General features: G+C 41.2%; 3 protein-coding genes, 1 long non-coding RNA gene and 1 pseudogene across 11 annotated transcripts; 2 read left to right on the forward strand and 3 right to left on the reverse strand.

The window, feature by feature from the left end:
* Positions 1-5809: 5809 nt before the first annotated feature.
* Positions 5810-18391, reverse strand: LOC120044991 (heparanase-like). 3 transcript variants are annotated; one of them, XM_038989790.1, is made up of 13 exons: positions 18295-18391; positions 17858-17900; positions 17207-17346; positions 16752-16880; positions 16424-16597; positions 14610-14781; positions 12175-12222; positions 8639-8732; positions 8368-8474; positions 7435-7549; positions 7141-7265; positions 6699-6851; positions 5810-6251 (listed from the first exon to the last, which is right to left on the reverse strand). In XM_038989790.1, the coding sequence occupies exons 2-13, from the start codon at positions 17869-17871 to the stop codon at positions 6092-6094; spliced, it is 1431 nt and encodes a 476-aa protein (XP_038845718.1). In that variant the 5' UTR covers positions 17872-17900; positions 18295-18391; the 3' UTR covers positions 5810-6091. The 3 variants fall into 3 exon arrangements, with proteins under 3 accessions (XP_038845718.1, XP_038845716.1, XP_038845717.1); XM_038989788.1 differs by lacking the exon at positions 18295-18391 and having other exon boundaries at positions 17858-18288; XM_038989789.1 differs by lacking the exons at positions 12175-12222; positions 18295-18391 and having other exon boundaries at positions 17858-18288.
* Positions 18392-20507: 2116 nt separating this feature from the next.
* LOC120045000 lies at positions 20508-34204 on the reverse strand (annotated as a pseudogene).
* On the forward strand, positions 33260-36380 carry LOC120045001. Of its 4 annotated transcripts, none has more exons than XR_005476606.1 (5): positions 33260-33484; positions 34870-34928; positions 35195-35277; positions 35530-35583; positions 35846-36380. It is a non-coding gene; the product is annotated as an uncharacterized LOC120045001 (long non-coding RNA). The 4 variants fall into 4 exon arrangements; XR_005476607.1 differs by having other exon boundaries at positions 33475-33564; XR_005476605.1 differs by lacking the exon at positions 34870-34928.
* On the reverse strand, positions 36056-39700 carry LOC120044994 (BRCA1-A complex subunit Abraxas 1). Its single transcript, XM_038989796.1, has 9 exons — positions 39307-39700; positions 39056-39146; positions 38939-38975; positions 38729-38795; positions 38349-38545; positions 37244-37363; positions 37052-37136; positions 36830-36938; positions 36056-36748 (listed from the first exon to the last, which is right to left on the reverse strand). The coding sequence occupies exons 1-9, from the start codon at positions 39391-39393 to the stop codon at positions 36327-36329; spliced, it is 1215 nt and encodes a 404-aa protein (XP_038845724.1). The 5' UTR covers positions 39394-39700; the 3' UTR covers positions 36056-36326.
* Positions 39701-40913: 1213 nt separating this feature from the next.
* On the forward strand, positions 40914-49628 carry LOC120044992 (glycerol-3-phosphate acyltransferase 3-like). 3 transcript variants are annotated; one of them, XM_038989792.1, is made up of 13 exons: positions 40914-41032; positions 41314-41512; positions 41894-41966; positions 43693-43987; positions 44179-44253; positions 44430-44519; positions 44626-44719; positions 44838-44953; positions 45190-45245; positions 45562-45647; positions 46033-46161; positions 46350-46429; positions 49140-49628. In XM_038989792.1, exons 2-13 carry the CDS (start codon positions 41345-41347, stop codon positions 49270-49272), a joined length of 1395 nt encoding a protein of 464 aa, XP_038845720.1. In that variant the 5' UTR covers positions 40914-41032; positions 41314-41344; the 3' UTR covers positions 49273-49628. The 3 variants fall into 3 exon arrangements, with proteins under 3 accessions (XP_038845720.1, XP_038845722.1, XP_038845721.1); XM_038989794.1 differs by having other exon boundaries at positions 41408-41512; XM_038989793.1 differs by having other exon boundaries at positions 40933-41024.
* The last annotated feature ends 22461 nt before the right edge of the window (positions 49629-72089 follow it).

Below are 72089 nucleotides of genomic sequence, written 5' to 3' on the forward strand. Positions count from 1 at the left end.
TAAACTAACAATCATTTCTAAAAACCTGTTTTTGCTTTGTCATTATGGGGTATTTTGTGTAGATTTATGAGGGACAAAAAACATTTAATCAAGTTCAGAATAAGTCTGTAAAATAACAAAATGTGGAAAAAGTCAAGGGGTCTGAATACTTTCCGAAGGCACTGTAGCTACTATAACTAACGCGTTAGTAAACCCGCTATAATCAGTGTACAGTCAGCAGCAAGCAGTTAGCAGTATTGCCCCAGTGGCAATAAATTAATAAAACCAAAAGCTTACCTTGACTTGGAAGAGTTCCAGTGTTGGACAGCCATAGCCAGCTAGGTAACATAGCATCCCTTTCTGTTTGACCTGGGTGTTTGAGTAGGCTAAACTAGCTAGCAGCATTCCCTTGTTAAGTATGTTTAAGTGAAAAACAATACAAAATCTCTGTCTCTTGATTCTCCTTCATTTTTGAATAAATTAATTTGTTAAACTATTGTCTTTTCTCTCTTCGAGACAACTATCCATCCTGCCATGCCTTTCTAAAATCTTCGAAAGCCAAGTTAATAAACAGATCACCAACCAGTTCGAATCCCACCGTACCTTCTCCACTATGCAATCTGGTTTCCGAGCTGGTCATGGGTGCACCTCAGCCACGCTCAAGGTCCTAAACGATATCATAACCGCCATCGATAAAAGACAGTACTGTGCAGCCGTCTTCATCGATCTGGCCAAGGCTTTCGACTCTGTCAATCACCGCATTCTTATCGGCAGACTCAATAGCCTTGGCTTCTCAAATGACTGCCTCGCCTGGTTCACCAACCTTTTTTCAGATAGAGTTCAGTGTGTCAAATCAGAGGGCCTGTTGTCCGGACCTCTGGTAGTCTCTATGGGGGTGCCACAGGGTTCAATTCTCGGACCGACTCTTTTCTCTGTATATATCAATGATGTCGCTCTTGCTGCTGGGAATTCTCTGATCCACCTCTACGCAGACGACACCATTCTGTATACTTCTGGCCCTTCTTTGGACACTGTGTTAACAGACCTCCAGATGAGCTTCAATGCCATACAACTCTCCTTCCATGGCCTCCAACTGCTCTTAAATGCAAGTAAAACTAAATGCATGCTCTTCAACCGATCACTGCCCGCACCTGCCCGCCCATCCAGCATCACTACTCTGGACGGCTCTGACTTAGAATATGTGGACAACTACAAAACATACCCTCGTAAAACTGACTATCCTACTGATCCATGACTTCGGCGATGTCATTTACAAAATAGCCTACAACACTCTACTCAGCAAATTGGATGCAGTCTATCACAATGTTATCACATCCGTTTTGTCACCAAAGCCCCATATACTACCCACCGCTGCGACCTGTATGCTCTCGTTGGCTGGCCCTCGCTTCATATTCGTCGCCAAACCCACTGGCTCCAGGTCATCTATAAGTCTTTGCTAGGTAATGCCCCGCCTTATCTCAGCTCACTGGTCACCATAGCAGCACCCACCCGTAGCATGCGCTCCAGCAGGTATATTTCATTGGTCACCCCCAAAGCCAATTCCTCCTATGGCCGCCTTTCCTTCCAGTTCTCTGCTGCCAATGACTAGAATGAATTGCAAAAATCAATGAAGCTGGAGACTCATATCTCCCTCACTAACTTTAAGCATCAGCTGTCAGAGTAGCTTACAGATCATTGCACCTGTACATAGCCCACCTGTAAATAGCTGTCAGGAGAATTTTCAATCCCAATGATAATAACAATCAATCAATAGCTTTGACGAATCCCCGAGATCTGTAAGACCATGGGTTTAATAATAATTAGTCAAAGACTCAGCTTATGCAAAAGGTTAGTACAGTTTATTCACGAGAACGTTCTGAAGTCCACAATACAAAGACATCCATTTTATAGCGGCGCACATACTTCCACACAACTAGTAGATATCATACGCACATACATACACACGAACAGTAGGTATCCTACACACATACTGTATCACTACCCAGCCGACAAAGATTAGGGAGACCGTGAGGAGCACTCCCTGTCCTCCCCCAAGATTAGGGAGACCGTGAGAAGTACTCCCTGCTCTCTCCCAAATCTCTCAGTGGCCCCTAGCCAAGGTCGGCAGCAAATTTTGCTCAGACAGTCTGTGTTTAAGATACTATAAAGATATATTGTACAGATATATTGTTTTACCCTAATTCTGACTAAAACTACACACATCATTAATTATACTTTTACTGACTAAAACTACACACATCATTAATAATAACTTTATGATTCTAATCAATTTCATACAATTATATGGTTTCAGGGTGGAATATTCTAATCATTAATTTAAACATATAAATTCCATTAACAATAGCCCATCCAACTAACTCATCCCCATATTGTTATTTATTTATTTTTTGCTCCTTTGCACCCGTGTCTCTACTTGCACATTCATCTTCTGCACATCTTTCACTCCAGTGTTTAATTGCTAAATTGTAATTACTTCGCCACTACGGCCTATTTATTGCCTTACCCCCCTAATCTTACCTCATTTGCACACACTGTATATATACTTTCTATTGTGTTATTGACTGTATGTTTGTTTATTCCATGTGTAACTCTGTGTTGTTGTTTGTGTCGCACTGCTTTGCTTTATCTTGGCCAGGTCGCAGTTGTAAATGAGAACTTGTTCTCAACTGGCCTACCGGGTTAAATAAAGGTGAAATAATAAAATTAAAATAAAACTACTCGCCACATTTTATGCACTACAGTGCTAGCTATCTGTAGATTCATTCTCTGATCCTTTGATTCGGTGGACATGTCAGTTCATGCTGCAAGTGCTCCGATAGGTTGGAGGACGTCCTCCGGAAGTTGTCATAATTACTGTGTAAGTCTATGGAAGGGAGTGAGAACCACACGCCTCCTAGGTTTTGTAATGAAGTCAATGTAACCAGAGGACGACAGAAACTAGCTGTCCTCTGTCTACACCATGGTGCTACCCTACAGAGTGCTGTTGAGGCTACTGTAGACCTTCATTGCAAAACGGTGTGTTTTAATCAATTAGTTGGTGATGTGAATATATTTTGTATAGTTTTATGTGAAAAGGTTAACTTTAATGCTTTACTATTTTTATGAAATTCACTGAGGATGGTCCTCCTCTTGCTTCTCCGAGGAACCTCCACTGCTACAAGCGCATACTGATGACACAAGCAGACAAGTTTACAGCCGAGGTGGTAAGAGGCAGATAACTTTTAATATTGTAAACCTTTTAAATGTACGATATAAAGATTACTTTTGTGGACAATTTGGAGCATCCGCAGGTCAGGTGTACAGCAGGCTAGATAAACCCAGTACCACACTTACAGGCTGTGTGCTAACCTCTGTTTATTGTTTGACAATAAGTAACATGAATACCCCTAATACCTCATGTGTGTGATTCATTTTAGGTGAAATAGATGTTCCAGTCATCTACCACGACCCAGCAGGAAACATGGACTATAAAATACCCGTTACATCATCAAACACACAAGGAGGAACAGGAGGAGTAAAGGATCTGTCAGCGTCAAATCAACGTCCATGTTAGTGTTGTCAGACAGGTGGTTCTACTGCCTGTTCTGTGTATTAAGTCTGCATTAATGACCCTCACTGATTCAAATTAAGTTAAATAATGGTATTAAGAGAATATTAAACAAAGAATATGAACTTTATAGCATGACACGCTTTGAATTCATTACTGCATTTATTTTCTCTCCAAAAATAATTTTGTACAAAGATATTAAAAGCTAAAAATGTTATAATAGTGTTGTATCCCAGTGTACCAAAATAGAAAATTGCACAATTCAACTATTAAGTGTAAACATAATGTAAACAAGTTGTGTTTAGTCTCAGGGTTTTGGCATCAAATATGAAACATAAATGTACATTAATTAAGTATTGCCTAAACAACATTGGAATATATGGAATATATATTATATATATACAGTTGAAGTCGGAAGTTTACATACATTTAAACTCAGTTTTTCACAATTCCTGACATTTAATCCTAGTAAAGATTCCCTGTCTTAGGTCAGTTAGGATCACCACTTTATTTTAAGAATGTGAAATGTCAGAATAATAGTAGAGAGACTGATTTATTTCAGATCTTATTTCTTTCATCACATTCCCAGTGGGTCAGAAGTTTACATACACTCAATCAGTACTTGGTTGAGTGTACATACACATACACTCAATCAGCATTGCCTTTAAATTGTTAACTTGGGTCAAACGTTTCGGGTAGTCTTCCACAAGCTTCCCACAATAAGTTGGGTGAATTTTGGCCCATTCCTCCTGACAGAGCTGGTGTAACTGAGTCAGGTTTCTAAGCCTCCTTGCTCGCACACGCTTTTTCAGTTCTGCCCACAATTTTTTCTATGGGATTGAGGTCAGGGCTTTGTGATGGCCACTCCAATACCTTGACTTTGTTGTCCTTAAGCCATTTTGCCACAACTTTGGAAGTATGCTTGAGGTCATTGTCCATTTGGAAGACCCATTTGCGACCAAACTTTAACTTCCTGACTGATGTCTTGAGATGTTGCTTCAATATATCCACATAATTTTCCTTCCTTCAATGCCATCTATTTTGTGAAGTGCACCAGTCCCTCCTGCAGCAAAGCACGCCCACAACATGATGCTGCCACTCCCGTGCTTCACGGTTGGGATAGTGTTCTTCGGCTTGCAAGCCTCCCCCTTTTTCCTCCAAACATAACGAAGGTCATTATGACCAAACAGTTCTATTTTTGTTTCATCAGACAAGAGGACATTTCTCCAAAAAGTACGATCTTTGTCCTCATGTGCAGTTGCAAACTGTAGTCTGGCTTTTTTATGGCGGTTTTGGAGCAGTGACTTCTTCCTTGCCGAGTGGCCTTTCAAGTTATGTCGATATAGGACTCGTTTTACTGTGGATAGAGATACTTTTGTACCCTTTTACTCCAGCATCTTCACAAGGTCCTTTGCTGTTGTTCTGGGATTGATTAGCACTTTTCGCACCAAAGTACGTTCATCTCTAGGAGACAGAACACGTCTCCTTCCTGAGCGGTATGACGGCTGCGTGGTCCCATGGTGTTTATACTTGCGTACTGTTGTTTGTACAGATGAACGTGGTACCTTCAGGTGTTTGGAAATTGCTCCCAAGGATGAACCAGACTTGTGGAGGTCTACAAATTTTTTTCTGAGGTTTTGGCTGATTTCTTTGGATTTTCCCATGATGTCAAGCAAAGAGGCACTGGGTTTGAAGGTAGGCCTTGAAATACATCCACAGGTACACCTCCAATTGACTCAAATTATGTCAATTAGCCTATCAGAAGCTTCTAACGCCATTACATACTTTTCTGGAATTTTCCAAGCCGTTTAAAGGCACAGTCAATTTAGTGTATGTAAACTTCTGAACCACTGCAATTGTGATACAGTGAATTATAAGTGAAATAATGTCTGTAAACAATTGTTGGAAAAATTACTTGTGTCATGCACAAAGTAGATGTCCGAACCGACTTGCCAAAACTATAGTTTGTTAACAAGAACTTTGTGGAGTGGTTGAAAAACGAGTTTTAATGACTCTAACCTAAGTGTATGTAAACTTCCGACTTCAACTGATATATATATATATATATATATATAGTACCAGTCAAAAGTTTGGACACACCTACTCCTTCAAGGGTTTTTCTTTATATTTACTATTTTCTACATTGTAGAATAATAGTGAAGACATCAAAACTATGAAATAACTCATACGGAATCATGTAGTAACCAAAACAGTGTTAAACAAATCAAAATATATTTTAGATTTGAGAATCTTCAAAGTAGCCACACTTTGCCTTGATGACAGCTTTGCACACTCTTGGCATTCTCTCAACCAGCTTCACCTGGAATGATTTTCCAATAGTCTTGAAGGAACGTTTGACTGGCTCTGTAGCTGAAAACAAAGTTATTTAAAAATATATATATTGAATCCTTTCACCACATTCACCTGGTTAACATTCTTTGACAAAAACATACAGCAGTGTTTAGAGTAATAGTCAAGTGTTTCCTTCTTAGTCTAGACAGTGAATATACATCCATCTTCTCAAGTCCTCCTGTCCAGTTGGGGTCATCGGCAGGCCAGTGCCTGGGCCTCACTGAGGAGATAGAAGGCAAAGGAATAACCAGGCAGTCTGAGATGTTCTCCTGCAGCAAGAGGAGTTCCCTGGAGCGATGGAAGAGTTCGGTCATCTACCATCTTCAACACCTCTCCGTTGAGTTTCACAGACCTGGAGATCACAGCACACAGATAGTCTCCTTTCTATAGTTTTTTAGCACGGTATTGTTTACACTGACAATGTTACAAGGCAAGACAAAAGCAGAAACAGGTAACACTTCCTTGTACAGGGATCCCGAGTGGCGCAGCGGTCTAAGGCACTGCATCTCAGTGCAAGAGGCATTGCTAAAGTCCCTGGTTCGATTCCAGACTGTATCACATCCGGCCATGATTGGGAGTCCCATAGGGCGGCACATAATTGGCCCAGCATTGTCCGGGTTTGGCCGGGGTGGGCCGTCATTGTAAATAAGAATGTGTTCTTAACTGACTTGCCTAATTAAATAAAGGTTCAATAAAAATAAAAATTACAATAATAATAAAAAGACAGCAAAAAGGTTCAAGCAACACACTTAAGGTTAGTGGCCCCATTGATGGGAATAAAGATTAAATGGTAGCCTACTTCGAGTAGAGTCCCTCCTCGCCAGGCTGTTCAGACTGAAGAACGAAGGCCTCTACAGTGCTGTTAGAGACCATGGCAGGCACAGCGATGCTAGCAGGGCTCTTACTCAGGTTCAGAGCAAACAATGTGACTGCTCCACTTTTGTAGCTTGTACTGGAGAAGAGAGGAAGAGAAAATTGAGGGACAGGCAGGATGGTTGTCTCACAAACACAAGTTGTTGTCTCACATCTAAAAGCTGGAATGCATAATTGGTGAAACTCCCACGTCCGTTTGAGACACTACAACAAGGAAGTTACTGCAAACAGCGAACACTTTCTGTCACATTGCACGTGTTATAGAACAGCAGAATGTGCTGCAATTATTTTTACCACGCTGCCTGAGGTTCCTCACCTGTTTCGTCTAATGCGGATTCCATCTTTAATACAGCTAGATTGTGAAATACCTTTTCTTGTTAGTGCAGTGTAGGTAGACCCGTACTCTTTTCGTCTTTCCCAAAATGGAAAAGGCTTCTATACTCAGCACCTCTGGTCCAACAAGCCTCTTGTACAGAACTGATAGCCAGTAATCCTGCCAAAGTGATACAAATATAAACCAGAGAATTTACTATATATAGAAAAATTGAATATTCCTAGAATAGACAAACTATTTTTTCAATTTAAAAAATACTTAATTGGATCATTGGCGTTTTTTCAGGAATTCAAAAGACATGAGGAGAATAAACAATAATTTCTCTTACAGGAAGTGGATCGAGGTTATCATCTACCAGGTGGTAAGTCCCAGATCCAATCAAAACCTGCCTGATTACAACATCTAAGCCAAGCTTTGCACCAAGGCCCAGTTTATCCAGCCACCTGTAATCACGAAAGTTATTTTACACCACAAATACAGTACTGCAGGTGTAGGCCACCCTGGTCCTGGAGTGCAGCAGGCACTTCATGTTTTTGATTTAACCAACCAGGAGGACCAGGTGTGTTGAATTTAGGGAATCACTGAACTGATCAATTAGCTCAGTTGGTCAGGTGTGGTGCCTAGTTGGAACAAAATCCTGCAGTACCTGCAGCATTCCAGGAACAGGGTTGCCTACCCCTGCAGTACTGTTTCCAGACACTATAACGTTTTTGGGGACAATAATGAGATTCAGCCACATATCATCTGATCTAGAAACAATCAACCATATTCAGGCTCAATGAGAATTACATTAGATGTAATCCCTTGTAAGAAAATACTTCCCTCACACTGGATTAAGTCAATGTTGGATACATCATGGGACACGCATTTTTGTGGCATTCCTTTAAAATAATTTGGCACTTTAGACTACTATTGTAAGTCTTCCTGGAACAGGGCATGGTTGAAAGATTGATCATGAGATGCAGGCTGACAGGTGACCTGTAAATTCAATGAAATCCACGTTCCCAAATAGCAGAGATTCCCTTCCATGAGAGTAGACTAACAACATAATTGAACTGCTGCTAGTGCACGGAGCGTGCAAAGCTAGGCTGTCTATAGTCTCTCTTCCCACAGTGGAGCGCCATGAGTTTGGCCAGCATGAGTAGGCTGCCTGTTACAACATCCACACTCAGTCAGACTAAAATTATCACTCCGGCTCACATGGTATCAGGGTATGATTCTGAATGGGTCTATCGTTCTGTCCTCACAGACACAAACTCACATGAATCCAGCGACAAATGTGTCAGACAGCCCCTTAGCCCCGCCTCCATAGGCAGAACTAGTCTCTCCAAGCCACACCTTCTTCCCAGGGGATGCTAGATCAACGGTCTGAGGATACAAGACACAGGACAACCAGTTAATTGCCTTTACTGAAATATAAAACATACACATTTTTATTTCCTGTGAAATTGCTGTGCACTGGCATTCATCTATAAAATGAAAAATATCTTATATACTATGATTACACACGTACTTCCACATCTTTTCATTACCTTGATGACTTCATGTGTTTTCAGGGCTAAAGTGTTTAGCACCTCAGGGTCTAGGAAATCTTTTAAAGATGTGTGTCTTCCGTTGACATAGTAACTAATAAAAATACAGAGTAGTCGATTAAAGATAATTTCTTCAAATCAAAGTGACATGACAGAAACATATAGTACCAGTCCAAAATTTGGACACACCTACTCATTCAATGGTTTTTCTTTATTTTTTATACATTGTAGAATAATAGTGAATACATCAACACTATGAAATAACACACATGGAATCAAGTAGCAACCAAAACAAAAGTGTTAAACAAATCAAAATATATTTTATATTTGAGATTCTTCATAGTAGCCAACCTTTGCCTTGATGACAGCTTTGCACACTCTTGGTATTCTCTCAACTAGCTTTGAGGTAGTCACCTGGAATGCATTTCAATGAACATGTGTGCCTTGTTAACATTTACTTTGTGGAATTTATTTCCTTCTTAATGCGTTTGAGCCAATCTTTTGTGCTGTGACAAGGTAGGGGTGGTATACCGAAGATAGCCCTATTTGGTAAAAGACCAAGGCCATATTATGGCAAGAACAGCTCAAAAGAGCAAAGAGAAGCGACAGTCAAATAAAATAAAATGTTATTTGTCACATACACATGGTTAGCAGATGTTAATGCGAGTGTAGCGAAATGCTTGTGATTCTAGTTCCGACCATGCAGTAATATCTAACAAGTAATCTAACAATTTCACAACAACTACCTTATACACACAAGTGTAAAGGAATGAATAAGAATATGTACATAAAAATATATGAATGAGCAATGGCCGAACGGCAAAGGGAAGATGCAGTAGATGGTATAGAGTACAGTATATGAGATTAGTAATGTAGGGTATGTAAACATTATGTAAAGTGGCATTGTTTAAAGTGGCTAGTGATACATTTATTACATACATTTTTCATTATTAAAGTGGCTAGAGACGAGTCAGTATGTTGGCAGCAGCCACTCAACGTTAGTGATGGCTGTTTAAGTTGTTTTTCAGTCTCTCAGTCCCCGCTTTGATGCACCTGTACTGACCTCGCCTTCTGGATGATAGCGGGGTGAACAGGCAGTGGCTCGGGTGGTTGTTGTCCTTGATGATCTTTTTGGCCTTCCTGTGACATCGGGTGGTGTAGGTGTCCTGGAGGGCAGGTAGTTTGCCCCCGGTGATGCGTTGTGCAGACCTCACTACCCTCTGGAGAGCCTTACGGTTGTGGGCGGAGCAGTTGCCGTACCAGGCGGTGATGCAGCCCGACAGGATGCTCTCGATTGTGCATATGTAAAAGTTTGTGAGTGCTTTTGGTGACAAGCCAAATTTTTTCAGCCTCCTGAGGTTGACGAGGCGCTGCTGCGCCTTCTTCACCACGCTGTCTGTGTGGGTGGACCATTTCAGTTTTTCCGTGATGTGTACGCCGAGTAACTTAAACCTTTCCACCTTCTCCAATACTGTCCCGTCGATGTGGATAGGGGGCTGCTCCCTCTACTGTTTCCTGAAGTCCACGATCATCTCCTTTGTTTTGTTGACATTGAGTGTGAGGTTATTTTCCTGACACCACACTCCGATGGCCCTCACCTCCTCCCTGTAGGCGGTCTCGTCGTTGTTGGTAATCAAGCCTACCACTGTAGTGTCATCTGCAAACTTGATGATTGAGTTGAAGGCGTGCATGGCCACGCAGTCATGGGTGAACAGGGAGTACAGGAGAGTGCTGAGAACGCACCCTTGTGGGGCCCCAGTGTTGAGGATCAGCGGGGTGGAGATGTTGTTACCTACCCTCACCACCTGGCGGCGGCCCGTCAGGAAGTCCAGGACCCAATTGCACAGGGCGGGGTCGAGAACCAGGGTCTCGAGCTTAATGACGAGTTTGGAGGGTACTATGGTGTTAAATGCTGAGCTGTAGTCAATGAACAGCATTCTTACATAGGTATTCCGCTTGTCCAGATGGGTTAGGGCAGTGTGCAGTGTGATTGCGTCGTCTGTGGACCTATTGGGGCTGTAAGAAAATTGGAGTGGGTCTAGGGTGTCAGGTAGGGTGGAGGTGATATGGTCCTTGACTAGTCTCTCAAAGCACTTCATGATGACGGAAGTGAGTTCTACGGGGCGATAGTCATTTAGCTCAGTTACCTTTGCTTTCATGGGAACAGGAACAATGGTGGCCCTCTTGAAGCATGTGGGAATAGCAGACTGGGATAAGGATTGATTGAATATGTCCATCATTACTTTAAGACATGAAGGTCAGTCAATACGGAACAGCTCAAGAACTTTGAACGTTTCTTCAAGTGCAGTCGCAAAAACCATCAAGCGCTATGATGAAACTGGCTCTTATGAGGACCGCCACAGGAAAGTTCATTAGAGTAAACAGACTCAGAAATTGCAGCCTAAATAAATGCTTCAGAGTTCAAGTAACAGACATATCTCTACATCAACTGTTCAGAGAAGACCACATTATTCAGGCCTTCGTGGTCGAATTGCTGCAACAACAAAAAAAACACTACTAAAGGACACCAATAAGAAGAAGATACTTTTTGGGTCCAAGAAACATGAACAATGGACATTAGACTGGTGGAAATCTGTCCTTTGGTCTGATGAGTCCATATTTGAGAATGTTGGTTCCAACCACCGTGTCTTTGTGAGACGCAGAGTAGGTAACGGATGATCTCCGCATGTGTGGTTCCCACCGTGAAGCATGGAGGTGATGGTGTGATGGTGCTTTGCTGGTGACACTGACACTGTGATTTATTTTGAATTGACACTTAACAAGCATGGCTCCTACAGCATTCTGCAGCGGTACGCCATCCCATCTGGTTTGCGCTTAGTGGGACTATCATTTGTTTTTCAACAGGACAATGACCCAACACACCTCCAGGCTGTGTAAGGGCTATTTTACCAAGAAGGAGAGTGATGGAGTGCTGCATCAGATGACCTGGTCTCCACAATCAACCGACCTCAACCCAATTGAAATGGTTTGGGATGAGTTGGACCGCAGAGTGAAGGAAAAGCAGCCAACAAGTGCTCAGCATATGTGGGAACTCCATCAAGACTGTTGGAACAGCATTCCAGGTGAAGCTGGTTTAAAGAATGCCAAGAGTGTGCAAAGCTGTCATCAAGGCAAAGGGTGGCTACTTTGAAGAATCTCAAATATAGTATATAGTAATATAGTAATCATAAAGAAAAACCCTTGAATAAGTAGGTGTGTTCAAACTTTTGACTGGTGCTGTATATGTATCATTAAAATGTCTGGAATTAAACAATGAAAAAAAAAACTTTACATATTCTATGGTGTTCCGACTGAAAAGTACATCCCTCATCTGACAGACTCATGTGAAGTCTGGTTAGTGCAAGCCTTTACAAACAGTTCCTCTTTCCCCTTGTGACAACCCCACGTGCCCAACCTTCCAAGCACACGAATAAACTAACCCTGTGTTTGTTCAGTGTCTGTGTGTCAAAGTGAAAAGCAGCAACATGTGACATCTGTTCCATCACTGTGTGCCAGGTGAGGACAGTTAAACTTACTGGTGCCAGGTGCATGCGTCAATTGCTTCTGCCCCACTTTCCAAGAACCTATGAAAAGTAAATAGGATATGATTGTTCAATATTTTTTATATATAGCTCTGGAAAAAATTAAGAGACCACTGCAAAAGTATCAGTTTCTCTGGTTTTATTATTTATAGGTATGTGTTTGGGTAAAATGAACATTTATATTTTATTCTATAAACTAGTGACATCATTTCTCCCAAATAAAAATAGTCATTTAGCGCATTGCTGTTATTTTGACCAGATGCCATTTTCTGCAAATAAATGCTCTAAATGACAATATTTCTATTCGGAATTTGGGAGAAATGTTGTCAGTAGTTTATAGAATAAAACAAAAAATAATAATTGAACCCAAACAAATACCGATAAATAGTAAAACCAGAGAAACTGATAATTTTGATATATCAGTCAAAAGTTTGAACACACCTACTTATTCAAGGGTTTTTCTTAATTTTTTACTATTTTCTACATTGTAGAATAATAGTGAAGACATAAAAACTATGAAATAACACATATGGAAACATGTAGAAACCAAAAAAAGTGAGGTCGGGTGTTTGTGGAGGCTAGGTCATCTGATGCAGCACTCCATCACTCTCCTTCTTGGTCAAATAGCCTTTACAAAGCCTGGAGGTGTGTTGGGTCATTGTCCTGTTGAAAAACAAATGATAGTCCCACTAAGCGCAAACCAGGTGGAATGGCGTATCGCTGCAGAATGATGTGGGAGCCATGCTGGTTAAGTATGCCTTGAATTAGAAATAAATCACAAACAGTGTCACCAGCAAAGCACCATCACACCTCCTCCTGCATGCTTCACGGTGGGAACCACACATGCGGAGATCATCCGTTCACATACTCTGCATCACAAAGACACGGCGGTTGGAACCAAAAATATCAAATTTGGACTCATCAGACCAAAGGACAGATTTCCACCGGTCTAATGTCCATTGCTCGTGTTTCTTGGCCCAAGCAAGTCTTCTTCTTATTGGGTTCCTTTAGTTGTGGTTTCTTTGCAGCAATTTTACCATTGAGGCCTGATTCACGCAGTCTTCTCTGAAGAGTTGATGTTGAGATCTGTCTCTTACTTGAACTCTGTGAAGCATTTATTTGGGCTGCAATTTGAGGTGCAGTTAACTCTAATGAACTTGTTCTCTGCAGCAGAGGTAACTCTGGGTCTTCCTTTCCTGTGGTGGTCCTTATGAGAGCCAGTTTCATCATAGCGCTTCATGGTTTTTGCAACTGCACTTGAAGAAACTTTCAAAGTTCTTGAAATTGTCCGGATTGACTGACCTTCATGTCTTAAAGTAATGATGGACTGTTGTTTCTCTTTGCTTATTTGAGCTGTTCTTGCCATAATATGGACTTGATCTTTTACCAAAAAAGGCTATCTTCTGTATACCACCCCTACGTGCTCAAAACAACTGATTGGCACAAACACATTAAGGAAAGAAATTCCACAAATCAAATTTTAACAAAGGCATTCATGAAACTGGTTGAGAGAATGCCAAGAGTGTGCAAAGCTGTCATCAAGGCAAAGGGTGGCTACTTTGAAGAATCTCAAATATAAAATATATTTTGATTTGTTTAACACTTTTTTGGTTACTACATGATTCCATGTGTTATTTCATAGTTTTGATGTCTTCACTATTATTCTACAATGTAGAAAATAGTAAAAATAAAGAAAAACCTTGGAATGAGTAGGTGTGTCCAAACTTTTGACTGGTACTGTATATATAAATAAATAAAATTCCACATGATTGGTGGTTGTGTGAGAATAATCTAATGACCCAACGTTAACCAGCCCTGAGACCACTGGAGACACACTGGAGGGGTGATAGTTTGTCCCATACATTGTAAAAAAAATAAAGGAGTTTTCCCAATAGGGAAAAGAGACTGGAAATGTTTGAAATACTTTGTGCCGTTGAGATGAGAAATTAATGAGTTGGTGTTATTATTAACAGTTTAGGTTTGAACCACAGTCTTGGGTATAGACATGCAGTAGCCAGAGGAAAATGAGAGAAGCAGTAATACAACTCTGACCTTATTGTATAATACGGCTGTGAAAAGACAGAAAACGCCCATAAACTGGACAAACCAGTCTAAATCAAGTGGCCTATTATTCAGAGATTAGTCTCCTACTGCATTGGCAGTGATATTCAACCATGAATATAGACAGGTATGCACGTCAAGTCGTAATTCAATTGTAGAATATCCTTTTAATTAATAATAATTCACACTTTCTTTGCCTTAGTAGTTTTCCAGTTAGCAACGACTTTTTCATGTTTGGGAAAATATGTTTCTTACTTTGACCAGGGAGACTTCCAATACTATTGCTTTAGCTAGTACACCAGCATGTCAAACATGACTATATTGGGGCTACCTTATGTATAGGCTACATAAAAGGGACAAACTCTCACCCCTCCAGTAAGTCTCTCCGGTGGTCTCGGGGTTGGCTAATGTCTGGTCCATAGAGTCCAGTGTCATGGTAAAGTTTGGATTCCCGCAGAATCCTGCGGAGTTGAATGAAGTCTTGGCCCAGCTGGTATCCGTTCACCCGGATCCCTGCCTTCTTCTCATAACTGTTGGGCTCTGATATGAATGGAGACAGGATTTTAGAGGACCTGAATGGACATAAGTCAGACTTTTTGATGTTATCCTTGAGGAGTTGTAATATGTGTTGCCATTGCATTGGTGTGAAGCTGACAAACTCAGCAAAAAAAGAAACGTGCCTTTTCAGGACCCTGTCTTTCAAAGATAATTCGTAAAAATCCAAATAACTTCACAGATCCTCATTGTAAAGGGTTTAAACACTGCTTCCCATGCTTGCTCAATGAACCATAAACAATTAATGAACATGCACCTGCGGAACGGTCGTTAAGACACTAACAGCTTACAGACGGTATGCAATTAAGGTCACAGTTATGAAAACTTAGGACACTAAAGAGGCCTTTCTACTGACTCTGAAAAACACCAAAAGAAAAATGCCCAGGATCCCTGCTTATCTGCGTGAACGTGCCTTAGGCATGCTGCAAGGAGGCATGAGGACTGCAGATGTGGCCAGGGCAATAAATTGCAATGTCCGTACTGTGAGACGCCTAAGACAGCGCTACAGGGAGACAGGACGGACAGTTGATCGTCCTCGCAGTGGCAGACCACGTGTAACAACACCTGCACAGGATTGGTACATCTGAACATCACACCTGCGGGACAGGTACATGATGGCAACAACAACTGCCCGAGTTACACCAGGAACGCACAATCCCTCCATCAGTGCTCAGACTGTCCGCAATAGGCTGAGAGAGGCTGGACTCAGGGCTTGTAGGCCTGTTGTAAGGCAGGTCCTCACCAGACATCACTGGCAACAATGTCGCCTATGGGTACAAACCCACAGTCGCTGGACCAGACAGGACTGGCAAAAAGTGCTCTTCACTGACGAGTCACAGTTTTGTGTCACCAGGGGTGATGGTCGGATTCGCGTTTATCGAAGGAATGAGCGTTACACAAGGCCTGTACTCCGGAGTGGGATTAATTTGGAGGTGGAGGGTCTGTCATGGTCTGGGGCGGTGTGTCACAGCATCATCGGACTGAGCTTGTTGTCATTGCAGGCAATCTCAACGCTGTGCATTATACAGGGAAGACATCCCCCTCCCTCATGTGGTACCCTCCTGCAGGCTCATCCTGACATGACCCTCCAGAATGACAATGCCACCAGCCATACTGCTCGTTCTGCACATGGTTTCCTGCAAGACAGGAATGTCAGTGTCCTGCCATGGCCAGCGAAGAGCCTGGATCTCAATCCCATTGAGTACGTCTGGGACCTGTTGGATCGGAAGATGAGGGCTAGGGCCATTCCCCCCAGAAATGTCCGGGAACTTGCAGTTGCCTTGGTGGAAGGGTGGGGTAACATCTCACAGCAAGAACTGGCAAATCTGGTGCAGTCCATGAGGAGGAGATGCACTGCAGTACTTAATGCAGTTGGTGGCCACACCAATACTGAGTGTTACTTTCGATTTTGACCCCCCTTTGTTCAGGGACACATTAATCCATTTATGTTAGTCACATGTCTGTGGAACTTGTTCAGTTTATGTCTCAGTTGTTGAATCTTGTCATGTTCATACAAATATTTATACATTAAGTTTGCTGAAAATAAAACGCAGTTGACAGTTAGAGGACGTACATTTTTTTGCTTCGTTTATTTAATTGTTTAGTCAATTCAATCAATGATTGTTACCATTGCCCAGCTCCCAGGCCATGCTGTACTGTTTGGATTCACAGTACTGTATGAGGGTCCTGGCATTGCTGCTGTCCCAGGAGTTGCCAGTGGTCCTGAGCAGCTCATTGAGCCCAAAGATGAGGTCTAATCCAGAGCAGTTTGTGAAAGAGTACAGTAGATCCACTGCATACTCTGCCAGGGAAAAAAACAAATATTTTAAATGTTGTTTTCTTCTTCTTTCAGACTATTTGCTCAAGGGAAAATGGGTGGTTAGCTAAACAAAAGAGTCAGTCTATTGTGAGCTAGACTGATGCTGCCTGCATGACAACCATCGCTCATACAGTACCTGTGAACTTTACACTCCGGTACTTCCTCTGCAAGTCCTCTTTCTGGAGAAGTACTTCATGTAGAGCCCATTCCTGCTTCAGCCTCTCCTCCAGTATTGGGGGCAGCTCCAGCCTTTCACAGAGATCATCTGACAGCAGAGTAGAAAGCAGGAATCAGAAACCAAGTGGCTGTGAGTCACTCAGAAGCTGATGACCTAAGATTTACCTCAAACGCATGATATTGTTTGAAATCTGCCTGGTCTACTGTGTGCATTCAAGCTGACTCTGTGTGAATCAACATACTGTTCCTTCTCAGTGTCATTAATGCAAAACAGGAATTGTGCTGTGGAAGTGAGTGACCACAATCAAACAACACACACATCACAAGAGCTGCTGGTGAAATATATGAAACGACTCTCTGTGGTAATATGACTAGTAAGCAGTTGAAATGTGTGACAATGTATGCCATATTTACCTGCATCAAAAACAGAGTTTTTGTGATACTCATTTGAATGTAAAAATGCAGGGTTGAAGGTCATGAAATCTTGTCTTGTCCCTCCAAATCTTAGAAATGCTGGGGATAAAGCTTTAGCCAATGTCCTCAGCTTTGGAGACCTGGTGGATTTAGTTCAGAATTTATGCAGTTTTGGAAGATTAAGTTGAGCTGGGGTGTATTCATTAGTCAGATTTCAATGCAAAATGTTCTCCGTTGCAAAACGTTTACTTCAAATGGAAACTTCAAAAGTTTATCTTGGACACATTCAGCTTGTTCTGTTTGGTGGTTCCTAGAGTAACCTGTTTTGTGTTGCGAAACGTTTTGCACCTGGGGTGTAATCATTAGTCCAAACAGTTGTTTTGCAACTAAATCAAGTTTCTGTTGGAAATTCAGGTAGGTCTCTCCCAATTTCGTTCCATTTGTTTCTGTTTAAAAAACGTTTTACAACATTATAGGCGTAATGAATACGCCAGACGTCTCTCTGAACTATGTTTCTCCAGGGAGAAAATATTTATAGGACCTGACTGAGTCTAATCTAGTGGTAGTCTGCTGGTTTAAAAAAAATAGACTGAAGGCAATCGTTTTATAAAACAAATACATGTAAATTGTGCTAAACGTAGTAATACTCACGCTAAAAGGTACATGAACTTCTCTTCAGCGACGAGACTCGCATCTATGGCCACAGACAAAAAACGTTCGTTCACTCTCTTGAGTACTCGAGAGAGGTCTACATTCAGATTTACAGACTCAAAATTCACCTCATCCCTCGCAGACCTGACACTTGCTCCGACATAATATCCATGAGATAGAATAGATATCACTAATGCCAAGATTAATATGCCTGACATGATAAGGCTAGACGGACACAGTTCAAATATTACATTACCGCAGTGTATTCAATATAAGACAATTGTAACCCAAATCTACTGATGCTCTCTATATTCCCTCACTATCACAATAAATGCGTCGATATGTGTAAATCCATCATCGTCATTAGTGAATTCGTATGAAGTTATGCTCAGACTCAATTGTTGAGAGAAAACTGAGTTTCCTGGTTCACAAAATACCTTGGTCTATGGAGGGTGATCAGTGTCAGTTTGAAAATGCAATGCAAAATAAGAACGTGAAAATTATAAATGCATTTGTTTTTCTTAACAGTGCGCATGATTCATGCCACAATGAAATTTCAATGTTAAAATAAAAATCTAAAATGGCTTATTGAAAATTCTATATTAGAATAGTAAACAGAAAATGAAAGGCAAATTGTTATCGGTGCACTACACAGACATCACTGCGCCATTTCCTGTATGCAAAAATTCAAATTTTCAGTTTGTGACAAAACAAGCAAGTATAATGTAGAGAATCCTTGTACCATCTAAACCTCTGTGAACTATATCTAACCATTTCACAACACATACCCAATATACACAAATCTAAAGTAAAGGAATTAAGAATATATAAATATTTGGACAAGCAATGTCAGAGCGGCATAGACTAAGATACAGTAGAAATGTATAAAATGCAGTATATCCATATGAGATGAGTAATGCAAGATATGTAAACATTATTTCCATTTATTAAAGTGGCCAATGATTTCAAGTCTCTGTACATAGGCAGCAACCTCTCTGGGCAAGTGATGGCTATTTAAACAGTCTGATGGCCTCGAGATAGAAGCTGTTTTTCAGTCTCTTGGTCCCCGCTTTGATGCACCTGTACTGACCTCGCTTCTGGATGATAGCGGGGTGAACAGGCAGTGGCTCGGGTGGTTGTTGTCCTGATGATCTTTTTGGCCTTCCTGTGACATCGGGTGCTGTAGGTGTTCTGGAGGACAGGTAGTTTGCCCCCGGTGTTGCGTTGTGCAGACCGCACCACCCTCTGGAGAGCCTTGCAGTTGTGGGTGGTGCAGTTGCCATACCAGGTGGTGATACAGCCTGGGAGGATGCTCTCAATTGTGCATCTGTAAAAGTTTGTGAGGGTTTTAGCTGACAAACCAAATTTCTTCAGCCTCCGGTTGAAGAGGCGCTGTTGCACCTTTTTCACCACACTATCTGTGTGGGTGGACCATTTCAGTTTGTCAGTGATGTGTACGCCGATGAACTTAACTTTCCACCTTCTCCACTGCTGTCCCATTGATGTGAATAGGGGGTGCTCCCTCTGCCGTTTCCTGAAGTCCATGATCATCTCCTTTGTTTTGTTGACGTTGAGTGAGGTTGTTTTCCTGGCACCACACTCCCAGAGCCCTCACCTCCGTGTAGGCTGTCTCGTCGTTGTTGGTAATCAAGCCTACTACTGCTGTGTCGTCTGCAAACTTAATAGAACATATCTACCGCTTCTTAGACTTGCTTTCACTGAGAATGACAGATCTATAACTCACATTTCTCTGAATTTGGTTAGGTCGCCCAAAAAGTTACATACTGCAGCGTTAACAGAAAACGGTGAATGCAAAAGTGCAAAGTGGCTGTTTTCCAACTGGCCTATTTAGCATTCTCTTTTCATTTTCAAAGTGTATGCAAATATTGATTACTGGAGGTGTACACCAGGAGAGAAAAACAACACCACCATGCAGTGACGCATCCTAGCCATGCCACACGCTCTGTGCATTGATTTTAGACAGGGTTTGAACCTGGTGTCTTGTAAATCAGAACATATTAACCTGCTAAGCCAAAGCCTAGGCAATTTAGCTTGGGGAGCCAATGAAATTTGTCTGATCTCAGGCAATTACATGTGCGTGTCATCGGAACCTGCAAGTAAGTAGGGGCGGTCTCAATACACTGTAGGCTGCCTACTTTCCTATAAGGGAGCACTATTAATGCCCCGGGTGAAGCGGATTAACTCTGTTGCATTCGTTTTAGAATCAAGATGCTTCCCAGACGTGGTGCCCCGCTTTAGCCAACGGCAGTCGGCTCAAAACAAAAGTGACGTAGGTTAAGCACGTGGAGTAATGAGTAGAATTCTGTGTTCACATGAAAAAGTGATTGCTTTTGTTAAAAAGCTTTTATCTTCATTTCCAATGAAAACTAGCACTAGAAGAACTCCCTATATGTCCGACTACTCACTGATCTTGGGTCAAGCACGTGGGAGCCTGTCGATAAATTATGGCAACGCTGTAATAGAATGTAATATTTCCCATCCCATCACTGGTGATCATTGATCACTGAGCTTGAATTCTTTCATGGTTTTGATGCACTGTTTCACATGAGCATCTTATTCATCTCTATGGGATGGAATTATTACTCTATTTTGAAGAAATCTACCACATTATCACAAAAAAATAGAGATTCACATTATGTTTTAATAGCACTCCGATAAACAATATGTTACACCAAACAATATTAACACACCAGGCCAAAAAAAAGTTATGTTTACTAAATAAATCCACCCCAGCAACATATTTACAAAGAGGGGAGATCAAGAGGCATCATTAACAAGTCATCCACCTCCTCCTGAAGTGCATCAGCTCTCATTCAGCAGCATCTGAAACAAAGGAAGACCACAAAAAAGGACAATGATTACAGAGTAAATGCTCAACACGTCTCATCACAATCCCATTTTCTACGATATTCAATGTTTTTATTTATTCTGTGTGGATTTAGGATGTAAACAGCGCAATTGTGTGTGTGTGTGCGTGCTAAGCATTTGACAACAGTCATACTTTTGCAGAAGCAACAATCTGATTGGCTTGTTTCTTGAAGAGGTTCTCCAAAGTCTTGACAAGCACGTTTGGGTCAGCATTGGCCAGATGAGCCAGTGTCTTATATCCAGCGTTGTACAGCTGCTTGGCTCTTCCCTGTCAAAAGCAGATAAAGGGTTACAGCATGCAAAAATACTACTGGAACAATGCCTGAATAACTTGGCTAGGACAATTGCTCTTATAACTGGATACCTAAGATGTGGATATGTTTTTGTGGGCCTTTTGTTGACAGGTAAGTAGGACATTGTCACCATTTTGAGGATGGTATAATGCCAATAAAATGAATAGAGATTTTTTTTTAAGTCTGACCTCCATGACTCCCGCTACCTCCATGAGAGGGATGAGCTCGGCCTGGACACAGTAGGTCAGCTCAGTCAGGAGAGCATTGAAGGGCCAGAACTCCTCCAGCTCCTGATAACAGAGAGGACACAGTGAGATCAGTGGTGTCAAAATGGAAGGCAAAGAGCAGACAAAACTTAAGAGCTATTCTTAGTACTGAGAAGTGTTTGCAGTAACCCCAAGCCCTGTTACACTGAAGTGAAATCTCAATGTTCTTATGATAATCATGCATACGATATGGATCCATTTTCAGAGTGCCTCTATGAAACACTGACACGAGGGACAAATATAGTTATATTTAGCTTGCCTGGTCCCAAATGACATATTAACTGAGTATACCAAACATCAGAATGGCGCCGGAGGGCAAGACTGCCGTTTTACAGGCTCCTAACCAATTGTGCTATTTTGCCTGTTTTTTCGTGTTGTTTGTAACTTATTTTGTATATAAATGTTTCTGCCACCGTCTCTTATGACCGAAAAGAGCTTCTGGATATCAGAACAGCGACTACTTGCATCGAACTGGAGAAAGATTTTTTCTTTAATGAGTCAGACGCGAAGGATTTACTGCTGATACCAGACCAGGCCCAAATTCATTGTTCGCAAAAAGAAGAGACGCCGATACAGGGGACGCAGATCCGGGTGCTTTGTGAGAATTTGGCGGCAAGTTGGTAATCCGCCTCTACCACCTGTCCTATTGGCCGCAGTGCAAATATTGGAGAATAAAATGGAGGAGCACCGTTCGAGACTATCCTACCAACAGGACATTTCACCGAGTTGTGGCTGAATGACGACGTAGATAATCTACAGTTGGATGGGTTTTCTGTGCATCGGCAAGACAGAACAGCTACCTTCGGTAAGACAAGGGGTGGTGGTCTGTCTATTTGTCAATAACAGTTGGTGCGCAAAATCTAATATTAAAAGAAGTCTCAAGGTTTTGCTTGCCTGAGGTAAGATTATCTCATGATAAGCTGTAGACCACACTAAATACCAAGAGAGTTCATCTAGATTTTTCGTAGCTGTCCATTTACCATCAAACCAATGCTGGCACTAAGACTGCATTCAACAAGATGCAAGCACGCCGACGAACCATCAAATAGGCAAAGCGTCAATACAGGACTAAGATTGAATCCTACAACACCGAGTCTGACGCTCATCGGATGTGGCAGGGCTTGCAAACTAAAAAAACTCAGCACTGTCAACTGTGTTTATTTTCAGCAAACTTAATGTGTAAATATTTGTATGAACATAACAAGATTCAACAACTGAGACATAAACTGAACAAGTTCCACAGACATGTGACTAACAGAAATGGATTAATGTGTCCCTGAACAAAGGGGGGGTCAAAATCAAAAGTAACACTCAGTATTGGTGTGGCCACCAGCTGCATTAAGTACTGCACCAGACTTGCCAGTTCTTGCTGTGAGATGTTACCCCACTCTTCCATCAAGGCACCTGCAAGTTCCCGGACATTTCTGGGGGGGGGAATGGCCCTAGCCCTTATCTTCCGATCCGAAAGGTCCCAGACGTGCTCAATGGGATTGAGATCCGGGCTCATCGCTGGCCATGGCAGGCCACTGACATTCCTGTCTTGCAGGAAATCACGCACAGGACGAGCAGTATGGCTGGTGGCATTGTCATGCTGGAGGGTCATGTCAGGATGAGGCTGCAGGAAGGGTACCACATGAGGGAGGAGGATGTCTTCCCTGTAACGCACTGTGTTGAGATTGCCTGCAATGACAACAAGCTCAGTCCGATGATGCTGTGACACACACCGCCCCAGACCATGACGGCCCTCCACCTCCAAATCGATCCCGCTCCAGAGTACAGGCCTCGGTATAACGCTCATTCCTTCGACGATAAACATGAATCCGACCATCACCCCTGGTGAGACAAAACCGTGACTCGTCAGTGAAGAGCACTTTTTGCCAGTCCTGTCTGGTCCAGCAACGGTGCGTTTGTGCCCATAGGCGACGTTGTTGCCGGGGATGTCTGGTGAGGACCTGCCTTACAACAGGCCTACAAGCCCTGAGTCCAGCCTCTCTCAGCCTATTGCAGACAGTCTGAGCACTGATGGAGGGATTGTGCGTTCCTGGTGTAACTCGGGCAGTTGTTGTTGCCATCATGTACCTGTCCCGCAGGTGTGATGTTCAGATGTACCAATCCTGTGCAGGTGTTGTTACACGTGGTCTGCCACTGCGAGGACAATCAGCTGTCCGTCCTGTCTACCTGTAGCGCTGTCTTAGGCGTCTCACAGTACGGACATTGCAATGTATTGCCCTGGCCATATCTGAAGTCCTCATGCCTCCTTGCAGCATGCCTAAGGCACGTTCACGTAGATGAGCAAGGATCTTTCTTTTGGTGTTTTTCAGAGTCAGTAGAAAGGCCTCTTTAGTGTCCTAAGTTTTCATAACTGTGACCTTAATTGCATACCGTCTGTAAGCTGTTAGTGTCTTAACGACAGTTCCACAGGTGCATGTTCATTAATTGTTTAAGGTTCATTGAACAAGATTTGGAAACAGTGTTTAAACCCTTTACAATGAACATATGTGAAGTTATTTGGATTTTTATGAATTATCATTGAAAGGCAGGGTCCTGAAAAAAGGGACGTTACTTTTTTTGCTGAGTTTATTACAGACTACAAAAGGAAGCCCAGCTGCGAGCTGCTCAGTGACACGAATCTACCAGACGAGCTAAATTGCTTCTATGCACGCTTCGATGCAAGCAAAACTGAAGCATGCATTAGAGCACCAGCTGTTCCGGACGAATGTGTGATCATGCTCTCCGTAGCTCATGTGAGTAAGACCTTTAAACAGGTCAACATTCACAAGGATGCAGGGCCAGACGGATTACCAGGACGTGTACCCAGTGCATGCGCTTACCAACTGTCAAGTGTTGTCACTGATATATTCAACCTGTCCCTGTCTGAGTCTGTTATACCTACAGTTGAAGTCGGAAGTTTACATACACCTTAGCCAAATACATTTAAACTTAGTTTTTCACAATTCCTGACCTTTAATCCTAGTAAAAATTCCCTGTCTTAGGTCAGTTAGGATCACCACTTTATTTTAAGAATGTGAAATGTCAGAATAATAGTAGAAAGCTTGAATTTCTTTCATCACATTCCCAGTGGGTCAGAAGTTTACATACACTCAATTAGTATTTGGTAGCATTGCCTTTAAATGATGACCTGTAAACCTTGGGAAATATTACACTATTGTTATAACAGTATTTAAGATATCGAATATTCTTACCTTCACATTCTGGCCAGCAGCCTTTCTAGCAATGAAACTCTCAGGCACTCCAACTGCTGCTCACTTTTTTTGCTCCGCAGCGGACAACATTGTGAACTGGAATTTATGAGCAAAAAAAAAAAAAACGATTTTACACAATAATTGTTATGCTAAATACTAGGGCTGTTACAATACCAGATATACAGCGGTGTCGTGGCAAGGAAACAAAACATGAAGCGGACCAAATTTCCTGAGGAAAACAGTCCTAATGTTGGAAACAAGCTGGCTTATGTTGTTGTCACCCAGAATCAAAAGTTTATTTTCCAAGCTATAGCGCACAAGATTTTACATACAGTAGGTTATTAAACCAACGAGTTTAGACTGCTTTGTGTTTTCCTTTGCGGTGGAAAATCAGGTATCGTAGTTTCGCCATACTGGTATCGTAAAAAGCCTACTAAATACTGCAGAAGAGAAACAATGACACAAAACAACATGTATTTCATTATTTCATAGATATTGTCAAACACAGCCAAAAATGCATAAAATAAAAAAAATGTATGAGGTATTTTACCTACCAATCTCCATCTAATGTAGAAAACCAAGAAGCACATTAAAAAAATATATACACTACTGTTGAAAAGTGTGGGGTCACTTAGAAATGTCCTCGTTTTGAAAGAAAAGCAAATATTTTGTCCATTATAATAACATCAAATTGATCAGAAATACAGTGTGGACATTGTTAATGTTGTAAATGACTATTGTAGCTGGAAACGGCTGATTTTTATGGAATATCTACATTGGCGTACAGAGGCCCATTATCAGCAACCATCACTCCTGTGTTCCAATGGCACGTTGTGTTAGCTAATCCAAGTGTATCATTTTAAAAGGCTAATTGATCATTAGAAAACCCTTTTGCAATTACTTTAGCACAGCTGAAAACGGTTGTTCTGATTAATTAAAGAAGCAATAAAACTGGCCTTCTTTAGACTAGTTGAGTATCTGGAGCATCAGCATTTGTGGGTTCGATTACAGGCTCAAAATGGCCAGAAACAAAGACCTTTCTTCTGAAACTCGTCAGTCTATTCTTGTTCTGAGCAATGAAGGCTATTCCATGTGAGAAATTGCCAAGAAACTTTAGATCTTGTACAACGCTGTGTACTACTCCCTTCACAGAACAGAGCAAACTGGCACTAACCAGAATAGAAAGAGGAGTGGGAGGCCCCGTTGCACAACTGAGCAAGAGGACAAGTACATTAGAGTGTCTAGTTTGAGAAACAGACGCCTCACAAGTCCTCAACTGGCAGCTTCATTAAATAGTACCCGCAAAACACCCGTCTCAACGTCAACAGTGTAGAGGCAACTCAGGGATGCTGGCCTTCTTGGCAGAGTTCCTCTGTCTAGTGTCTGTGTTCTTTTACCCATCTGAATCTTTTATTTTTATTGGCCAGTCTGAGATATGGCTTTTTCTTTGCAACTCAGCCTAGAAGGGCAGCATCCCGGAGTCGCCTCTTCACTGTTGACGTTGAGACTGGTGTTTTGCGGGTACTATTTAATGTACGAATATCCTACCAACGGGACATCAAAAACTGTAATATCCTATGTTTCACGGAATCGTGGCTGAATGACGACATGGATATTCAGCTAGCGGGATACACGCTGCACCGGCAAGATAGAACAGCACACTCCGGTAAGAGGGGGGGGCGGTCTGTGCATATTTGTAAACAACAGCTGGTGCATAAAATCTAAGGAAGTCTCTAGATTTTGCTCGCCTGAAGTAGAGTATATTGTGATAAATTGCAGGCCACACTACTTGCCTAGAGAGTTTTCAGCTATACTTTTCGTGGCTGTTTATTTACCACCACAGACAGATGCTGGCACTAAGACCACACTCAGTCAGCTGTATAAGGAAATAAGCTAACAGGAAACCACTCACCCAATGGCGGCACTCCTAGTGGCCGGAGACTTTAATGCAGGGAAACTTAAATCAGTTCTACCAAATTTCCATCAACATGTTAAATGTGCAACCAGAGGAAAAAAATTCTAGATCACCTGTACTCCACACACAGAGACGCGTACAAAGCTCTCCCTCGCCCTCCATTTGGTAAATCCGACAACAACTCTATCCTCCTGATTCCTGTTTACAAGCAAAAATTAAAGCAGGAAGCACCAGTGACTCGGTCTATAAAAAAGTGGTCAGATGAAGCAGATGCTAAACTACAGGACTGTTTTTTTATCACAGACTGGAACATGTTCCGGGATTCTTCTGATTAAAGAGTACACCACATCAGTCACTGGCTTTATCAATAAGTGCATTGAGGACGTCGTCCCCACAGTGACCGTACGTACATACCCCAACCAGAAGCCATGGATTACAGGCAACATTCGCACTGAGCTAAAGGGTAGAGCTGCCGCTTTCAAGGTGCGGGACTCTAACCCGGAAGCTTACAAGAAATCCTGCTATGCCCTGCGACGAACCATCAAACAGGCAAAGCGTCAATACAGGGCTAAGATTGAATCATACTACACCTGCTCCGACGCTCGTCTTATGTGGCAGGGCTTGCAAACTATTACAGACTACAAAGGGAAGCACAGCCGCGAGCTGCCTAGTGACACGAGCCTACCAGACGAGCTAAATCACATCTATGCTCGCTTTGAGGCAAGCAACACTGAGGCATGCATGAGAGCATCAGCTGTTCCAGGCGACCGTGTGATCACGCTCTCCGTAGCCGACGTGAGTAAGACCTTTAAACAGGTCAACATACACAAGGCTGCGGGGCCAGACAGATTACCAGGACGTGTGCTCCGGGCATATGCTGACCAACTGGCAGGTGTCTTCACTGACATTTTCAACATGTCCCTGATTAAGTCTGTAATACCAACATGTTTCAAGCAGACCACCATAGTCCCTGTGCCCAAGAACAAAGGCAACCTGCCTAAATGACTACAGACCCGTAGCACTCACATCTGTAGCCATGAAGTGCTTTGAAAGGTTGGTAATGGCTCACATCAACACTATTACTCCAGAAACCCTAGACCCACTCCAATTTGCATACCGCCCAAACAGATCCACAGATGATGCAATCTCTATTGCACTCCACACTGCCCTTTCCCACCTAGAAAAAAGAACACTTACGTGAGAATGCTATTCATTGACTGTTCATCATATGCATAGTCACTTTAACCATATCTACATACTACCTCAATCAGCCTGACTAACCGGTGTCTGTATGTAGCCTCGCTACTTTTATAGCCTCGCTACTGTCTTTTTACTGTTGTTTTATTTCTTTATCTACCTATTGTTCACCTAATACCTTTTTTGCACTATTGGTTAGAGCCTGTAAGTAAGCATTTCACTGTAAGGTCCTGTTGTACTCGGCACACGTGACCAATAAACTTTGATTTGATTTCTCACATGGAATAGCCTTCATTTCTAAGAACAAGAATAGACTGACAAGTTTCAGAAGAAAGTCCTTTGTTTCTGGCCATTTTGAGCCAGTAATCGAACCCACAAATGCTGACTCTCCAGATACTCAACTAGTCTAAAGAAGGCCAGTTTTATTTCTTCTTTAAAATCAGAACAACAGTTTTCAGCTGTGCTCACAATTGCAAAAGGGTTTTCTAATGATCAATTACCTTTAAAAATTATAAACTTGGATTAGCTAACACAATGTGCCATTGGAACACAGGAGTGATGGTTGCTGATAATGGACCTATGTAGATATTCCATAATCTGGAAATCTGCCGTTTCCAGCTTCAATAGTCATTTACAACATTAACAATGTCTACACTGTATTTCTGATACATTTTATGTTATTTTAATGGACCAAAAAAATGCTTTTCTTTCAAAAATAAGGACATTTCTAAGTGACCCACACTTTTGAACGGTAGTGTATATATTATTATAAATAAAGAATTAAGAAGCACATAAAGGCTCTAACCTGTCTGAAGTAGATCATCCAATCAGGCTTGCACTGGGAGACCATGTCATAGGGTGTTACCAGGTAGACCAGGTGGAGGAAACTATCCAGCATCAGGCTCTCCAGGCCTTTAGACAGGTCTCTATACAGGACCCCAGAGTAGGTCAGATCCACTGAGCCTGAGGAGGAGAGGGCAGACACACTTAAGACTGTAGGATTGATTCATAGAAAAAACATGTCTCTGTAACAGGATTGAAATGGATTCCTAAGCATGAAACACACCGAGAAGCTCACTGTCAATAGACTGGTGATAGGTACTTATCACACTGGGAGGCCGTTCCTTCTCTCGCTAAAACAAAAGCGGTACCTGCTGCTTGCCGAGTGAAGAAAATATAACTTCTACTTGTACAATCGCAATGCTCGTCAGTGGCCAACAACTTGACTTTGAGCTAAAACAACAGCATGAACCCCCACGTGTGGGAGCAAATAGCAGTGACAACAAAAAGGAAAAAGAGGGCATTTTCTCCATACATCCATGGATGAGCCAGTCACACTTCATATGCGATGTAGGCTATGGGATGGTAGCTAGCTAAATGCACAGACGCAATGCATGCAACACTAAATACTTCCTCCAAGCTAGCTAACCAATGTAGCTTGTATTGATATTATAATTATTTAAAAACAGCTGTGGCCATCTGGCTAGTATCAACAAGGGCTTTCTACAAAATAGCAAGATTAGCACAGCTAGCTAGCTAACAATGTCCTGGTATGGGAATAGAAATGGAATTAACACCAGCTCTGGAGTGTTTGAGAGTAGTTCACCTTTGTAAGTAGCTCTTCCTAGCTTGGTGACCTGCAGAGTCCTATCCTGTGGCTCTGTGGACACAGTGACAAGGCCTTTCTCTTTCAACAGCTCAACACACTCCTGTGTCACCTCCCACAGGCTCCTCTCCAAGCACACCTGTTTCTTCTGGACAGACAACAACATACCATCCATGGAGTCTATGACCTGCTCTAAGCTGTTCGTGATCTGAAGGGAGACAAAGAAAACAAACAGAAAAACCATATAATCAATTCATTAATTAAGACCAAGTTCTTTGCTAAAAAGACACATTTAAAAAGGAAACTGGATTTTTCTGGAATTCACTTATGGATATTCTTCAAGAAGTGCACACATTTAATCCAATGACTGATAGGATGAGACTCAGAACACCCTTTCCGTTATCATGCATTAGGTTGCTTTTACAGATCTCCATTGGTGCGGACACAAGCTTTTTGACCTGAAAATACAAAAAGGTGGACAGGAACAATGCATTAGATGAGTCTGTCAGAACGTGCAAACATAAGGACCTGATGTAGTACTACATGCACATGTTTACAGTTGTTGCTCTTTACCATGACTTTGTCCTTGTCCTGTAGGATGAGGATGCTCTCTCCGTGAGTGTCTATCCCGGCCCGTCTAGCCCTCCCCACCATCTGCTTGTACTGGCTCCTCTTCAGGAAGTCTACTGCCATGTATGGAGAACGCAGAATCACCCTGGTTCAAACACACAATGATGGATCCAATTAAGTCTATAAGAACTGTCATTATCTAACACAGAGATGCAACTTATGTTATGACATGTCGCATGTGAGAACAGCTGTTCCTAGTAGCCTTAGTAGCAATAAAGTAGTCTGAGACAGGTTAGCTTCTTTGCTTTGGCTTACCTCCGAGTAGGTAGGTTGATCCCTGCAGCCAGCGTGGAGGTGCAGGTGAGGAGACAGAGAACCCCAGCAGAGTAAGCCTCTTTCACCAGCTTCCTCTCCTCACTGGTCAACCCACTGTGGTGATAGGCCAGACCGTACGGCACTGTCTTCTTGAGCACCGGACACAGGGAGCCGTTCCCACTGCTCCTTAGCTCCCCCAGCAACACAGCCTTCTCTGCCTGCTTGCACTGGATAAAGTCCCTGGAGAATTGAAGAAGAAGTGGCATGTTGGATCAATCACAATCTACACAATCACAGCCACTGGACAGGCTTACCATTATTTGGAATACAGAGAGGAGGGATACAAAGATATGTCTCTTACTTTTTCAGGTATTTGCAGATCATCTCAGCCATGTTCTCACAATTTTTCTTGGTGGGACAGAAGACAATGCACGACTGGCTTGGAATGACCTCAGTTACCAAGGCAACAATATGATCCTGATCGATCTTCTGCATTGCACTGGAGTACTGGAAAACAGAAGGATTAGTCAGGTGTTAAGACTTCAAATACAATGTGTCAGCCTTCAACAGCCGACTGCCTGGTACTAGAGACAAGTATATATTTCATTACAAACCGGGTAGTTAGAGCCCTGAATGATGATTGGCTGAAAGCCGTGGTATATCAGACCGTATACAACGGGTAAGACAAAGCATTTATTTTTACTGCTCTAATTATGTTTGTAACCAGTTTATAATAGAAATAAGGCACCTCGGTGTTTGTGGTATATTACCAATATACCACGGCTAAGGGCTGTATCCAGGCACTCCGTGTCATAAGAACAGCCATTAGCCGTAGTATATTGGCCATATACCACACCCCCCTCAGGCCATATAAAATATGACTCTTCAAAATAAAATGGATGAACATACCTTAAAGTTTAGGAGCCGAGAGAACCTGAAGCAATCCTCCTCTTTTGGGTCCACCTCATATATGCTGTCCTTCAGTTTAACATACTCCTTCAGCTCGACCTGAAACATAAACACCATGGCTATCAGTGGCCTACAATCATAGAGACAAAGCAGTGCACAACCCGCAGTCTAACTTGTATCCATTTTAAGTAAGGTTTCAAAGAATATATATGTTGGTGATTTTCATGTTGCATGTAGACTCTCACAAACAAGAAGTAGGCATACCACAGAGGATAAAATGGCATTGCGTATATCAAGCCTATGGTTAGGAAATTACAAACCGGTCTGAAGTCATTAGTGTAGTTATCTGCGCTCAGAAACCCCTGAAGATCTTGGATATTGCCCAGAGTAGCACTCATTCCAATGATCTGAGTTGACCCTGTGTAAAGAGAAAATACATTTTTCAAAAGATCTCCAATCTCCATGAACATGATAAGAGTAAGAATAGCAGTCACAATTACTGCTGACATAGAGCACTTTGGCTAGTCATCTCAATGATAGCTCCTCTGCTACCATCACCCAACATGTGGAGCTAATAAAAACAGAAATAATTAGACACTACTGTACAATATAATTGATTGCATCAAATACACAATGCATCAGAGGATTCATTTTTTGTGTTTAGTGAGTGGCTATTCTATATTTGCCAATGATAATGTCTTAGATGTTTATGTAATAAGATATTTGCATACCTCGTCAACAACCACCAGCCCCACATTGTCCAGTCTGTTGGCCTCTATGAGGGAGTTGACCAGGCTGTGGGCCTTCTCAATGGTGGCGATGTACAGGGACCTCTTTCCCCTTCTCTTCACTGTAGGGAACCTGCCCTTACTGCCAGCATACTCCTCCACCATGAAGTCCAGCTCCAGGCCAAAACTGGCCAACCCTCGAACCTTGAAATGCATGCAATACAGCGCTCAGATTTTCCATTGACATGAGTTGTGACAATTTCCTAACCCAAATGTGACCTTGAATACTAAAATGTTGGATTATAATCCCTGTGTAGCTGGATGAAATGGGAATTATAGATAATTTGTAAACATAATATAATGACCACAATACCTTCTCCTGCACTAGAGATATGTATTGCAGAATGAAAATGGCATCCCTCTTTCTGCATAGAAGCTCTTTGAGGATGAGAATCTCAGCCACCAGAGTCTTCCCACCTCTGGTGGGCAGAGTAGATGAGGTTTCTCCTCTGCTGAACTGAGTCCAGGTTTAGACAGTTCTTCTGCCATTCTGAAATAGAAGAGAGCATTGATTATGATCCTCTGTAATATGAAGCAGGGCAAGAAATCCAATTACTCAAGACAACCACACACTTTTAAAACATGGTAAAATTGACACAGAACTATAGTGAGGACATGCAATTAGACAGGGAAAAGGGGTAGAAAGCTATTCACCATATAAATCTTTGATTCCTTTGAGATTACATATCAGCGCCTTCACTTTGGTGGGAAGACCGAAGAAAGGCCCAAGGTCCATTTTCTCCATGGAGCCAGATTCCATAGCCTGCATGGCAACACTGATCTCCTCTGTAACTACGGCCTCCTTCTGCATTGCAGTCCGTGAGACACTAGAAGGAGCTGCTGCATTAACCAGCATGGCTCTCTTCAGATGATCTGACATGCTCTTCCTCGCCTTGGGGACCACACCTGCATTGTGCCTCTCATTTCCATCTTCAGTGCTGACAGACTCAGGACGTCTCGTAGGCATGGACATTTTGTCCCCATCTGGACAGCAGATCCGCTCTGCTGTTTGGAGAGTCCTGTTGAAAGGCGAGCTGTGAGCTTTGCATGTCTCTGAAAAAGTCATTACTGAAGCACTTCAGGATTGAGTCTGTCATTGAGTCATCACGTGATTTTTTCAGATAGTTGTCAGTTGAAGACTTCAGTGAGGTGAAGTCAGGGTTCTCATGCTGCAGAACCACAGGGCATTGGGTAGCTGGTTGCATGGTCAATGTCATACCATCTCATGTTCTGCTCCTTTCTATCCAGCTTGGCCAGGAAAGAACTGTCACCCACAATGCTGTCATAGTCCCCAAATAAATCCTCAGTGTCACTACAGTACTGCAAAAGAAATGTAAAACTGTTAATACATGTGTAACGCATTACTAGACAATATATGATCAGACCACAAACAGTGTACTGTACGGTTGTTATGTTAGCTACCCACCTCACTGAACTTTGCATCCATAGATTGGTCCATAGCCCTGGGATGCTCCATTTCGCCTGTGCTGTTGTCAGGACATTGTCGTCCAGAAGCACTGGGTCTTTTCCTTACGGGCGTGAGATGACTTCTGAGCCCATCTCTGGACCTCTTCCTCGAGGACACTCGTTTTACTTTGATCTCGGCACTCATTGTCAAACCTGACTCTGTCTGACACCTAGCCTAAGCATACCAGTCATGTTGGCATGCTAGTTAAGTAAGTAACGTTGCATTCAATACAAGCATGGTGGCTGACAGGTTGAGCTCCCCAATTACTTGGTAAATTAGTCAACTTGGGTGAGTGAGTTAACAAACTAGCTTTAAAAAATGTTTTACTAGCCAACGTTGATTAACGTTAGATAACGAAATGTTAGCCAGAAAACTCTACGTCTTTCGTTACTTTACGTTAACTGAACGTAGCTAAATTAAATTGTTAGACATGGTTAAAGCTTAGCTTACTACCAAACGACTCAAAAAAGTACTGTATATACAGAGGAGAACTTATTTAAATTAGTTAAATGGCTACGGTACAGAGAATGCAATTTTAAACGGTTAGTGCTATCGGGGATCCTTGGGGCGTCCATACCCGATTTTTAAACCCTATTCTACCCCAACCCGAAACACTTACCTTAACCGTTTTAAATGTCAACTTCAATTGGGTGACGTTAGAGTTGGATCCGTTTAGATTTGTCTAATGCTTTACTAGTAAACATGAGTTTATTTAACGGATTAGCCCATCAGAGACGAGTAAATATATAAATCTAACTTCAAATTGAGTCCAGTGGAGTAAACAGACTGTATTTATTCCGACCTATTGACAATGATACAATTAGTTCATATTTGCAGTAACGTATTTTTATATTTTATATTCATTATATTTGTTATAAGGAATTATTAAGATGTGTTATATGGAAATTTAACAAACTATCACTTTGAAAATCCATTCATTTTGGGAAGAACTACTGATCATGCACCAACATTTAAACTTGAACATCATGTGACGTCAATGTTGTTTTCTTCACACAGCAGGTCAAAAATGCTCGCTGTCCGAAGCGTTCGATCTTTAATTAAACATTTCACGGGTTGGAGGCACATATAAGAATGCAGTTTTATTATTGTGTATACATTTCATTGCTAGGGATACAAGCACAATCATACTGACGTTTGTAATGATTAAGATAACCTAGTATTAGCTAGCCAAATGGCTAACCTCTAACTGTAGCTATGCCATCCATTGTTAGCTAACGTTAACTAGCCACATGTGTCCTATAAACTAGCTAACTATCCAGCATCCTACCCGTTCACTTACAGCTACATTAGGGTCGGACATAATTCCCGTGTAGATTAAGAAACCACAGAGCCAGTGCTGTAATATTTGGGATGAGACTATTCGGAGTACAACGCATTTGTCATCCCTGGATTGATGTACATTTCCGAACCATATATTTTGCCAGTTCCGCGGTGTCTTATTAATCTATACAGGAATGCTGTCCGACCCTATGTAAGCAAACGGGTCGGATCTGCTGGCCAATAAACTAGCTAGCTGGCCAGAGTAAACTCTATATTTGATGTAAGCTAATGTCCTCTTTACTTTTTTCGCAGAACAATGTCTCAGAAGTATCCCAGGCTCGTCTAATGTAGTCCAGAAGAAGGATGAAATTGTAAACGATTTAATATGCATATGTAACGTTACTATTAGCTAGCTATCCATCTAGTAAGAGTGCACAAAGAAAAACTATATGGATGGAATAATTGGGTTTCGGATGACATTTGAAAATGCAAATATAACTTGATTCTTATGTACTCTTAGTGCTCAAGGAGTGACATTCCACATGACGAACATTACTGTTTTAAACAGGATTTGATCTATGGCAACTACATTGTTGGATGGATTCACATAACTTTATGTACATGTTTATCTCCCCAGCCATTATGGATGGAGAATCCATATGAACAACCACAGAAGGGCTGCATTCTGTGACATCACAGTGGACTTCCAAGAATGTTCAGGTCTGTCAGACTACAGTACCTAATACTGTACTGATGAGCAGAGATGCAATTGAGCAATGTTTAATTATAAAATGCATACATTTCCTCCAAACTTCTTTCCAATAGCTGCTGTCCCTGTTTATAAACCGCCACACAGGAAGAATTTACAGTAGGCACGTAACATGTGAGAACTTGGTCAGATAAAGCTAAACATGTTCATATCACATCACCAGGCTGTCATGTCATATTAACAAGGTGTTTATTCCTTTCCAGGTCTGTGGTAAGAAACAGAGGGAGATTTCCAAAGCCATAAAGCTCATTCTATGGGTAAGTCATCAAATCACTAATTTTATTGACTGGTCTTGGGACAGAATATCATATGATCCAATACTCTTGGGTGAGCAGCATTAAGCCTTGAGGTTGCTCTGTGATAGTTTCTCTTTGTAAATGTCAAATGGACCATCTATCACAACTTACCAGAGGGTACTGATGACATTGTGTGCTACAGACCTGTCTATGGCTCAAAATGACCATGTTTTGATCATTTAGGCCTTTTTGTAATAAATACTGATAATATTTTCCTCCGCAGGATTCATGTCTGGACCCACATTATTAAAGATCCAAACACTTTCGACAACCAGCACTTGGAGTAACTGTCAGCCTGTATTGGGGAACTAGTGTAGGATAGATACTGTAATAATTGTATTAAAATAATTCTTAATGTGGAATATTGCTTGTTAATCTAGTCTTTGAGCTGCTATGCTTAGGTTGAGCCATGAAACCAATAATCGTAACTCACTACACGTGAAAATAATTTAATGCAATTATGTACAAGTTCAATAACAGCTTGAATATAAAAAAATTGTTGATAAACACTAAAGTTATTATAATCAAGAATTTGGACAGTCACTTCTAAATAAAACATGTTGCCCCTAAAAATAAGCTAAGTGAAGGCATCCCTGCAAACATATCAAGTTTTCAGTTATTGATAGAGGACTGTTACAGGGGAATGTCACAGAATTTCCTATAATCCATAAACAGTGACCATTCTTGAGTGGTCCATTGGGTCCTCAGAAGACCGGGGAGTTGGATACATCTAAATTATTTCCGTTCTGATTGGGTGGGATCAAATCCTCCTCGGTCTCTGACCCACTGACTGACAAAGACTCCTCAGTCTCCTCCAGCATGCCTTTCCTCCTCTTGGGCACCTCAGATGATTCACGAAGGGGACGTTTTCTCCAGGATGTACCTCCGCCTCTCCCAAGCCTCCCCTTCCTGGCTTTAGGGAGTGTATGACTCAGGATCAAAGGCAGTGTTGTGGCGATGTCTATGCCATGGTCAGTCCTGCAGCAGAACTCAGGCAATGGAAACCCCTGGAAGTTTAGAGCCTGCGTTTGGAGTAGAGATTCCCCAGGAAATAGTGTTTTGATGACCTCGCAGAGCAGCACATTCTCCTGGGGCTGTGCCGGGGTGGAGGCTCCATCTGCTGAGACTGGAAACAAACGTAAATAAAATGTTTAATACACACGAGAATAAATCAAGACTGATTTATCAATAGAAACAAAGGTTATACTTTCTCTCAGCTCTTGTTTCCCATCATTGACCATCCTTCTTAGATCAGAAACGTCTGCAAGCAGCTTCTCGACCAATCGTTCACTCTCCTCCACTTTCTTACATGCCATCTGTGAAAAGAAATAAACAAATCCCAGGTGACACCATGTTTACCAATGGTTGTACTGTACAGTCTTTTGTACATGTTTTTTTTTACATTTCTCTTGCCATCAATTCAACTTACCTTCAGTTCACCCTGCAAGGAGTTGTTCATGTCATTAATCTCATCCACCTCATGCAGAGATCCATCGGAGGAGAAGAATTTAGATCTACACAGGACAAAAAGTGTAAGACTAGTCATACAGGTACCAGACAAACACACATATTACATTTTTCAAAGTCAATAGTGCCCAGTGCTGAGGCCCAGTAGTAGTACCTGTGTTTCCTAACAGCATGGTTGTAGTTGACTGATGAACAAGATGCAGAGAGTCTCCAGTAGTCCTGCTCTTCCAACAAACCCAGGTTGCTGACCAGGACAGGAACACTGCAATACTGACTAATAATAATAACATTTAAAAAAGGGATTTCTTGAAAGGTGCTTTAAATCCAAGGACTGTACAGCAAGAGTAAAAAACAAAATCAAGGATAAAACTACAGTGTACAAGACATTAGGAATACCTGATGATGCCATTTTATTTGTATTTAACTAGGCAAGTAATTTAAGAACAAATTCTTATTTACAAGGAAGGCCAAACCCTCCCCTAACCCAGACGATGCTGGGCCAATTGTGCGCAGCCCTATGTGGCTCCCGATAACGGCCGGTTGTGACAGCCTGGGAACGAACCAGGGTCTGTAGTGATGCCTCTAGCACTGCTGTGCCACCCGGGAGGCCAATAGACTGACCAGGTGAAAGCCATGATCCGTTATTGATGGCACTTGTTAAATCCACTTCTATCAGTGTAGATGAAGGGGAGGAGACACATTAAAGATGGATTTTTTTTAGCCTTGAGACAATTGAGAAATGGATTGTGTATGTGTGCCATTCAGAGGGTGAATGGGCAAGACACAAGATTGAAGTGCCTTTGAACAGGGTATGGTAGTTGGTGCCAGTCGCAACAGTTTGAGTGTCAAGAACTGCAACACTGCTGGGTTTTCCACACAACAGTTTCCTGTGTGTATTAAGAATATTCCACCACCCAAAGGACATCCAGCCAACTATGTGAAGCATTGGAATCAACATGGGCCAGCATCTGTGGAACGCTTGACACCTTGTAGAGTCCATGCCCCGACTAATTGAGGTTGTTCCCGAGAGCAAAGGGGGTGCAACTCAATATTAGGAAGGTGTTCCAAATGTTTTGTACTCGGTGTAGAATACATTTTATTTTTTAAACTGCTTAAGCTAGAGCTGAGTAAGGGCTGAGCTAAGCAGAAAACCATACTGAACAGATCGGTTTTTAGTGAAGGCAGTGATAGACTACTCACAGTGCAACACAGTTTGATTCAAAACAGTGTGAAGGCCATCAAAATGTGAATGTACTGACCTGCCATGTGATCTGTAGACTGCATACTCCAGTTTGTGAGTGGAGCCTGATGTTGTGATCTCACTGGGTGTCAGTAGCAGAAAGATCAGCTCGTGATTGGAGAGTGCTCTCTTCAGGTTCTCGTGGACTACTTGCTCTCTGAAGGTAATTTGTTGATCTGTGTTTCTCCGCTGTTTATACCAACCAATCACATTCTCCTGGATAGGAAAGTCAAATAGAAGAAAGAGGGTGAATAAAAGTGTGCTTTGTTTGCTATCAAACAAGATAGGAAAGAAACGCAAACAACTTGCCTAATGGCACAGGTTCCTTTACTTCCTGGACTTAGTTGCAATACCACCATCTGTGACATCAATATTACCACGCTATCTTCTTCCACTTACCTCCTTATAGTTGGATAAAATGTGCCTTATTTCATCCTGGTTCACCTCCCCTATTCTATTATAGAAGCTAAGGGAGGTGGAGAGAAAAATAGATTTGTTTAAGTGACATGCTTCCAGAAATAATCTATGATAGTAAGTGATATACTGTTGAAATAGTTACACACACAGCTGAATCACAATTTAAAGAAACCTTTAGTCACTGCAGTTTACCTATTGAGCTTGCGACATGATATGTGTTTCTGAATGTCTGGAACAGAAAGCAGGATGAGACAGTCAGTACACACCAAGATTATATTATAAAATGTAGGTACACAGCTGATGACTCACTTATTGTATGCTCAAACTGTATGTTGTCGATTTGAGAGTCAGTGATGTTGCTTCGCTCTTCAGCTTTGGTCTCCCCGAGAATGAGACCTTCCTGCAAAATGTTATGAGGTAACGTTACATACATGTGTACGGTCAGTTTCATAAAATAACTAGTATCTGAATGAGTAAGCTATTTGGTCAGACCTATCTGTTGTGGTGTTAGCCAACTAGCTAACGTAGCTAGTTAGCTAGCGATCTAGCCAACTACTTACCACATCAGAATCACTGTTCAAGTGCTGAAACATCAATGAACCAAGAACAAATCCGGAGACGCGAATATAAGAGTTTGAATCCTCCATGCTTCTTTTTGTCAGAAAGACAACATCAAAAGTGTTACCACACAAACATAAGGAGTAACCCAGACACGTCACATGGGCTATAAAGCTGAAGCATCCGTTTAGAACGTTTTCTCGCCACCAAATATGGTAGTGAGAGGAAGTTCAGTCGCGGGTAGCGGGAGAGGATGTAACTAGGTGAAACTGGACTGACATTCTGCTAATTTTATCATCGATGAAACATCTGATCTCCAATACATTGTTCTGTTCCCAAAACGACAATATGTTACGAACACAGTGCACTAAGTTGAATAGACTTGACGCTTTGCCAAAGTTTTAAAAATGGCGTTGTTTAGAAGGAGTGCAATGTCGAATTGCGTTAATGCACACGCGCATTTCATAGAGAAGACGTTCCCTAACTGAAATATGCAAATATATGCCAATAGGATCTCGCTAGCTCGTGCTTAGCTTTGCCCACCTCCTTGCTTGTTCTGCCCACTATGCTTAATTTCCTTCCACTGTAAACGTCACAGATAAACTATCTCGGGTTAGTTATAAATATATTTGGTGTTACGATTGCGTAAAAACAGCGCTACCTGCAATGGCAGGCGCATCACTTTTTCTGCGCAGCTGAATATGCACGAAAGCTGAACTTTTTTCGAGCAACTCGCCAGTGCGGGGAGTGGTTTTATTATTTCCACTAGTTACCACAGCCATAAAGTCAAAATGGCTATATCGTAAAAATTCATGTAAAAAAATGCTTTTGGTCTTCATTTATGGTTAGGGTTAGGCATAAGGTTAGCTGTTTGGTTAATGTTAGAGTTCGGTTTAAAATCACTTTTTTAGGAAGATACAGTGGTGTAAATTACTTAAGTAAAAACACTTGAAAGTACTACCTAAGTCGTTTTTTTTTGTGTATCTGTACTTAAGTTTACTATTTATGTTTGACTACTTTTACTTTTACATTACTACATTCCTAAATACAAGTATGCAGTTTTTACTCCATACATTTTCCATTACACCCAAAAGTACATTTTGAATGCTTAGCAGGACAGGACAATTGTCTAATTCACACATGTATCAACAACCCTGGTCAACCCTACTGCCTCTGATCTGGCGGACTCACTAACACAAATGCTTAGATTGTAAATTATGTGTTGGAGAGTGCTCCTGGCTATCCGTAAATTTAAAAAAAAGAAAAAAAAGAAACGTATGCCATCTGGTTTGCTTTATATAAGGAATTTGAAATGTATTTATACTTTTACTTAAGTATATTTTAGCAATGACATTTACTTTTAATACTTAAGTATATTTAAAACCAAATACTTTTCGACTTTTACGCAAGTATTATTTTACTGGGTGACTTTCAATGTTACTTGAGTTATTTTCTATTACGGTATCTTTACTTTTACTCAAGTATGAAAATGGGGTATTTTCTTCACCACTGAGAAGATGCATTGTCTTGTAGGTGCATTGTAGAAATAGGCGCGGTTTATGACTTTGTGAATGTGGTAACTAGTGACGTCCTGGTTTTATTTTTACAGCAGATCTTGTGCACTGTCCTGTTGCTGACTACACTGTTTGGTTGCAACCTGCAACCACTACCGCTACAGCGAGGTACAGAAGAATGGAAAACTCGCTAAAACAACGAAGAGGTCTTCAGGTTACTATTTCTCTTTAATACATTTGGAAACATTTCATGTTCTGCAGTCAAACTCAGATATGGTAGACTCAATAATGTAAGCTATTTCTAGTGGTTCTCTTCTCGGCTATTTCGGTGTTCATATCCCGTTTCAGATCCTGTTTACCTAGCTAACTTTACATAGCTAACTACCTAGCTAGGCCCAAGTCAAAAATATGAATTCAGTCTCCTCTATTATAACAACAAAATATAATGCTTATTTGGAATGAATAGCTAATAAACGTTATGTCTCTCTTCTGTAGATAACTTGAACCCTATGTGCCATACCAGTGGATGACAGATCTCTGTGAGGTAGGGATGGATGACCTGTGGAGTGTAACGACTTTGTTGCTGCAGGTGTGGTTCTCCGTGATGATTGGGCTCATCATGATACCTGCTATGTTTGGCCTCTCCCTGGGGGTCACTTCGGTCTACATTCAGATTCTGGTCAAGATATTGGAGGTAACTGCTGGAAGTTCTGGAAGAGCTCAAATTCTGAAATTTCGGGATAGCTCACTATTTCTTATTTTATTATGAAACATTTTATTGAAGCATAACTTCATATAGCATCTAATAAAGAACTATGTTATTCTGTTTGCGAACAGATGATTTATGAAAAGATACATATTTTTTGTATAAATGCATTAATCGGATATTAATGGATTTATATTCACTACTATATGTAGGATTTTGTTCTCTGTATTCATGTTGCCCCCTGATCCCTTAGAACAGACGGACATAGTTAATGTTCAATGCGGGGAACGCGGGGCAGTTGGGCAAGATGCAGTATGTAGAAAGCATTGTGTGTGAGGTCAGCTGAAAATAACTCTGTTCTTTGGGCAGTGGTCCACCCTGCGGATCCAGAGAGGACACAGGGATCGACCCACTTTGCCAGTGCCTGCTCCGCTACCCAATGGTGAGTGACATTACACTCACTACCCATCGATGAATGAGTTCATGCTGAGGTCTGGAGGGACCCTGTCTGTGTAACTTATTGTGGATGACTATCAAACTGTAGCCTAATCTTTATTTTATCCGTTAACTTTTGTACTAAGCAATTGTTTTCTATTGTTCCTTCACTATGCTGAATGATACCATTTGAATCAATACTCTTTAGTTTGTATTTGCCCCTAACTGAAATGTGAATAGCCTTGTGATAATTATTAGACTAATTACACAGTAATAAGGTAATTATACATCCAGTAAGTTGAGTTGAGTTCTGATGGTCTATAGGAGAAATATTTGAATTCAGCAGAACTGCATTTCCAACATCCCATTGGAATGTGGAGTCCTTGGTTCTGCTCTTAGAGCATATTGTTCTGTAGTATGAGGGGTTGAATTCAGCTCTTATCTGGAAGGAGTAGAGTAGACCCTGTACATGTGACTGTGTGTCGGTGTGGTGGCTTATGATTGGTCAGCTTATGATTGGTCAGCTCAGCTGATGTGGGGTTGCGGAGTGGTCATCACGAGCTTCTATACCCACAATATCATAAATAAAGTCTGCCCATTTCTACAATTTATCTTCTTAAAAGTATATTTTAAAAGTAACCATAACCCTAACCTTAACCACACCGCTAACCTTACGCCTAACCCTAACCTTAAATTAAGACCAAAAAGCATTTTTTTGTAGCCAAGTTTTACTTTGTGGCTATGGAATCTGACTTTGGGGATATGGAAGCTAGTGGAAACCGTGCGGAGTGGAGCAGCCGTGTCCCACTCTGATGATGCAATAGAGGATTGCATAACTTCAGGCAGAAAACTGACTCTGTATGCCCCCTTCATCTTCTCTTCCTGGAAATATACTGTACAACGTTTGAAAGACGTCACGTCACCGTCTTCGGTGGAGCTATGTTGAGTTAAATTTGCTATTTATTAGACATGTATATCATATTCTATTTTGAACTGCCTTGAAGATTCCAGAAGATCGGATTTATACTGGGGACTTTTTGTGGTGTCTCTATAAGTTGTCTATCTGCAATCCTACCTTATGTTGTTGAATTAACACTCAATCATCTTTTGATCACAGAAACATTGGTATTCTAAATCAGGGTTGACAGGAAACTTAAAAAAGGACCGTTTTTTTGTATGGAAGGACAACAAGGTAAAGTCAATGCAATGTTATTATGCAATAAGATTTAGCAAACCATTCAGCAGCAGAGATGACAAAACCCACCATGCTTTTGTCTAAAACTCTTCTTCTGTGAACATAATACTGAAGCATATATAACTGTATAATCATGACACAAGCAAATTGTTAACCAGTAAGTTATTAGAAAAGTATTCATGTTTTACTGGAACTGGGTAAAATACAGTACATCAATGCTGAGTACAGAGAAAAGGAATGCAAGCTCAGTGCTCTCAGTGGTACCTGGTACTGATAGGCTAGGCCACAACAGTCCCCCCATCGCATTCCTCATCTGCATTTCCTTCTCTGGGATCTCTTTATACCAATAGAGGAAGAGCATAGATAGATACAGTGCCTTAATTAGTAGGTGTATATTTTACTCTTTACATACAATCCTTCTTATACATCCCTCACTCTACAGGCGTATCCATCATATTTAATGTCCTACATCTGAAAATCTCTGACTATGCTACCCACTGAGTGATTTATCTGTGCTGTTCCTCTCTTCTCTTCCCAGGACTCATCCAGAGGGAGGGTGGCTCTATGGAACACGAGATGGGGGAGCTGCGTCGGTATCGTACCCAGTCCATATCGAGGGGAGAGTTTGCGCTGAGCGACTCATTCTACTTCTACAGAAAGGGCCTGGAGAGCATCGTGGATGACCAAGTGACTCAGCGCTTCTCCTCTGAGGAGCTGGTCTCCTGGAACCTCCTGACCCGCACCAACCACAACTTTCACTACATCAGCCTGCGCCTCACCGTCATCTGGGGCCTGGGCGTGATCATACGTTACTGCGTGCTTTTCCCTCTCAGGTGGGTCTGACCACACCTCCCCTTAACTCTATCCATCTCAGACCAATCAACAGTCCATTTGTTCAGTTCAGGTTCTGTCAACTGATGTGGATTTATTGGATAGAGTGCAATTATTACTAATAATATTATTATTATTAAACACAATTTTAATGTTATTTTATTTTTTACATTTGTTTTGATCGTTCTTTCAGGATAACCCTGGCAATCATAGGGTTGAGCTGGCTGGTGATCGGGACAAGTTTGGTGGGGTTTCTACCTAACAGGAGGTAACGATGTACACAACAAAGGTTTTAAAGAATGTTTTAGAACTTTCATAAACTGCGGTGATAGGAACATTGAATGTTTCTATCTCTTATAACAGCTAGCTAGCTCGAGAGTTGATATACGGCTTGAGAGAATAGAATTTCCCTGGCTGTTACCGTACATTGCTCTTGTGTTCTAGAGTGAAGAACTGGCTCAGTGAGTTAGTCCATCTGATGTGCTACAGGATCTGTGCCAGAGGCCTCTCTGCCACCATCCAATACCACAACAAGTTAGTATACAGCCCAACCTACCTAAAATAAACATTTGGGAAGTAATATTAGTATCAATGTTTTCAATGTCATGATGTCATTGAAAGAAATACTTATTTTTCACAGAAATAATAAACCACAAAAAGGAGGAATATGCGTAGCAAACCACACCTCACCTATTGACATTGTCATTTTGGCCAATGATGGATGCTACGCTATGGTGGGTAACATGAACATGGCTGTGTCAACATATCACTGATTTTTGATATCGTATACATCACTTTTGGTTCTCAGCAGACTAGAGTTGTCATGCTCACTGTGTCCGGGTTTATTCCCAGGTGGGTCAAAGTCACAGTGGGCTGATGGGGGTCATCCAGAGATCAATGGTGAGGTCCTGCCCCCATGTGTGGTTTGAGAGGTCGGAGATGAGAGACCGACATGCTGTTACCAGTAGGTGAGACAGCAAGTAAATGGGAAAAGATGGCAGGAGATGCATTTAGTATGTCTTTTTCATCTATACATTTACTCAGTTGTCTTCTGTGAAGTGAATAAATCGCTTGCCAATGTCGATTTATTGCTTGTATAACGATATACATTACCATTACTGCCACTCAATCATCTCATACATTGTATTGTTTTCATCGTGATTAGTTTTGTCCTGGTTATTGATCTCCCTCCATCCTCTTCTAGATTGAGGGCTCATGTTGCAGCGAAGAGCAATCTACCCATTTTGATTTTCCCAGAGGGTAAGTCTCTATACTTAATTGTAGTCTTTATACTTTATTGTAGTCCTTATACTATGATTTTATTGTAGTCTTTATACTAGGACTTTATTGTAGTCTTTATATTAGGTGTCTCGTCCACCTTTATCTGCTGTCTGGAAGGTGTAGTTGGGGTCAATTCCATTTAATTTCAGTCAATCCATAAAGTCAACTCGTATACAATTTTTCTGATAAAATGTCAGTCTACTTCCTGAATTGACTTGAATTGAAATGCAATTGACTCCAATGCTCCTGGAAGTTTGTGGTTGTGGTGGTCTCGTGACCTTTTTATCTCCTGCAGGAACCTGCATCAACAACACATCGGTCATGATGTTCAAGAAGGGAAGCTTTGAGATTGGAGGGACAATATACCCAGTTGCAATCAAGGTACTCTGCAGTCTTCAGTAAATTGTCCATTGTCTGAATCTCTGAAATGCCTCTCTTGTGTTCTAACCCTGGCTCTGTCATCAATCAGCAGTTACTGTATGACATTAAACATTGTTACATATTGACCTTCACTTGTTATGTGTTGACTTTGTCGGCTATTGTTTTATTTCATTTCCATGTAAAAGCCTTTTGATCAGTGGAGGCTGAAGGGAGAACAGCTCATAATATTGTCCGGAACGGAGCAAATGGAATGGCATCAAACACCTGGAAACCATTCCACTAATTCCGCTTCAGTCATTCACCACGAGCCCATTCTCCCCAATTAAGGTGCCACCAACCTCCTGTGCTTTTGATTAATATACGTTTGGATCTCCTTCCCTGTTAGTATGACCCACGCTTTGGAGATGCCTTCTGGAACAGTGCCAAGTACAACATGGTGAGCTACCTACTGAGAATGATGACCAGCTGGGCCATCGTGGTCAATGTGTGGTACCTGCCCCCAATGACCAGACAGGTAGGGTGTCACAGTCTATATACGGTATTACTGCTACTCCCTCCCATGACCAACTGGTCAGACCTTATGTTGTGTTTTATTCCCAAACCTTCATAGAGTGCACACTCCTCTTACCCCCAGGACCATAGACTCCTCTTTATATATATTTTTTTTTAAATCATATCCTTCTTCATTACCGCTTTGAATAGGAAGGGGAAGATGCTACCAAGTTTGCCAACCGAGTGAAGTCTGCTATCGCACATCAGGGAGGGCTGTTGGACATGGCGTGGTAAGGAAACTCTCAGCAAACTTTCTTTTTCACTGCTTTATTCTCACTAAAGATCCCTTAAAACATGTCATTCTATCATAATAGAGTTCTGTGATCAAAAGAAAATGTGCTGGGAACTAGAGGTCGACCGATTAATCGGAATGGCCGATTAATTAGGGCCGATTTCAAGTTTTCATAACAATCGGAAATCTGTATTTTTGGGCGCCGATTAATTTTTATTTTTATGTATATATACCTTTATTTAACTAGGCAAGTCAGTTAAGAACACATTCTTATTTTCAATGACGACCTAGGAACGAACGGTGGGTTAATTGCCTTGTTCAGGGGCAGAACGACAGATTTTCACCTTGTCAGCTCGGGGGACCCAATCTTGCAACCTTACAGTTAACTAGTCCAACGCAATAACGACCTGCCTCTCTCTCGTTGCACTCCATAAGTTACGCGAATGCAGTAAGCCAAGGTAAGTTGCTAGCTAGCATTAAACTTATCTTATAAAAAACAATCAATCATAACCACTAGTTAACTACACATGGATGATGATATTACTAGATATTATCTAGCGTGTCCTGCGTTGCATATAATCTGACTGAGCGGTGGTACACAGAAGCAGGAGCGTAAACATTCATTCAAACAGCACTTTCGTGCGTTTTGCCAGCAGCTCTTTGTTGTGCGTCAAGCATTGCGCTGTTTATGACTTCAAGCCTATCAACTCCCGAGATGAGGCTGGTGTAACCGAAGTGAAATGGCTAGCTAGTTAGCGCGCGCTAATAGCGTTTCAAACGTCACTCGCTCTGAGCCTTCTAGTAGTTGTTCCCCTTGCTCTGCATGGGTAACACTGCTTCGATGGTGGCTGTTGTCGTTGTGTTGCTGGTTCGAGCCCAGGGAGGAGCGAGGAGAGGGACGGAAGCTATACTGTTACACTTGCAATATTAAAGTACCTATAAGAACATCCAATAGTCAAAGGTTAATGAAATACAAATGGTATAGAGGGAAATAGTCCTATAATTCCTATAATAACTACAACCTAAAACTTCCTACCTGGGAATATTGAAGACTCATGTTAAAAGGAACCACCAGCTTTCATATGTTCTCATGTTCTGAGCAAGGAACTGAAACGTTAGCTTTCTTACATAGCACATATTGCACTTTTACTTTCTTCTCCAACACTTTGTTTTTGCATTATTTAAACCAAATTGAACATGTTTCATTATTTACTTGAGGCTAAATAGATTTTATTTATGTATTATATTAAGTTAAAATAAGTGTTCATTCAGTATTGTTGTAATTGTCATTATTACAAACCAAAATAAAAAAATCGTCTGATTAATCGGTATCGGCTTTATTGGTCCTCCAATAATCGGTATCGGTATCTGCGTTGAAAAATCATAATCGGTCGACCTCTACTGGGAATCATACTGTTCTATAATAATGTGTTACTAGTTACAAGCTGGAGACTCTTACCTCCCTCACTAGCTTTAAGCACCAGCTGTCAGAACAGCTCACAGATCACTGCACCTGTACATAGCTCATCTATAAATAGCCCATCTAATCTACCTCATCCCCCATACTGTATTTATTTATTTATCTTGCTCCTTTGCACCCCAGTATCTCAACTTGCACATTCATCCTCTGCACATCCTACCATTCCAGTGTTTAATTGCTATATTGTAATTACTTTGCCACCATGGCCTATTTATTGCCTTACCTCTCTTATCCTACCTCATTTGCACATGCTGTATATAGATTTTCCTATTGTATTATTGATTGTATGTTTGTTTATTCCATGTGTAACTCTGTGTTGTTGTATGTGTCGAACTGCTTTGCTTTATCTTGGCCAGGTCGCAGTTGCAAATGAGAACTTGTTCTCAACTAGCCTACCTGGTGAAATAAAAAATAAAATAAACAAGTAGGCCGCAGCTAAAGTCTGAATTGCAGTACACAGCACATGAAAGTAAACATATCTCGAGGTGCTTAAAAAGCTAAACAAACATCAATAAAAAAAAAATGAATGACATGAGTATAGGTCTAGACTACAATGTTCTGAGTAGGCTACTTCAATGTTCTGAGTAAGCTACTTCAATGTTCTGAGTAGGCTACTTCAATGTTCTGAGTAAGCTACTTAAATGTTCTGAGTAGCGTACTTCAAGTTCTGGGTAGGCTACTTCAAACCTCCAACAGATGGAGCGACAGTCAATAGCACAAGGCTTGAACAGAGGGAGGTGCATGTGGTCAACAGGGAGAGCTGAGCAGCCAAATCAGGTCGTCCGGGGGCAGGTACCTGAAGCTGGGTGTCTTGCCTTCCGCGTCTTCTCCGTGCTGTAGGACACTGCCGTTGGTTTTTTATCTTCCCATGCACTCACTCAGGATACAGTATACTCAACTTTGAAGGAATGCTCTTGAGCAATGAATTCCTCACTGCCAACTCAGCACTGCATTGTAGTCTTGGATCAAGGAGACCGTAGAAACATCCCAATGTAGGCCGACCGAATTCAAGTCAAAATAGCTGATTTTGAAAAGCTGTTTTGCCGTTCATTCTCGGGCAGGAAACAAGTAAGATTTAATCCAGACTAAATCTATACTCATTTGGCTATTCAAAAACAAAAATTTAAAAAACATACATTTATGAAATATTTACTAAATATACAGGATCTCTCTGCCAAGGCTGCCAAAAGGGCGCCATGGCAACTGTAGAATGTCTGTCTCTCTACAGGGATGGGAGCTTGAAGAGAGACAAGGTGAAAGAAGAATTTAAAGAGCATCAACAGAAGATGTACAGCAGTATGGTTGTGGGAAAGAAAGCTAGAACCTCACAAGAGCCTCACACAGAGAGCACCAAGAGATAATGACATTGGAATTAACACTGGACAATCTCTGACAGTGGGCGATAACTTCAAAGTATTTTACAAACTACAATGCATACGGACTGGAGTAATTCCAAATCAATGGCCTTTGTTATTGAATACGGATTCATTATCATTGTGTGGTATCAGACTCTGATACGCAACATATAGTGTATCAGTTTTTAATGCATGAAATGCCTCTTTTTTAAAGAATTGTTTTATAGAAACATAAACATATCAAACTTAACTGCAAGTAGTACTAATCTGTATGATATTAAATGATCTCTGATAATGTTACAGTAATACTACGTTTTCAGATTGCACTAAACTTAACACAAGAATGTGTTTACGTTGACACAGAGTTTGTACTGGTATTAGTATTCATTTGTGCAATTTTCCTTCTTATGTTACGTTATGCTCCTTACAATGCAACTCCTTACCCTAAATAGCCCCCTACAATATACACTGAGTGTACAAAACATTAAGGACATCTGCTCTTTCCATGACTTAGACTGACCAGGTGAATCCAGGTGAAAACTATGATCCCTTATTGATGTCACTTGTTAAATCCACTTCAAGCAGTGTAGATGAAGTGGAGAAGACAGGTTAAAGAAGCATTTTTAATCCTTGAGACAATTGAGACATGGAATGTGTATGTATGCCATTCAAAGGGTGAATGGGCAAGACCAAATATTTAAGTGCCTTTGAACAGGGTATGGTAGTAGGTGCCAGGTGCACCGGTTTGTGTCAAGAACTATGACGCTGCTGGGTTTTTCAACAGTTTCCCGTGTGTATTAAGAATGGTCCACCACCATAGGGACATCCAGCTAACTTGACACAACTGTGGGAAGCATTGGAGTCAACATGGGCCAGCATCCCTGTGGAACGCTTTTGACATCCTGTAGAGTCCATGCCCCGACAAATTGAGGCTGTTCTGAGGGCAAAAGGGGTGGGGTGGGGGGGACACAAATCAATAATAGGAAGGTGTCCATAATGTTTCTTCACTCAGTGTATACTGTTCACCCATGGTCATGTTTGAAGGTGTTTTGATCAAAGTCCAAAACAAAGACTGGGGGTTTATTGTTAATTATTTACATCATTTAAATGTTATGAAATCTACATTTTGGCCTGGTCCAGAAACAACCACTTGCCCTGCTCTAACCCTTAGCCACTTATGCAGATCTGAGAGGGTAGATGTATAGGTATAAAGAATATGGAAATGCCTATTTGACATTTCCATGTTAGTCATTTAGCAGATGCTCTTATCCAGAGCGACTTACAGGAGCAGTTAAGGTTAAGTGCCTTGCTCAAGCGCACATCGACAGATTTTTCACATATTCGGCTCGGTTACTGGCCAAACGCTTTTAATCGCTGGGCTACCTGCTGCCTATAGAGGCTAATTAGATGTTGTCTCTGGACCTATACTAAACAAAAATATAAACGCAACATGTAAAGTGTTTATACAGTGTTTCATGAGCTGAAATAAAATATTCCAGAAATATTCCATACACACATGAAGCTTATTTCTCTCAAATTTTGTGCACATATTTGTTTACATTCCCGTTAGTGAGCATTTCTGCTGACAGTTGTGGCATATCAAGAAGCTGATTAATCAGCATTATCATTATACAGGTGCACCTTGTGCTGGGGACAATAAAAGGCCACTCTAAAATGTGTAGTTTTGTCAACCAACACAATGCCACAGATGTATGAAGTTTTGAAGGAGCATGCAATTGGCACACCGACTGCAGGAATGTTCACCAGAGCTGATGCCAGATAATGTAATGTTAATTTCTCTACCATAAGCCGTCTCTAACGTCATTTTAGAGAATTTGGCAGTACGTCCAACCGGCCTCACAACCACAGACCACATATATGGAGTCTTGTGGGTAAGCGGTTTGCTGATGTCACGTTGTGAACAGAGTGCCCCATGGTGGCGGTGGGGTTATGGTATGGGCAGGCATAAGCTACAGACAATGAACACAATTGCATTTTATCAATGACAATTTGAATGCACAGTGATACCGTGACAAGATCCTAAGGCCCATTGTTGTGCCATTCATCCGCCACCATCACCTCATGTTTCAGCGTTGTAATGCACAGCCCTATGTCGCAAGGATCTGTACACAATTCCTAGAAGCTGAAACCTTCCCAGTTCTTTCATTGCCTGCATACTCACCAGACATGTCACCCATTGAGCATGTTTGGGATGCTCTGGATCGATGCGTACGACAGCGTGTTCCAGTTCCCGCCAATATCCAGCAACTTCGCACCGCCATTGAAGAGGAATGGGACAACATTCAACAGGCCACAATCAACAGCCTGATCAACTCTATGCAAAGGAGATGTGTCGCGCTGCACTGACTGGTTTTCTGATCCACACTCCTACTTTTTTTAAAAGATATCTGTGACCAACAGATGCATATCTATATTTTCCAATCATATGAAATCCATAGATTAGTGCCTAATGAATTTATTTAAATTGACTGATTTCATTATATGAATTGTAACTCAGTGAAATTGTTCAAATTGTTGCATGTTACATTTGTAATTTTGTTCAGTAGTTTTCAAATTCTGCTTGTACTGTCGTAAATGAAACACTAGGAGTCAGTGTTTGCAAACAAATAACAATCATGTCACCAACTTACTCGGTCAACGATCAGACGGATCCACTCACACAAAAAGATCTCACTACCTTGACTAAATATCAACACCTCATTTACAATCCAAAAGTTTCAATATAAGAAAGAAAGATATGCTATTTAGTTGAATAGTATGGGGTGTGGGGATAATGTTAGACGGTGGCTGATTAAAACTGTAGTTTACCATAAAGCTTTGGTTTTACTCATACAAAACCAAACAAACTATATTTGATTTAATTTATTTAAATGTATTTAAATTTATACAAATGTTATATAATGATGACCTAAATATTTACTAAATAAGCTGAGGTCTTGGTGTGTAAAAGTAATACATTCCTGTTCTGTTACTTTGTGAAAGGATGATGGGAATGGTGGTTGACTGCGTGATAATATTTCTTATTTTACTAATAGCCTGATACATATAACAATATGACACCTATCATCTAACCAGGTTCACTCTTTTGGGACAAGGTTTCTTGTCTGTGAGAACCTGTATGTGCCCTGAGAGTGAGTTAGGGAGGGGGGAAGAGAGAGTGAGGGGGTTAGATGATCCCAAATAAAAAGGCTGTACAGATAAAAGTGGGTAAGACATGTTTACTGTGCCGGTGCTTTAATAAAGAAAGCAGATACTGTGAAATAGCATGGAGTTATTCTTCCGCACACAGCGAGCTGGAGCCAGCTTAAATTTCACAGCCTCTCCTCCGTCGCAGACCTACACCGAGACCATCTCCCAGCACGGCTCAAGCACCCGGCTATAATAACAATCCCACAACTTAAATTGCTTGAACAGAAATGTTTGTTCTCTTCTAACAGGATTGTGAATTATTAATCGGATCTAAAGCCGATTTTATAACCTGATTGTTGAGGTGGGACTCTTGGCGAGTGATGCTGCACCACACCATTTACTGTGATGAATGTGTGTGCACATCTTTATATCCAAATTAATGTGATTCGGATAGATTTTGAAGGGACATCATATAGAAAGCATGGGAGTGACCCATGCAGGACCTATATGACTGTAGACTCCATACAACTGCCCAGTATGTCTTAATATGTTGATTAGATTTTCTCCATTTCATTTTTACTTTGAAGTGATCTATACAAATGTAATGCAGGTACACTCAGTAAATATGAATACATTGTCAAATTGAATCATTTCCTCCAGAGAATGTAGTTCATGGAGGACATCATTTTAAATCGAAGTTTGTCTGGAACTGAGCATCTTGACCAGTCAGGAGGTTAAATGACTCAAGCTCTGTCTAAGACCTGACATTAGTTAGAGCATAATGTCTTTAAAAACATTCTTCTGCCATCCCTTCTATGCTTCGAGTGGAACTCCTACGCGAATGTAGGGCTATTTTATGTTGAAGAACAATGTGACTCACAGAGAGAAATCAATATAGAGGCATTTGTATTTGTATTTATTATGGATCCCCATTAGTTCCTGCCAAGGCAGCAACCTACTCTTACTGGGTTCCAGCAAAATTAAGGCAGTTATACTGTACAATTTCAAAAACATTACAATACATTTATTACAGAATTCATAACACCGAGAGTAATATCTGGAAAGACTATTCATTCTAGACCCATGATGCACCTCAATGAAAATAGTATTCTTTTTTTTATCTGCCCACAGCCCACCCTAATGTTATTGCATTAAATTCATCACAAACTCCCCCTTAGTGCATTTTGGGTTTAGTCATAAGACAACAGTCGGGTACATGGATGGGCAGAGTATTCTGATGAGCTGGAGTGTGTGTCCTACCTCCAGCAGTCATCCGTCGCTTAAATCCCACTTCTTCAGACTGTGTTTCTGACTGAGAGAGATCAGTAATTATTCATCAACAAGACAATTTATTGTTTGCTTATTGTGTGATTTGACTTCATTCTTCATAAGAAGAAGAAGTAAATTACAATGTATTCAATACCTGCTTTATTCCATCGCATACTTAATCAGACTGATAGTTATCAAATATGATATGTTTTGGGGAAAAGTCATTGTATTTATTATTTTTGTTGCACGGCACCAGTGAAAACCTGACTATTATTTTTTTTAAAGAGATTCCTGCTACAATTGGAATGAAGGATGTCTGTCTGTCTGGCCGATAAATAATACAATGTGACAATCCTTCAGTGTTGTGGACAGTGTGTCTGCTGTTCCTAGGCATGGCCTAGACTGGACCCTAGCTCCAGTCACAGGGTGAGCGTGATGCTGTGACATGTCACATTATAGCCAGGACCAAATCAGGCTGAACACAGGTCAAAGCAAGCCTGTCACATACATACAGACAGTATTTCCAGGGTTTTTGGTTCTTAACAAACAGCACAAAACATAAAGTGTGAAAAAAAAACATCTTCAACAAAGTTGTGCAAAGTTTCAAGGATTTCCATCTCCAGTTGTTTTTAGTGTGTGAATGTGTGTGTGTTCATTCCCTCTATACAGTGACTTGGTGGCCAGGAGGGGGAATATATGATTTGCCTACACTAATGAAACAGGCTATAATTGGTCCACATTGATCTATTTGATTGAGCTGCAATGGAGTCTGAAGTTGTTCAAGTGGAAAGCTGATTGATTTGTGGTTAAATTCAAGATCATTTAGTTTGGGAAATAATTATGTTCTTATCTAGTTATCTTCAGATGCTGGAAGGAATCTTTTTGACTAGATTGTATGGTTGACTTGAAGGAATGTTCTCCTTTTCCCTCCACTATTTGCAAATCTATTGGTGAAAATGGCATAAAGGAATATTATGTTGCATAAGATAACTTGTATAGTAATTTAGCAGATGCTCTTGTTCAGAGCAACTTACAGTAGCGAGTGCATACATTTTCATACTTTTTTCATACTGGTCCCCCGTGGGAATCGATCCCACATCCCTGGCATTGCAAGAGTCATGCTCTACCAACTGAGCCACACAGGACCACAATGTAGCCATGTTATATGAGGAAAAGGTGTTGCCTTATAACAATATCATAACCATGAATATAACATTTTAATACATCTAACAGTGAAGCAAAGTTTTGTTGTGCCCAGTAATTTTCATCATAATCCTAAAACACAGTTTAGAGAGTCCACAGATTTTTTCCCCTCATTTTGACAAAAAATAAATAAATGCATTGTGTTGGGGGGAAACAGAAAATGGTGAGGTACATGACAAATGTCCTTTGGTGAGGTACATGAAGGTGTGTAATTGCAGACTACACTTTGCCCTCAGCCCTGTGCCTCAAAAGGTATTTCTTCTATTATTGACAGAGTTGGAGCTGGGCTGGCAGTGGCTCCCTGCGTCCACCCCCCTCCCTCTGATTGCTTTTGTTTCCAGGTCACCTCCTATCTATTGCAGCAACTTTTCCAATTTCTTAGGACTTGTTATATGAAGATAAAAGACATGGCCACTAGTTGCTGAAGGCAGACTGAGACCGCTCTCTGGAAATGTACATAAACCTATAACGAAACAATACCCAAAAAAACGGATTCAACACTCCTCACTTTCATGCTCACTGAGCAATGGAGATGATCTAATCTAAGAATGGGATTCAATGAAACTCACTGTGGTGCAAGTTCATCAAATAAATAATCGAATAAAAAATGTTGTCCATTAATATACAATTATCTTTAGCCTTGATGATTAATTGCATTAAACTTATGAAAGTATGTTTTGTACAAATCAAAGGAGGGGGGGAAATGATGGATGAGGAGGAAGGGTATGATGAATGAAGAAAGCAACAGAACTAAATTGAAAGTGTACTCATCCATTCTCTCTTTCACAACTAATGATAAATTGAGCATGTCACATTGAACAATACATGTTCAGGTTTTAACATCGTCTCCTCCATAGAGCAGTAATGTGGACTGACGGCAAGGCAAGCAGGTAGCTCAATCTGACGGAACTCTTCACACTTCTCAGATGGTTTTCCCATTGCAGGCAGGGCGTAGAGTAAGAGAAACGCTACTTGGCTTTGATTTGCAGGGAATAATTGAGTGCCTTTGATGAACGACATATCCTTTGTGTACCTACAAGAGTCATGGCCTGTGGGAGACCAGTATTCAGAAGTAGATTTAGACCTGATTCAGGATCTGATCCTTAACTACATTTAATTCATCAACATGAACAATATGTATTCATATACAGGTAACTGCCAAAATGATAGAAACACTTGAGTAAATGAGGGAAACAAAGTATATTGAAAGCAGATGCTTCCACACAGGTGTGGTTCCTGAGTTAATTACATCACATCATGCTTATCATTTATAAAACTGCTGGGCAGAATTAGTTTGTCTACCATGGCTAGGATGACAATGCCCCATCCACAGGGCATGAATGGTCACTGAATGGTTTGATGAGCATGAAAACGATGTAAACCACATGCCATGGCGGTCTCAGTCATCAGATCTCAACCCAATTGAGCACATGGGAGATTCTGGAGCAGCAAGTGAAACAGCGTTTTCCAACACCGTCACCAAATTATGGAATGGTGTCACATTCCCCCAATAGAGTTACAGACACCTGTAGAATCTATGCCAAGGTCCATTGAAGTGTTCTGGCTTGTGGTGGCCCAACACCCTATTAAAGACATGCTCTGGAACTTTGGCGACTCTTCCCTAATGTGAGCCAGCCCCCTAAGAATTTGAATTCAACCAATGAGCTTCAGCCCCTTGCAATTTGAGTAACAGCTAGCAAGATGCAAATCATGCACACACAGCAGAGAGAGAGAGAGGGCAATGACGTGGTGCACATCTCCTCACATATGTGAAGTTGTACACAATTTACGGGGACCACTTTTGGCTCGTGAGCTCTTTCAAAACTACTGGCTAAAAAGTATGTAAAGGTACTGTAGAATCTCTTTAAGACACTTTATGTTGGTGTTTACTTTATTAAGGTAGTTACCTATATCTCTAATGTAAACAAGTAGCATATACTGTGTACTTATTCACTTGATTTATGCAATTCCCATTTCCTGTGGAGATTTTGTATTTGTGTGTGTAACTTTCTCTTGCACAGCCTTTTCACAGAAGTCTCAACCTTTCACTTTGTCTTCCCAGAAAAGTTGAAACAAGTCAAAAGAACTGGGTGCTGCCATATTGTTTGCTTTGCTTTGTTAAAAAACTAACTAATTGACACACAGTCAAAGTTACAGATGATCAAATTCCTATTAAGATTGCATCTGGCTTGGCTCCAGGCGACAGCCTATATTGTAAATAATATTGCCATCTGTGAGATGGCGACAGCTGGGAAATTAAGAAGACACGACGAGGATGGAATTAATAGGGAGAAAATAAGGATGGTTTCTTGGGATCTCTATAAACATGCAGTAATGCAACTTAAATTACATTACTCTTAGTTATTAATTTTCAAATAAACACAATTTAATAATCATTGCTAACCATACACATTGCTGCATAGTATGGATATCTCTGCTACAGATAACAAATGAACAAAAGCTATGTCAAGGCTTAGTCCCCAAAAATGAAAATGTTAATCTTTCCATCCCAGCAAATGTGTGAATAACATTTCCCCCTGCTTTAAACAATTATTATAGTCACAGTAAATACATATTTTATTGAGCATATACAGTAGTAAAAGCAGGGATGGATTGACATACCGGACCATTTTTCTCTTTGAGGCCCCCACACCGGACCATTTTTTCCGTGACGCCTCCATTGTTTGTACGATAATTATAATTTTTGAAGAAAAAACAAACAATTAGACAGGCCCATTGGGCAAAAAATGGACCAGCCCATCCAGTTGCGTGAAGCAGTTTCGTGGGGCCCCACACAAGGATCGAGCAAGCCCCCAGCTCGTGCTAGGGTGTGTACTATGCCAGTGAGCCCATCTGCCATTTATGGCCAGTCCGCCCCTGAGTAAAAGTCCAAACTAACATTTCCCATCATTCCTACAGAATGTGACCTAACATACTGTATGTAGCCTATCCTGATCATAAGGAATCTCTCATAATAGGTCTCTTAGACATTTGGGGGATTCATCTCCATTTTTTTCTCCAGCAGTACCATAATCCACAAATCCACTGCTGTAATTTCATTCTCTAAAGCAGTTCTGCAAATATCAGTTAATCGGAGCATTTTGCAACTTCTAAGCGAAATGTATACTTTTTAATTTATCTGCCTGGGATGGCCCGAGGCCCCAGGACAATGTTGATGGATGATATTTTAATGCTGATGAATGTTATTTGTACTGAACATGGGAAACTATAAATGTTACTTCATTGGCAATGATCGTGCCCTATGCATAAAAGTGTGGCGGGTGTGCGTTGCTCATGAATAATTGCCTTTAGCAGCAGATGTTACTTTGCAGAAACCAATTCCTCGGATAAGATTTGCAAAGATTAATTGTCTACAGCTGTTTCATGGCCCGGTGCAATCTTAATACATTTATGATAAGTTTAAAAGCTCACGAGAGGCAATGGAGGCTCCCATGTGAGACTGCAGAGAGAAAAGGCTGCTTTATTCCTGCATCTGGATTCATATCCTCTGTCATATTCATCATTAGCCTTTATGCAAGCCGATCCAAGGCGCTGTGGATCATTATTGTGCAAGGTGCAACAGTGTCCTCCCCCTTCCCCCTCTTTTTTATTTCTTTATCCTTCCTCTCTTTTTCACTCATCATCCCATCATATTTCTTTTTTTTGTGAGCGAATTATTCAAATTTGTGCAAATGAGTTGTTTCCATTTTTCTCCTCTCCGAGTGGAAATTGAAAGTGACCTGGAGTGACCCACATCTATTACTGGTTCTAAATTGCAGGGGATGTGCCGTCCGTATCACTCTAATGGCACAGGGCTGCGCCAGAGATTCGTTAACGACTGAGATATGACCCTTCCCATGAATAGCACCTGCAGTAGTTAGGAACAATCAGAGTGTTATGGCCCATACTCCAGGCTTTATAAAGCACTGTTTGAATATTCCACAGAGAACCCCGGCAATCATGTTCACTATGCCAATCGTGTGTCAGGGGTCGCACTCAACAGGACAGTCATTTAAAAAGGAGAGTTTTAAAGAATCATTTCATGTTTAAAAGTTCTTGACACAACCAGCAGGAACACAGATTGTCTGTGGATTTCATTTGCTCTGTGTTTAACCCTGTGCAGCTAGTCCCTCTAAGTCATTGTGTGCTTTTCATTCCACATTAGCTCATATAATAGCATTCCAGGGTTTTCTCTCCCAGATGACACAGCTGCCAATAGATTGTCTGCATCCATTATTTATATGTGAATCCTCAAAACACTGTGACCTGTGAGTTACTTTACTCTACTGCACTGTGACCTGTGAGTTACATTACTCTCCTGCACTGTGACCTGTGAGTTACATTACTCTCCTGCACTGTGACCTGTGAGTTACGTTACTCTCCTGCACTGTGACCTGTGAGTTACATTACTCTCCTATACTGTGCCACTATCCACATGTTTATTTATGCCACAGATATAATTCTCTTGATTTCTCTTGATTTCCTCAAAATTATATAACCTCACCTGTACTATACCATATCTCACCTATAGTGTTATTGTATAATGTGCACATTTTGTCACTCTGTCTGTAGATAATGTATCACAGTCGTGGTTCAGTTAAATCTAGGGCCTATTGTTGATGACCATTTTCAAATAAGAAATGTTTTTACAGGTGTACAACAGTTTGAAATGTAATTGAGGCCTATGTCTAAAGCCCTTTTACCTAACCAAAGAGCCAGTGTGTTTCCAACCTATCAACCCAATGCAGATATTTCAGGTGAGGACATTGTAATGACCCGGATGTTGTTCATGCGAGAGTAATCAGTGTGTGTTAGAGGATGTGTAACCTGTAGCGTCTGTCTGTCTGATGATCTTTGTCAATGCCCTCACCTTCCCCTATAGCACATTTAAGTGCAATAAAAGCCAGCTTAGTATTAATTGACAGGTAATGTCCCGACTTCCACCGAAGGTGGCTCCCCTGCCTGTTTGGGCGGTACTCGGCGGTCGTCATCGGCGGTCTACTAGCCGCCACCGATCCCTTTTTCCTTTTCTGTTAGTTTAGTCTTATTAGTTGCACCTGTTCCTTTTTGTGTTTCTTGATTTTGGTCTATTTAAGCCTGTTAGGCCCGCTTAGGTTTGTGCGGGATTATTTTGTGTTCTCTGTCGATTGTGGATGTGTTTTGTTCTCTGGATCGTTTGCCCTGTGTTCTGGGTTGGTCAGTGTGTATGCACCCTGTGTTTGGCGTGACCATTTTTTCCGGATAATTAAATTATACAAATCATTGAACCCTCTGCTCTCTGCGCCTGACTCCTACCTTCCACTCCTAGTAACCCGTGACAGGTAAGCCATGAATAACGCTGGCTAACCTTGGGTATTGCTTCATTTCCACACCAGCTCCTACATCGAACATGACTTAATATACTGCAATAAAACTAAACCTTCAGTTCATACATTTGCATGATTTATATGTGGAATATTAAATTAATTTAGCGTAATAAATATTCAACAACATGAAAACGATGTAGCTGCATAATGTTAATTTATTCTAATATGATGATGGCCATGGGACTTAATTAGTAATTAGCAGTGGTGGAAAGTATTGTCATGCTTGTCATACGTGAGTGAAAGTAAAGATACCTTAATAGAAAATTACTCAAGTAAAAGTGAATCATCCAGTAAAATACTACTTGAGTAAAAGTCTAAAAGTATTTGTTCTTAAATATACTTAAGTATCAAAAGTAAAAGTATTAATAATTTCAAATTAATCATATTAAGCAAAGCAGACGGCACAATTTTCTTGTATTTAAAATGTACAGATAGCCAGGGGCATACTGCAACTCTCAGACAATATTACAGATAGCCAGGGGCATACTGCAACTCTCAGACAATATTACAGATAGCCAGGGGCATACTGCAACTCTCAGACAATATTACAGATAGCCAGGGGCATACTGCAACTCTCAGACAATATTACAGATAGCCAGGGTCACACTGCAACTCTCAGACAATATTACAGATAGCCAGGGGCACACTGCAACTCTCAGACAATATTACAGATAGCCAGGGGCACACTGCAACTCTCAGACAATATTACAGATAGCCAGGGGCACACTGCAACTCTCAGACAATATTACAGATAGCCTGGGGGCACACTGCAACTCTCAGACAATATTACAGATAGCCAGGGGCATACTGCAACTCTCAGACATAATTTACAAATGAAGCATTTGTGTTTAGTGAGTCCACCAGATCAGAGGCGATAGGGATGACCAGGGTTGTTCTCTTGATTAGTATGTGAATGGACCATTTTCCTGTCCTGCTAAATATTCAAAATGTAACAAGTACTTTTGGGTGTCAGGGAAATGTATGGAGTGAAAAGTACATTATTTTCTTTAGGAATGTAGTGAAGTTAAAAGTTGTCAAATAGTAAAGTACAGATACCTCAAAAAACGACATACAGTAAGTAGTACTTTAAGGTATATTTTTACTTAAGTACTTTACACCACTGGTAATTGGTTCCTCTTTCTTTCTCCGCTTTCTGTTCATTATCTAAAATAATTAACTCAATGAATTTAATATTTGCCTCTACCTTTTATTATGTTTGCAAGTAAGTAGAACCTGGTGTATGTGCTGAGGATGGATGAAGGTGCTTTACAGTAACTGATGTGTAACATCACGGTAGAGGGCATCATCACCATCATGTGTACACAACAAAGGGTGTGCCGACATGGCCATACTCGTATTCATAAATAGAAAAAACTGAAGTGGTGGCAGGTACCCTAGTGGTTAGAGAGTTGGACTTGTAACCGAAAGGTTGCTAGATCAAATCCCAGAACTGACAAGGTAAAAATCTGTTGTTCTGCCCCTGAACAAGGCAGTTAACCCACTGTTCCTAGGCCATCATTGAAAATAAGAATTTGTTCTTAACTGACTTGCCTAGTTAAATAAAGGTAAAATTACATTCTAAAAAATGTAATATGCCTAAGTAGATGTTAGCTAAATTCCTCCCTGCACATTCTCACTGCAAAAAAAAAAACTGCAGATTAGGAGCAGCGTGCAGAGGGGTGTCTATGTGTGTGTGTGTGTCCTGAATTTGTAGTGGGCAACCAAGTTTGCTGCCACTCAGTCAGAATGCTCATCAGCATTTCATAATTTTTCCATACCCTTGCCCCGCTTGTTAGATATTATACACATTGATAGCAAACGTCCTCGCCATGTGATTTATCATAATAGCAGGCAGCAGCAATCTAAATGATCAGACCAAAAATATACAAAGAAAACTGATCGGGTGAAATTATTAAACGAGTGGACGGAGAGATACAGATTCACTCTATCCATTCAGAACAGCAGGATCAAAGTACAGCCCACCCTTCTCTTTACAGACATTCAAACTAGCCAGTTGATTTATTTAGACCATGTAGAACCTCACACATGACTGACTGATTGACTGACATGAGAAAGATGCATGCTGGCACCTGAATTTTTTTTCTTTCCGATCATAAATAATAATACAAAAATACTTGGATTATAATCGTATCCAGAAAATTGTCCATATCCTGTTACGATACTCGTTTTGTCTGACTACTCTGCACATCCCTATGCACAAAATGTTTAACCATTTGGTTGCCATTAAGCAAAGCAAGGATGAACAGGGACATGGAGAATACTAACCCTTTGGTCCTCTACCAGTAATGCCTTGGATAGTTTGACCAGGGACCTGGAGAATACTAACCCTTTGGTCCTCTACCAGTAATGCCTTGGATAGTTTGACCAGGGACCTGGAGAATACTAACCCTTTGGTCCTCTACCAATAATGCCTTGGATGGTTTGACCAGGGACCTGGAGAATACTAACCCTTTGGTCCTCTACCTACAGTATATGAATAGCAGTGAAAGAAGCCAGAGTAGATCTGGACATGAATGCGTATCCTCTCCCTGGAACAGTTAACATCATCATTCCCCTGTGCCTCCCTTCCTCCTCTGCCTGCTCACCTTCCCGGCGTATAAGAGGAATTGGATGCCTCCTTAACAAATGCCTCATTCTTTGCAGATTATTTACTTTTAATGGGTGCGAGGATGAGAAAAGCACTTAATATGTGCTCACACAAGGCGTGATGTATGGGGTCACCGTAACGCTGGTGGCATCGCCCCCACTTTGCTCTTTTCATATAAATCTATCAGAGGAGAGGAGAGGGGTTGAGTGGAAGGTAAACTGTATACTACAGGGACCTGGGAAAGCTGTGCTCTCTCAGGACAGAGAGGATAGTCAACACCTCAGAGGAATAATACATTGTTTCTTTTTTTCCCCTTTTGGGTGCGCCCTTGCATGTGTTTCGTCAGTTGTGGTCACATTCTTGAGAAGGGATTTTTGTGAGAACCAAAAATATCTAAAAGGGGACATTTATTTGCAATTTGCTAATAATATTAACATTAAATAGCTGAATATTATCAACAAGACATCATAGAGGCATTAATACTATCTTATTAATGACTAGGTTCACCTAACCCTTTATAACTACTTGCCCCACTGCTTCCATTCATTCATCTCTGAACTCTTAACGATCAAAAGTATTAATTCCCACAGTATTCTATTATTAATATCCTGAACAGAGATAAAAGTAATATTAACATAAAGACATAGTCATTACTTTATCCCTGTCACCATTTGTCTTATTTAAATATCAAAAGATAACACTTTATAACAAGAAAAAAAATACATTAAATTTATTAATTTTTTTGTGCCAAATAATCAAAATAATGTTTTGCAGAGAGCTAATCAAAACATGTAAAGTTCTATTATAAATCTTCTGAAAGATATGGATCATTTATACCATGAATGTTTTGAAGTCATCTAATTTCTCTTTAGTCCAATCTGAGTGGGCAGAGAAAGCATCCTTAAAACAGTCATCACAGCTGATTTGATCCAATATGAATATGTACAGCAATAAAACATGTTTTTGCATGAAATCAACAATTTAATTTGTCAACATTTCAATTTTTAATCTGACACTTAATTTTGTCATATTTTACAACAAATTACATTTGTTGGAGCTTTTGATACATAAAGGACAAATATTATAATGTCTTTGAGGTCCCACGGGTAGCTACGTCAAATTAGAAAATAATAAAATGTATTTTATCTTTCTGTTTTAGTTCAGATTTAATTGTGAAAATACTCTTGTTTCCTTAGCTGTGTTTGTGTGGAAAGACAACTAGTAAAAATCCAATTTCTTCAAGACAATGCCATCTAAGAGGGAAAAAGCTACCAGTAACACACTCACTCTCAGACTTTGATCAGAGCCTTGGCAAAGACGTAAATCTTGTTCTGCTGTATTCTTCAGCTTTAATGTCTAACACACACACAGACTCTCTGTATTGTATGCGCTTTGCGGTTTCCTTATAAATTCTTCTCTCTACAGAAACATTTTTGACAATGTATTTTGCTACACTGTCTGCCCTAATCTTGACTGTCTTTATTATAAATTGCAGGGTTGAGGTCAATTGACGTAGTCATTTAATTAGGAACATCTGCTTAAAGAGTTAACTGTTGATTGCTGATTTTGGAATATTAATGTTTTTCCTTTTTATTCTCAAAATCCCCATTTTGAGTCTGAAATCGAAAAGGCATACAGACAGACTCCAGACAGTGTACTGTACTCTCACAGAGGGGACCTCAACTGGATTGAGAGGCATTTTGGCTGGCTGGTTGGCTGACTGGTTCTCTAGCTGGCTGTCTGACTCGTTGTCTGTATGGCTTGCTGGTTGCTCGTCTCTCTGACTGGTTGGTTTTCTGGCTGGATGACTGGCTGGCGGGTTGTCTGGCTGACTGGTGGGTTGTCTGGCTGGATGACTAGCTGGTTGTCTGGTTTTTGTTGTGTGTAGAGTGAGCTGAACAGTGTTTCATAAGCAGGGGGACTAGAGGGTACTGGGTGGCTGCTACACTTGCTGATGGGGAGAGTGAGGATGAATCACTAGATAAGGGATGGGCATCTTTCAAAAAATCTGAACTCAATGTGAGGGGCCTCAGTGGCTCGCAGGTCTGCGTACCCACATCCATGCCCACACATGCAGTCAGTTTGCTTCAGTTCTACGTATTTTGCCATGGAGTTTAGAGAAGGTTTTGCAATTTCATAACAAATTTCATGCAATTCTACTCATTTTGCCATGGATCATAGAGAAAATGTTGTAGTTTTAAAGCAAGTTTGCTTCAATTCCACACATTTTGGAATGGGGAACAGAGAAGATTTTTCCATTTTATAACTCAGTTCATGCAATTCTACAAATGTTGCCATAAGGTGGAGAGAAATATGTGCAGCTTTTAATATTATATCTGAGTGTGAGTGACTATGTCACACCCTGGCCTTTGTTATATTGATTTTCTTTATTAGTTTAGTTAGGTCAGGGTGTGACATGGGGGATGTTTGTGTGTTTTGTCTAGTTTAGGGTGTGTGTATTGTTTAGGGGGTTTTGTAGTATGTATGGGGTTGTGTTCAGTGTAGGTGTTTAGGGAAGTCTATGGTTGCCTGATTTGGTTCTCAATCAGAGACAGCTGTTTATTGTTGTCTCTGATTGGGAGCCATATTTAAGGCAGCCATAGGCTTTAGGTGTTTGTGGGTAATTGTCTATGTTGAACGGTAGTAGCTTGTGTGTGCACTTTCGTTTATAGCTGTTTTTGTTTTGTAAAAGTGTTTGTTTTCGTGTTTCGTCATCTCTATTAAAAGAAGATGTACTCATATCCCGCTGCGCCTTGGTCCGCTTATTATGACGATCGTGACAGACTAACAAAATCAATGTGGGCCCCCGGTTGGTAATTCCACCATGATTACTACAAGTTTAGAAAGCTGGCTAGACAAATTTACCCATCAAACATTTTTTTACTGACATGGGCGAGTCACTGACGTAACAAGAGAAACTGCTGATGCACAAACAAATTTCAAAATTGCACCTTGTGTATTCTACTATTCTAACTGTCAACAATAAGTTGAAACCCTGAGTTCCAAAAATGATACACTTTATTTTCTTCCAATTTTTCTTTTATTTGTCCGCGGGCCTACAAAAGGGCCGCCAGTTGCCCATCCCTGCACAAGATCATGCGCCGAGCCATGCACTCAGAAAATGAGAATAGAGGCCTCAGCCAACACCACCTTCCTATCATCCTTTTATAACCTGTAGTATTGTAGCAGGAGATTTCTGTCATGCCCAGTCAGATTGATGGGCTTGCCAAATGAAACATTACAAGTGCAGAGTAGACTGACCAAACATCTAAACATATATCTTTTTTTAACGGGGTTACTCTCTGGACCCCAGGAGGAGAGCAGGTAGTCTTTAGTTAAGATGATCCCATATCCAACAGCAATTTATAGTCTATTGACTGGAGACAGTGTCTTTTCAGATGTACGGAAATTGTCTTACATTTCAGATGAGATGCTTTGCTTGACACCGGATTCTCGGGCCACGGCAAGAGCAAATACTGTATCACATTAGATGTCCGGGAGAGGGAGAGATGATATCACAGTGAGATTCTTGTCTGGACAGACACTGGCTCATATCCGCCCATCTCCAAAACACAATTTGCACCCACTCTCCCTTGCGCTCACACACACACGCGTGCGTGCGCACACACATAAACACAAAATACCACTTGAAGCCAGACAATCCCACTGATTGGTAGGAGAAACAATGCCTTTTGTGACACCTATCATATTGTTAAGGGCCGCTGAGACTTTATGCTCAAGTGGCGTTTCTCATTACCTCTCAGGCAGAGCTGTTTTGACAGGGGGATCCTTGACTGCCACTCAAGTCTATCAATGTCAGGAAAGGGCTTAGCGGCATACCCATATATTTGGATTAAATAGTCAGAGTCATTACACCGAATGTTATTGACCTTTTAAGATACAACTTTAATAGCTTTTATTTCCCCTCTCTGTCTGTTTGCTTCTGAAACATGAGAGGCTACAGTGCTTATGAAGTCCCTCTCTGGGTTTTGTTGGAATTGGACTCAAATGCTGTAGATCCCCTCTTCCTTGTGGCTCATTCTAAGGGCTTTGTTGCTGAAAAAGGAGAAATTAAACTGCACCACAGTGGGAAAGAGGAACAGGCGATCAGGATTACACGACAGGCTACTCATTTTCCAGTAGTTAGCCAAGCTAGACAAAGCCTGGCTAGGACCACATCAATGGGTTTTCAATATTGTGCAGTTGAGCCATCTATAAAATAAATATTCAAATGAGAAAGTGGTCAACCTCTTTGATCAGGAAAAATATGATTTTAATTCAGTACAACGCTACACCATGAATTCATTGGATTCAAATTAACTTTGTTGCACTGTGGTTTGTTTTGCATTCCTAAAAGGGTGTGTGTGCGTGTGTGTGTGCATTTGTTTGCGTATGAGAGAGAATAGGTTCTGTGAGGTTAATATCCTGCCCTGTCAGAACTTACATTTTTCATTTCAGGTGTGTTTATCTTAAGTGGATGGTTCTGGAGGATGACTAATATGGGATGGTGATAGTCGCTGTGAACCAAAACACAGAGTACACTATGTGATTTATCATGGCTAACATGAGCTATGTACTATTTCATATAGCCTCTCACTACATCACAGTAAAAGATAGATAAACAAAAACTTTCTCTGAAGTTATTCTGTTCTCAAACTACTCTTACTCCTACAGACTGTTGTTTGATATAATATTTCACAACTGTTAGACTGTTTAAAACTATTTGGTCCCAATGACATGTATCCCTTTTTCACTATCATTTTACAATCACTTCACCTGTGTTCCATACATTCACCATTTCACCATCTGTCCATCTGTCCATAGCAGAGCAATAATATTCACTTGTCTCTGTCTCTTTTCCACCATTTTACCTGTCCTGACTTCTGTCAAAGCCTGTGCTGTTATTCACTGTCACCAGCCATCAGCTTTTTACAATATCAGGCCCAGGGAAGTCGCAGCTCTTTGTACAAGCACCTACAGTAATTGAATTTGCTGCAGAAATAGTGAGCTGGAAAATGTCATTTTCTCTGTATGTGAGAGGAGGCAGGAGCAGGTGGGTCATAGCCCCTCCTTCTTAACTTATCTATCCTCTCTTCCATGTCCCACTCTCTCTCCTTTCTCACATATACCCATCCCACTCCATCCTACTCTCTCTCAAAATCTCCTCTGTCCTCCCACTCCATCCTACTCTCTCCCAAAACTTCCTCTGTCATCCCAATCCATTCTACTCCCTCCCAAAACCTCCTCTGTCATCCGCAGGTAACCTAGTGGTTAGAGCGTTGGACCAGTAACTGGAAGGCTGCTGGATCAAATCCCCGAGCTAACAAGGTAAAAATCTGTCGTTTTGCCCCTGAGCAAGGCAGTTAACCCACTGTTCCCCGGGCGCCGAAGACGTGGATGTCAATTATGGCAGCCCCCCGCACCTCTCTGATTCAGAGGGGTTGGGTTTAATGCAGAAGACACATTTCAGTTGAATACATTCAGTTGGACAACTCAAAATCAAAACAAATTTTATTTGTCACATACACATGGTTAGCAGATGTTAATGCGAGTGTAGCGAAATGCTTGTGCTTCTAGTTAGGCTGGGTTTCTGTACAGCACTTCGAGATATTAGCTGATGTACGAAGGGCTATATAAAATAAACTTGATTTGATTTGATTTGATTTAGTTCCGACAGTGCAGTAATAACCAACGAGTAATCTAACCTAACAATTTCACAACAACTACCTTATGCACACAGTGTAAAGGAATGAAAGAATATGTACATAAAAATATATGAATGAGTGATGGTACAGAACGGCATAGGCAAGATGCAGTAGATGGTATCGAGTACAGTATATACATATGAGATGAGTAATGTAGTGTATGTAAACATATAAAAGTGGCATTGTTTAGAGTGGCTAGTGATACATGTATTACATCAAGATGGCAAGATGCAGTAGATGGTATCGAGTACAGTATATACATATGAGATGAGTAATGTAGGGTGTCACGCCCTGACCTTAGAGATCCTTTTATGTCTCTATTTTGGTTTGGTCAGGGCGTGAGTTGGGGTGGGCATTCTATGTTTTGTGTTCTATGTTTTCTATTTCTGTGTGTTTGGCCGGGTGTGGTTCTCAATCAGAGGCAGCTGTCTATCGTTGTCTCTGATTGAGAACCATACTTAGGTAGCCTTTTCCCACCTGGGTAGTTGTTTTCTGTTTTGTGTTGCTGCACCTGACAGGACTGTTTCGTTTTCGTTCATTCTCTTTGTTATTTTGTTTAGTGTTCTGTTTAAATAAAATTAACATGAACACTTACCACGCTGCACTTTGGTCCACAACTAATTCAACAGACGATCGTTACAGTAGGGTATGTAAACATTATATGAAGTGGCATTGTTTAAAGTGGCTCGTGATAAATTTTTCATAACTTTTTACGTTATTAAAGTGGCTGGAGTTGAGTCAGTATGTTGGCAGCAGCCACTCAATCTTAGTGGTGGCTGTTTAACAGTCTGATGGCCTTGAGATAGAAGCTGTTTTTCACTCTCTCGGTCCCTGTGATGCACCTGTACTGACCTCGCCTTCTGGATGCAGTAGATGGCAGGGTGAACAGGCAGTGGCTCGGGTGGTTGTTGTCCTTGATGATCTTTATGGCCTTCCTGTGACATCGGGTGGTGTAGGTGTCCTGGAGGGCAGGTAGTTTGCCCCCGGTGATGCGTTGTGCAGACCTCACTACCCTCTGGAGAGCCTTACGGTTGTGGGCGGAGCAGTTGTCGTACCAGGCGGTGATACAGCCCGACAGGATGCTCTCGATTGTGCATCTGTAGAAGTTTGTGAGTTCTTTTGGAGACAAGCCGAATTTCTTCAGCCTCCTGAGGTTGACGAGGCGCTGCTGCGCCTTCTTCACCACGCTGTCTGTGTGGGTGGACCAATTCCGAGGAACTTAAAACTTACTACCCTCTCCACTACTGTCCCGTCGATGTGGATAGGGGGGATGCTCCCTCTGCTGTTTCCTGAAGTCCACGATCATCTCCTTTGTTTTGTTGACGTTGAGTGTGAGGTTATTTTCCTGACACCACACTCCGAGGGCCCTCACCTCCTCCCTGTAGGCCGTCTCGTTGTTGTTGGTAATCAAGCCTACCACTGTAGTGTCGTCTGCAAACTTGATGATTGAGTTGGAGGCGACAATGGCCATGCAGTCGTGGGTGAACAGGGAGTACAGGAGAGGGCTCAGAACGCACCCTTGTGGGGCCCCAGTATTGAGGATCAGCGGGGTTGAGATGTTGTTACTGACTAGGTATCTCCATTTCTCTCCCAAAACTCCCTCTGTCCTCACACTACATCCTACTCTCTTCCAAAACCTTCTCTGCCATTCTACTCTCTCCCAAAACCCACTCCATCCTACTCTCCTTTCTTCTTCCAACCTCTCTGTCCTCTTGCCTGCCCCCTCTCTGCCTCTCCCATCCCTCCGAACCCCTCTTCCCTGATATAGAAACCTCTCTGGCAATTTTCACCCAAATACATTCCACAAACAATAATTTAAAGAATGAGCATTAACAGGGTTGATCACACGAAATGGCCCTTTTAATTTACATCGGGATTCTATGGATCACAGGGGGCGTAGATTAAAGCGTTCAATGAAGCCAGTGATGAGGTATTAACCAGCTAGAGCCCCTCGGGTGCCTGGGGGAGCAGGAGGCTGGCCAGAGCTCTGCCTGCTGTGTACAGTTATTCCCCTGTAATGAAGTGCCTCTATGCGCCGGCACGGAGCAGAGGCAGGAAAAATAGATTGAAGATGATGAGCTCTTCAAAGTCATTTCTCGCTCTCTCATTCCACCTCATGCCCGGCCTGCTCCTCTTGTCCCGAGCTCTCGTCTCCCCAAAATGCCTGGGATTTACTTAGCTAGCTGAACAGACCGATGCAATTTTTATGACCTTATTGCTTTTTTTACCCTGGTAATAGTTTTGAATCAATTTATCAATCTGCAGGAACCATCAGGCATGTTGCCCTCAAAGATCAAGTCCAGGTCATTCCATCAATGCACTCAGGTGCACTGAGATGGAAAGGGAAAGGGGGAAAAATGTTCCTCCCCCACAGACCCCCATCTCTGGTGTCGCCCATATGAGAATGTGCTTCAAACGGCTTAGCAAACATGCTCTTACCAGTTTAACCCCTCATCCCAAACCGCCACAATCATGCTGTCTTTAAAATCAGTTGGAGGTGAGGTCGGGAGCACTGGGATTTCTTAATATCTGTAGCCTGGGACTGGAAAAGAGGACAGACAAAATAAGGGACCTTCCCACTCCTTCTACTCTGACAAAGAGCATCTCTTTCAATTCAATTTTGTATAAATGAGGTTTACCGTGATACTACTATAATCGCACAAGATAATATTGATTTAAATTCATTCCCATAAATATAGAGGAATTTGAGCACTTTCATTCAATTAGGATGAATTGTCTGAGGGACTGGCTACTGTACACCAAATAGTGGTAGCTCAATAATGTGATAATTGCAAACTAGCTTTGTTTTGCATTACTCTAGATTCATTCTCCCTCCCACTGCTTCCAAGATACAATGATATGTTACCTGTAACTATGATATCATGTCTACTATTTTGCTTAACAATATTTTAATGATATTTTAAGTTAAAAAAAAGGTAAATACAATCGTTTTTTTTGGCAATACATTTGTCAGAGTTTTTGCTAATTCATTTGGTTGTCCGCACATCTTATGTCAACTGCGTCTACGAACATTAACTAGCACATGATGGATATTTATATTTGAAATATTTTATAACTGCTGCAATATGTCCTGCATAAACAAAAACTGTGTGAGCATGTGTGTAACTGTAGCTATATCCTGCATGTCTCTGTTCCCTCTACAAGTTCTAGAAGTGTGTTCATACATTGTTGTGTCTGTGGTATGTCTCCATGTGCGTACGTGTGTCCCTGTTTCTCTCTCAGAACCTGTGGAGGACCCTGAGCCACACAGACTGTACTGGGAGAGGCTTCTCAGTCGGGGCGCTCTATATTTAGCCTATCCTGTGAAAGCCATCTGCCCTCCCTGTATCCCTGTCCTTTTGCCTCCCTCACAAAGGACCCATACATCTCAGACCTTCTAGGCAAATCACACACTAATGAGCCTCTTTAAGGCTCTTTGAATTTCTAATGAATAACACTGTGCAGGAAAATAAACAAATTGCTATTGATCATGCCACAAAGATTTAGACTAATTTAATAAGT

Source organism: Salvelinus namaycush, chromosome 3, assembly GCF_016432855.1.
Source record: "Salvelinus namaycush isolate Seneca chromosome 3, SaNama_1.0, whole genome shotgun sequence".
Lineage (NCBI taxonomy): Eukaryota > Metazoa > Chordata > Actinopteri > Salmoniformes > Salmonidae > Salvelinus > Salvelinus namaycush.

Bases quoted from the DNA above. Each gene is read 5' to 3' on its own strand.
- LOC120044991 (XM_038989788.1), bottom strand. From the start codon at position 18,075: ATGTCAGGCATATTAATCTTGGCATTAGTGATATCTATTCTATCTCAT. The intron at 16,881-17,206 runs GTAAATATGGCA...CTCTGCTGTCAG, and splicing joins AAACTCTGTTTTTGATGCAG to ATGATCTCTGTGAAAGGCTG. The intron at 7,266-7,434 runs GTAAGAGAAATT...TCACTTTGGCAG, and splicing joins ATAACCTCGATCCACTTCCT to GATTACTGGCTATCAGTTCT.
- LOC120044994 (XM_038989796.1), bottom strand. From the start codon at position 39,393: ATGGAGGATTCAAACTCTTATATTCGCGTCTCCGGATTTGTTCTTGGT. The intron at 38,976-39,055 runs GTGAGTCATCAG...TTTCTGTTCCAG, and splicing joins ACAGTTTGAGCATACAATAA to ACATTCAGAAACACATATCA. The intron at 38,796-38,938 runs GTAAACTGCAGT...CACCTCCCTTAG, and splicing joins TCATGTCGCAAGCTCAATAG to CTTCTATAATAGAATAGGGG.
- LOC120044992 (XM_038989792.1), top strand. From the start codon at position 41,345: ATGACAGATCTCTGTGAGGTAGGGATGGATGACCTGTGGAGTGTAACG. The intron at 43,988-44,178 runs GTGGGTCTGACC...TCGTTCTTTCAG, and splicing joins TGCGTGCTTTTCCCTCTCAG to GATAACCCTGGCAATCATAG. The intron at 46,430-49,139 runs GTAAGGAAACTC...GTCTCTCTACAG, and splicing joins GGGCTGTTGGACATGGCGTG to GGATGGGAGCTTGAAGAGAG.